Here is a 72089-nt window from a genome sequence, read left to right on the forward strand (position 1 = left end):
CTTTGAAGTTATCTTATCGGATTGAGTCTTTAAGGATTTGAGAACACTTGATGTATGTCTTGCATGTGCTTATCTGTGGTGACAATGGGATATTCACGTGATCCACTTGATGTATGTTTCGGTGATCAACTTGTGAGTTCTATGACCTTGTGAACTTATGCATAGGGGTTGGCACACGTTTTCGTCTAGACTCTCCGGTAGAAACTTTGGGGCACTCTTTGAAGTTCTTTGTGTTGGTTGAATAGATGAATATGAGATTGTGTGATGCATATCGTATAATCATACCCGCGGATACTTGTGGTGACATTGGAGTATCTAGGTGACATTAGGGTTTTGGTTGATTTGTGTCTTAAGGTGTTATTTTACTACGAACTCTAGGGCTATTTGTGACACTTATAGGAATAGCACAATGGATTGATCGAAAAGAATAACTTTGAGGTGGTTTCGTACCCTACAATAATCTCTTCGTTTGTTCTCCGTTATTAGTGACTTTGGAGTGACTCTTTGTTGCATGTTGAGGGATTGTTACATGATCTAATTATGCTATCCTTGTTGAGAAAACTTGCACTAGTGAAAGTATGAACCCTAGGCCTTGTTTCAACGCATTGCAATACCGTTTTCATTCACTTTTATCATTAGTTACCTTGCTGCTTTTATATTTTCAGATTACAAAAACCTATATCTACCATCCATATTGCACTTGTATCACAACCTCTTCGCCGAACTAGTGCACCTATACAATTTACCATTGTATTGGATGTGTTGGGGACACAAGAGACTCTTTGTTATTTGGTTGCAGGGTTGTTTGAGAGAGACCATCTTCATCCTACGCCTCCCACGGATTTATAAACCTTAGGTCATCCGCTTGCGGGAATTTTGCTACTGTCGTACAAACCTCTGCACTTGGAGGCCCAACAACGTCTACAAGAAGAAGGTTGTGTAGTAGACATCATTTGGCGAAGAGATGGTGATACAACTGTAGTAATGATAATAGATATTGATTTTTGTAATAGGGTTCTGAAGGAAATATGCCCTAAAGGCAATAATAAAGTTGTTATTTATATTTCCTTATATCATGATAAATGTTTATTATTCATGCTAGAATTTTATTAACCGGAAACTTAGTACATGTGTGAATGCATAGACAAACAGAGTGTCCCTAGTATGCCTCTACTTGACTAGCTCGTTAATCAAAGATGGTTAAGTTTCCTACCATGGTCATGTGTTGTCATTTGATGAATGGGATCACATCATTAGAGAATGATGTGATGGACTAGACCCATCCGTTAGCTTAGCACTATGATCGTTTAGTTGATTGCTATTGCTTTCTTCATGACTTGTACATGTTCCTATGACTATGAGATTATGCAACTCCCGAATACCGGAGGAACACTTAGTGTGCTATCAAACGTCACAATGTAACTGGGTGATTATAAAGATGCTCTACAGGTGTCTCCGATGGTGTTTGTTGAGTTGGCATAGATCGAGATTAGGATTTGTCACTCCGATTGTCAGAGAGGTATATCTGGGCCCTCTCGATAATGCACATCACTATAAGCCTTGGAAGCAATGTGACTAATGAGTTAGTTGTGGGATGATGCATTACGGAACGAGTAAACATACTTGCCGGTGATGAGATTGAACTAGGTATGATGATACCGACGATCGAATCTCGGGCAAGTAACATACCGATGATAAAGGGAACATCATATGTTGTTGTGCGGTTTGACCGATAAAGATCTTCATAGAATATGTAGGAACCAATATGAGCATCCAGGTTCCGCTATTGGTTATTGACCGGAGATGTGTCTCGGTCACGTCTACAAAGTTCTTGAACCTGTAGGGTCCGCACGCTTAACGTTAGATGACGATATGTATTATGAGTTATGTGATTTGATGTACCGAAGGTTGTTCGGAATCCCAGATGAGATAACGGACATGACTAGGAGTCTCGAAATGGTCGAGACATAAAGATTCATATATTGGAAGGCTACATTCGGACACCGGAATGGTTCGGGTCGTTTCAGAGTACCGGGGGTTACCGGACCCCCCCCCCTCCGGGAAGTTATTGGGACTCATGGGCCTAATGGTGGAAGAGAGGAGGCAGGCCAAGGTGTGGCATGCACCCCCCTAGCCCAAACCGAATTGTACTAGGTCGGCCCCCTTTCCTTCTCTTCTTCCTCTCCTTCCTTCTTCTCCTACTAGGACTAGGAAAGGGGGGAACCTACTATACGGGGGAGGGGGGCACCCCATAGACACACAAGTTGATCTTTAGTCGTGTGGGTGCCCCCTCCACAGTTACACACCTCGGTCATATCGTTGTAGTGCTTAGGCGAAGCCCTGCATCGGTAACTTCATCATCATCATCAACACGCCGTCGTGCTGACGGAACTCACCCTCAACCTCAGCTGGATCAAGAGTAGGGGGACATGTGACGCCCGCAATTTAATCGTACACTAATCATACACGCAAACGTGTACGATCAAGATCAAGGACTCACGGGAAGATATCACAACACAACTCTACAAATAAAATAAGTCATACAAGCATCATATTACAAGCCAGGGGCCTCGAAGGCTCGAATACAAGAGCTCGATCATAAACGAGTCAGCGGAAGCAACAATATCTGAGTACAGACATAAGTTAAACAAGTTTGCCTTAAGAAGGCTAGCACAAACTGGGATACAGATCGAAAGAGGTGCAGGCCTCCTGCTTGGGATCCTCCTAACTACTCCTGGTCGTCGTCAGCGGGCTGCATGTAGTAGTAGGCACCTCCCGAGTAGTAGTCGTCGTCAACGGTGGCGTCTCGCTCCTGGGCTCCAACGTCTGGTCGCAGCAATCGTGTATAGAAAGGGGGAAAAGAGGGAGCAAAGCAACCGTGAGTACTCATCCAAAGTACTCGCAAGCAAGGAGCTACACTACATATGTATGCATTCGTATTAAATGAAATAAGGGTATCATATGTGGACTGAACTGCAGAATACCGGAATAAGAGGGGGATAGCTAATCCTTTCGAAGACTACGCTTCTGGTAACCTCCATCTTGCAGCAGGAGAAGAGAGTAGATGATAAGTTCACCAAGTAGCATCGTGTAGCATAATCCTAACCGATGATCCTCCCCTCGTCGCCCTGTGAGAGAGCGATCACCGATTGTATCTGGCACTTGGAAGGGTGTGTTTTATTAAGTATCCGGTTATAGTTGTCATAAGGTCAAGGTACAACTCCAAGTCGTCCTGTTACCGAAGATCACGGCTATTCGAATAGATTAACTTCCCTGCAGGGGTGCACCACATTTCCCAAGACGCTCAATCCCCTTTGTCCGGACACACTTTTCTGGGTCATGCCCGGCCTCGAAAGATCAACACGTCGCAGCCCTACCTAGGCACAACAGAGAGGTCAGCACGACGGTCAAAATCCTATGGCGCAGGGGTCTGGGCCCATCGCCCATTGCACACCTGCACGTTGCGTACGCGGCCGGTGAGCAGACCTGGCAACCTCCATTACAAAGGAAGTTGCGTTATGCGGTCCAACCCGGCGCGCGCCGCTCAGTCGATGACGTCACGAAGGCTTTGGCTGATACCACGATGTCGAGTGCCCATAACTGTCCCCGCGTAGATGGTTAGTGCGTATAGGCCAGTGGCCAGACTCAGATCAAATACCAAGATCTCGTTAAACGTGTTAAGTATCCACGAACGCCGACCAGGGCCAGGCCCACCTCTCGCCTAGGTGGTCTCAACCTGCCCTGTTGCTCCGCCACAAAGTAACAGCCGGGGGCCGTCGGGAACCCAGGCCCACCTCTACCGGGATGGAGCCACCTGCCCCTTCAGCCCCCATCTCCGAACATTATCATAAGTAATGTAACAGTATCAAGTATATAGCATATGCCCGTGATCACCTCCCGAAGTGATCACGACCCAGTAGTATAGCATGGCAGACGAACAAGAGTGTAGGGCCACTGATGATAATCTAGCATCCCATACTAAGCATTTAGGATTGCAGGTAAGGTATCAACAGTTGTAGCAACAATTACAGGCTATGCATCAGAATAGGATTAACGGAAAGCAGTAACATGCTACTCTACTCTAATGCAAGAAGTAGAGAGAAGAGTAGGCGATTTCTGGTGATCAAAGGTGGGGCTTGCCTGGTTGCTCTGGCAAGAGAGAGGGGTCGTCAACACCGTAGTCGTACTGGGTAGCAGCGGCGTCGGTCTCGGTGTCTAGCGAGGCAAGAGGGGGAAGAAACAATAAATATAATGCAAACAAATGCATGACGATGTATGACATGACAAAGCGTGATGCTAGGTGTGCCCTAACGCGGTATGAGGTGGTACCGGTGAAGGGGGGAAACATCCGGGAAAATATTCCCGGTGTTTCGCATTTTCGGGTAGATGAACCGGAGGGAAAAAGTTGCATGTTTTCTATTCTAGGGATAGGTGGCGGACGAACGAACCGCGTATTCGGATCCGTCTCGTCGTTCTGAGCAACTTTCATGTACAAAGATTTTCGATCCAAGCTACGGATGAATTTCTACAATTTTCCAAAGTTTCGAAATATTTTCTGGAATCCCTGAAAATTGGCTAAGTCCTTAGTTTTAAACATCACTTAGTTGTTTTGCAGAGGCCATAGCTAGCATTCTGTACATCCTTTGAATTAGTGCTTTATATCAAATCTGGGCACTCTGCTCTGATCTACATGATAGTCTCAGGTCCATCTACATTAGTGTCCATTTGCTTGCTCAAATATTTGTTTCAAAAGTGCTATTGGATGTTATTTTCAGAATCTGTTTCTCAGTTCTTCCGGTTAACAGAACATAGATATTTGTCATTTTCATAGTAATTAAACCACGCACTATCTAAAGTAGGTCCAATGGAACAAAATGAAGCTTGTTACATCCACTTTTCGTTTATATAAATTTTACCCATGTTAGGACTTGTCTTATCGCTGTTTAGGGGCTGTTTAGCGGGCTAGTCATTGCAGAAATACGAAAGCTAACTACTGCTACAGTAACATTCAGTTACTGTAGCAGAGCACTCTGCATGTAGTGGGCGCGCACACACTACACACTACACGGACACACTACACAGGGCCGGCCAGAGGCACATAGCCGGCCACACACGCCCATGTATAAGGGCCTAGCGGCCATGGCCAAGAGCGGCAGCAACAACGAATACACAGCGGCAGCAGCAGTAGCTTGCAGCAGTACGCAGCGGCATCAGCAGTAGCGGCGGCACAGCAGCAGCCTAGCGAAGCAAGCAGCAGCAGCAGGGAGCAGCGCCGGGCACGACGTCGCGCGCGCGGACAGCGGCTGCTAGCGACGACGGCAACGGCCGGGGTGACCAGGACGCGGCCAGGCGCCTACATGCGGTCAGGAGAGGCCGAGGGCGCGCGCGGCTGGAGCATGCGGCGCGCGCACAGACATGGACGGGCAGGGGCATGCCCATGGGTGGCTGGGCGCCCACCAGCGTGGCTGCGACCACGGAGCTCTAGTGGCCGTGACGAGCGCGGACGAAACATCTACAATGGCAAAACTAGAAGGGGCGAGGGGGGAAGCGCAGCTCACCGCGGAGCTCGGTGACGCGCTCGGGGAGGCCGGGGACGGCTCGACGGCGACGCAATCGATGGCGAGGTGCCGCAGCCGTGAGTGGAGAAGATGCCTCGATGGCGGCGATCCGGCGCTCCCACTTGATCTACTGCTTGGAATCGACGGAGATGAGGCGGGCGGAGCTCCTAGAAGTCTCCACGAGGCTCGGGGAGGTCCCGGAGCACGGCTACAAGGCGGCGGCGGCGACGGAGCTTTGGTCAACGGCTTGATCTGGAACGAGAGAGTGAGGGAGGGGTTACTCGAGGGCTAGGGTTGGGTGCGGGGTCAAAGGAGGTCGCGGGGTCGACTTGTAGTCGGGGAATGGGTGTGGATGATCGCCACGCACGACCATCGCCGGCGGATGGCTGCCACGCCCCCGCCCCTATCTCCTGTAGCGAGAGGGAGATGACGAGTGGGGGTGGCTGGGCCGCTTTTTGTTTAATGGGCCAAGTTTCCAGTAGTTTAGGTCCTTTTTTCCATTTTCTCTTTCCTGTCTTTTCTTTAATTAGAGCTTGCAAATGAATTATGTTAAATGTGCAAATTAGCACATAAATATTAGGTAATATTTTGGGCTAGTCCAACAAGTTTCAATATTTTTGTCTAGATTACATATTTATTTAAATTATATTATTTCAATAAAAGCTTTATGGGCCATTTTTAAAATAGTCTAGGGGCCTTATAATAGTCTAGGGGCATTATAATACTTTGAAAAATGTAGATTCTTTCATGAAAATTTGTTAGTGAATATTTTCAACCTAACCCACATTTGTAATTTACCATTTAAAAACTTTTATAGTTTGACTTGATTTTAAATTAGAATTTGAACAGGGTTTGAAACAACGTGAGTATACCAACAGTAAATGTGTGTGGTGACGTGGCCTCATTAGTAGAGGGTTACTGTAGCTTAATTATCTGGGCGTCACAGACGTCACCGAGCTGAACGTGTGAAGATCGTGGAGGTGTCGTGCGTTTGGTACTTGATCGGTTGGATCGTGAAGACGTTCGACTACATCATCCGCGTTACTAAATGCTTCCGCTTTCGGTCTACAAGGATACGTAGACACACTCGCCCCTCTCGTTGCTATGCATCTCCTAGATAGATCTTGCGTGATCGTAGGAATTGTTTTGAAATACTGCATTCCCCAACAGTGGCATCTGAGTCAGGTCTATGCGTAGATGTTATATGCATGAGTAGAACAAAAAGAGTTGTGGGCGATAATAGTCATACTGCTTACCTGCATTTCATACTTTAATTTGGCGGTATTGTTGGATGAAGCGGCCCAGACCGACATTACATGACCGCGTTCATGAGACTGGTTCTACCAACGTGCTTCGCACACAGGTGACTAGTGGGTGTCTGTTTCTCCAACTTTAGTTGAATCGAGTGTGACTACGCCCGGTCCTTGTTGAAGGCTAAAACAGCATACTTGACGAAAAATCACTGTGGTTTTGATGCGTAGGTAAGAACGGTTCTTGCTAAGCCCGTAGCAGCCACGTAAAACTTGGAACAACAAAGTAGAGGATGTCTAACTTGTTTTTGCAGGGTATGTTGTGATGTGATATGGTCAAGACATGATTATATAAATTGTTGTATGAGATGATCATGTTTTGTAACAAAGTTATCGGCAACTGGCAGGAGCCATATGGTTGTCGCTTTATTATATGAAATGCAATCGCCATGTAATTGCTTTACTTTATCATTAAGCGGAAGCGATAGTCGTAGAAGCAATAGTTGGCGAGACGACAATGATGCTTCTTTGGAGATCAAGGTGTCAAGCCGGTGACGATGGTGATCATGACGGTGCTTTGGAGATGGAGATCAAAGGCACAAGATGATGCTGGCCATATCATATCACTTGTTTTGATCACATGTGATGTTTATCTTTTATGCATCTTATTTTGCTTAGTATGGCGGTAGCATTATAAGATGATCTCTCACTAAATTTCAAGGTATAAGTGTTCTCCCTGAGTATGCACTGTTGCTACAGTTCGTCGTGCCGAGACACCACGTGATGATCGGGTGTGATATGCTCTACGTTCACATACAACGGGTGCAAGCCAGTTTTGCACAAGCAGAATACTCAGGTTAAACTTGACGAGCCTAGCATATGCAGATATGGCCTCGAAACACTAAGGCCGAAAGGTCAAGCGTGAATCATATAGTAGATATGATCAACATAGTGATGTTCACCATTGAAAACTTCTCCATCTCACGTGATGATCGGACATGGTTTAGTTGATATGGATCATGTGATCATTTAGATGACTAGAGGGATGTCTATCTAAGTGGGAGTTCTTAAGTAATATGATTAACTGAACTTTAATTTATCATAAACTTTGTACGTGATAGTATTTTGCATGTCTATGTTGTTGTAGATAAATGGCCCGTGCTACTGTTCCTTTAAATTTTAATGCGTCCCTAGAGAAAACTAAGTTGAAAGATGATGATAGCAACTACACGGACTGGGTCCGTAACTTGAGGATTATCCTCATTGCTGCACAGAAGAATTACGTCCTAGAAGCACCGCTAGGTGCAAAGCCCGCTGCAGGAGCAACACCAGATGTTATGAACGTCTGGCAGAGCAAAGCTGGTGACTACACGATAGTTCAGTGTGCCATGCTTTATGTCTTAGAATCGGGACTTCAGCGATGTTTTGAACGTCATGGAGCATATGAGATGTTCCAGGAGTTGAAGTTAATATTTCAAGCAAATGTCCGAATTGAGAGATATGAAGTCTCCAATAAGTTCTATAGCTGCAAGATGGAGGAGAATAGTTCTGTCAGTGAACATATATTCAGAATGTCTGGGTACCACAACCACTTGACTCAACTGGGAGTTAATCTTCCTGATGATAGTGTCATTGACAAAGTTCTTCAATCACTGCCACCAAGCTACAAAAGCTTCGTGATGAACTATAATATGCAAGGGATGGATAAGACAATTCCTGAGCTTTTCGTAATGCTAATCGCTGCGGAGGTAGAAATCAAGAAAGAGCATCAAGTGTTGATGGTCAACAAGACCACTAGTTTCAAGAATAAGGGCAAAGGGAAGAAAGGAAACTTCAAAAAGAACGGCAAACATGCAATACTAGGAAAGTGCTTATAGATAGAAGTTTACCAGTAGCGCCTGTTTATGACCCCACGCTACTGGTACTTACCAGTAGCGCTGGGTAGAAAACACGTTACTACTAGTAAATAACAACAACGTTTGTTAGGTTGGGCCGCGCTGCTGTTACATGGGCCGCAGCGCAAAAACAGTAGCCCACTTACCTGTAGCATTTGTTTCGAACGGGCGCTACAGCTGGTGGGCTTAGCAGTAGCACCGGCCTCTACCCAGCGCTACTACTAGATGAAAAGAAAACCGGCCCAAGCGTCCCCCACCCCCTCACTCTCACATTATCGATCCCCTCCGCCCGACGCTGCAGCCGCGGTTAGGGTTCCTCCCCGGCCGCCTCACCCCCATCGACGGCGCCATGCGCCACCACCACGCACGGTCGCCTCTCGCCTCCTCCGACGCTCCAGCCCCGTAAGTCCCCCTCGATCTCCTCCTCCCTGCGTGCGCCACCACTAGCTAGCTAGGCTTCGATCGATTCGCCACGGTGGCTTGCCATGTTTTGGGATTTCGCATGGGGGAAAGGGATTTAGGGATTGCATGGTGGCTCCACGCTTCGATGCGACGTGCTCCAGGCTTGTTTCCTCGCGTGATTGGGAGAGATTAGAGAGAGGGGTTAGGTGAGAGAGAAGTATAGGCTTTTTGTTGGGCTACGGGAGCGCTGCAGGAGAGGTACAGGAGGCGGCGGGAGCTGCTAGACAGCGCGCGGTGGGAGGAGCAGCAGCGAGAGAGCAGGGAGTCGGCGGCGGGCAAGCAGAGGGCCAGGGAGAAGGGGAAGGGGAAGGAGGAGGAGAATGGCGGAGAGGGTGGCAAGTTGGTGCAGGTTCTGTCCATTTTTAGCATGTGACTGGAGAGGCAGTGTGTGTTGATGGTTTAGTGGCGTCCTTGTAGAACACGTAGTCGGTGTCGGTGCCGCCGAGCACGGCCTAGAAGAGCAGCAAGGCCGCCCAGCGAGAGCAGCCTGGGGTTAGGTGAGAGGGGTTAGGTGAGAGTAGAGAGAGGGGTTAGGTGAGGAACTAATCCAGATGCACAAGTTTGGTCAGTCAAACTTGGTCGAATCCAGGAGACAGAAAAGGAAGCGGGTAGAGGCGGGAGGGGGGATTGAGGGCAGCAGAAGGGAGCGAGTGAACTGGCCTGAGCAAGGGGGGATTAAGGGCAACAGAAGGGCGGAGGCTTGGTTTCTTCTTCCTTGGCTGCTGTCCCTGGAGCAGTGGCGGCGGCGGCGGTGCCTAGTGTTCTAGGGTTTATAGAGGGGTTCTCTCTCTCGTCCTGCCTTGGCTTTTGTTTAGTGGCGGCAGCGGCGGTGCCTAGTGTTCTAGGGTTTAGAGATGGTTTCTCTCTCTCGATTGAACTACTTTTGCTTGTCTACTTGCGCAATAATGGCAATATGCCATTTATCGTATTATTAGGCTTTGCTTGGGTTACATGATCTCTATTAGGTTATTGTCTGAACTGAACTACAATTTAGTTGTTATTTTGCTTGCCATGTGAACCTGATGTGTATTCTCTATGATGTGAACCTGATGTGTATATTATTCAAAACCTGATGTGTATTGAAAACTTTATGTTTACTTTTTGGATCGTTAATCCTTTAATCATATTGCTTTAGGGAAATGGCGCCACCACCGCCACCACCACCATGTCGACGATGCAAGTCAAGGTGCGCCAACAGCCTTGCAACTGGCACGCTGTTCGGCATCTACTTCGAGTCTAGTTTTCTTCATGCGGCGGTAATAAATTATATGAAACTAGTAACCACTATTTTGTTTTTAGTGTTATTGGCATTAATGCATCGTGTATATATCATTTTGCTTTTTGTACACAGATTGTCCCATGTAATGTGTGGTCAGAATTCAACAAGCTGACCGGAGACTCTGTGACCTTTGAGGCTCCTAGGGGCCCCTACACTATGGAGGTCGAGAAAGGACAAAATATGACACGGGTGGGAGGAGATGGACGGGTCCGTTTCATCGCCCACATGCGTATCACCGGTGGTGAGTTGATCAGCTTCTCCTTCAGAGCAGAAAGACCCAAGTTGGCCGTGATTTATGTCAACAAAGCAGAAGATGATGAGGATGATGACGACCCACTTGGTGAAGCCATCGTTGCTCAAAGAATGAGGTTGAGCGAGGAGGAGGTGTGCAACCTATGGGACATCATTCCGCCACGTGCTGATTTCGTCGGGGTGCCATTCGTGACCCGCCTGACAAGTACCATGGTTGATCGACATATCATGGTATGTTGCATTTACTGTAGTAATTTGATGATATGCTTTATTGTTATACTTAGTGTAGAGTCCGATGATATATATGCTTAGTGAATCTTATATGCTTTATTGTTATACTTAGTGTAGAGTCCGATGATATATGTGCTTAGTGAATCTTATATGCTTAGTAAATCTGATGATCTATATGCTTAGTGAATCCGATGATTTATATGCTTTATTGTTATACTTAGTGTAGAGTCTGATGATATATATGCTTAGTGAATCTTATATGCTTAGTAAATCTGATGATCTATATGCTTAGTGAATCCGATGATATATATGCTTTATTGTTATACTTAGTGTAGAGTGTGATGATATATATGCTTTATCGTTATACTTAGTGTAGAGTCCGATGATATATATGCTTAGTGAATCTTATATGCTCAGTGAATCCGATGATATATATGCTTTATTGTTATACTTAGTGTAGAGTCCGATGATATATATGCTTAGTGAATCTTATATGCTTAGTGAATCCGATGATCTATATGCTTAGTGAATCTGATGATATATATGCTTCGTGTAGAATCCAAAGAACTGTTAATAGTGTATAATTCATATATACTTATTAGTAGAATTCATGCTTAGCAGAAAATGTAGTATTGTCTTTTGACAGTGTAGAATGTGTGAGGCTACTTATTAATTGATATGTTTTTCTTATTCAGAAATTGCCAAAGAGCATATCTGAGAGTTGTGGTATCAAGCCTGATGAAGAAGGCTCTGCTGGAATACGCCTTACCGCGAGGGGCTCCGTCACCACTTGTGCATACGGCATGGACACGGACGGTCGCACACTCTTCAACTCGGTTGGGTGGAAGAGCTTCCTCGTCGGCAAGAATCTTTGTTGGACAGGCAATCCTAATTACTATCAGGAACACCCATCGCCCAGGCTTGAGGATGATGGTCGTCATCGATATCATCTAGAACTACATATGCATGTGTGTGGCTGCTGAACCATACATATGCTAGTATGACTACCTAGTAGACTTATCAACTATGATCTATCCATGCATTGTTGACTACTATATATGAGTTTGTGAGATTGTGTGGTTATATTAAATGTGGTATTGTCGCTAATGCTTGTGAGATGGTTCTGTGAACTTAGTTTATTTGCACTGGACTTGTCTTGATTTCCATGAATATTGCATCTGACTCCTTTTTTATTTTTTATTTCTATTTACCTAGTTGTAGCGTGGGGAGAAAATAGGGCGTTACTACTACGTGATAATAGTAGTAGCGTTGGTAGAGAAAGAGGCGCTACTACTAAGTATCTTAGCTGCAATGCTTGTTTAGAAATGCGCTACTGTTAAGTAATAGTTGTAGCGCCCTAGCAGTAGCGCGGGTGCCCGCACTACTGCTATGTAAAAAATCAGCGCCACTTGTAAGGTTTTTCTCTAGTAGTGAAGTTGCTGCTCAAGTGAAGAAGCCCAAGTCTGGACCTAAGCCTGAGACTGAGTGCTTCTACTGCAAAGGGACTGGTCACTGGAAGCGGAACTGCCCCAAGTATTTGGTGGATAAGAAGGATGGCAAAGTGAAAGGTATATTTGATATACATGTTATTGATGTGTACCTTACTAATGCTCGCAGTAGCGCCTGGGCACTTGATACTGGTTCTCTTGCTCATATTTGCAACTCAAAATAGAGGCTACGGATTAAGCGAAGATTGGCTAAGGACGAGGTGATGATGCGCGTGGGAAATGGTTCCAAAGTCGATGTGATCGCGGTCGACACGCTACCTCTACATCTACCTTCAGGATTAGTATTAGACCTGAATAATTGTTATTTGGTGCTAGCGTTAAGCATGGACATTATATCTGGATCTTGTTTGATGCGAGACGGTTATTCATTTAAATCAGAGAATAATGGTTGTTCTATTTATATGAGTAATATCTTTTATGGTCATGCACCCTTGATGAGTGGTCTATTTTTATTGAATCTCGATAGTAGTGATACACATATTCTTAGTATTGAAGCCAAAAGATATAAGTTTAATAATGATAGTGCAACTTATTTGTGGTACTGCCGTTTATGTCATATTGGTGTAAAGCGCATGAAGAAACTCCACGCTGATGGGATTTTGGAATCACTTGATGCTTGCGAACCATGACCCGTGGGCAAGATGACTAAGACTCCGTTCTCCGGAACAATGGAACGAGCAACAGACTTATTGGAAATAATACATACTGATGTATGCGGTCCGATGAGTGTTGATGCTTGTGGCAGGTATCGTTATTTTCCGACCTTCACATATGATTTGAGCAGATAAGGGTATGTCTACTTGATGAAACATAAGTCTGAAACATTTGAAAAGTTCAAAGAATTTCAGAGTGAAGTGGAAAATCATCGTAACAAGAAAATTATGTTTCTACAATCTGATCGTGGAGGTGAACATTTGAGTTATGAGTTTGGTCTTCATTTGAAACAATGTAGAATAGTTTCGCAACTCATGCCACCTGGAACACCACAGCGTAACAGTGTGTCCGAATGTCATAACCGCACTTTATTAGATATGGTGCGATCTATGGTGTCTCTTACTGATTTACCGCTATCATTTTGGGGTTATACTTTAGACACGGCTGCAGTCACATTAAATAGGGCACCATCGAAATACATTGAGACGACACCATATGAACTGTGGTTTGGCAAGAAACCCAAATTGTCATTTCTTAAAGTTTGGGGCTGCGATGCTTATGTGAAAAAACTTCAACCTGATAAGCTCGAACCCAAATCGAATGTGTCTTCATAGGATACACAAAGGAGACTGTTGGGTACACCTTCTATCACAGATCTGAAGGCAAGATATTTGTTTCTAAGAATGGATCCTTTCTAGAGAAGGAGTTTCTCTCAAAAGAAGTGAGTGGGAGGAAAGTAGAACTTGATGAGGTAACTGTACCTTCTCCCTTATTGGAAAGTAGTTCATCACAAAAATCAGTTCCAGTGATTCCTACACCAATTAGTGAGGAAGCTAATGATGATGATCATGAAACTTCTGATCAAGTTACTACCAAACCTCGTAGGTCAACCAGAGCAAGATCCGCACCAGAGTGGTACGGTAATCCTGTTCTGGAGGTCATGTTACTTGACCATGACGAACCTACGAACTATGAGGAAGCGATGATGAGCCCAGATTCCACAAAAATGGCTTCAGGCCATGAAATCTGAGATGGGATCCATGTATGAGAACAAAGTGTGGACTTTGGTTGACTTGCCCGTTGATCGGCAAGCCATGGAGAACAAATGAATCTTCAAGAAGAAGACTGACGCTGACGGTAATGTTACTGTCTACAAAGCTCGACTTGTTGCAAAAGGTTTTCGACAAGTTCAAGGAGTTGACTACGATGAGACCTTATCACCCGTAGTGATGCTTAAGTCCGTCTGAATCATGTTAGCAATTGCCGCATTTTATGATTATGAAATTTGGCAAATGGATGTCAAGACTGCATTCCTTAATGGATATTTAAAGAAGAGTTGTATATGATGCAATCAAAAGGTTTTGTCGATCCAAAAGGTGCTAACAAAGTGTGCAAGCTCTAGCGATCCATTGATGGACTGGTGCAAGCCTCTCGGAGTTGGAATGTATACTTTGATAGTGTGATCAAAGCATATGGTTTTATACAGACTTTTGGAGAAGCCTCTATTTACAAGAAAGTGAGTGGGAGCTCCGTAGCATTTCTAATAGTATATGTGGATGACATGTTGTTGATCGTAAATGATACTGAATTTCTGAATAGCATAAAAGTATACTTGAATAAGAATTTTTCAATGAAAGACCTCGGTGAAGCTGCTTATATATTCAGCATCAAGATCTATAGAGATAGATCAAGATGCTTAATTGGACTTTCACAAAGCACATACCTTGATAAAGTTTTGAAGAAGTTCAAAATGGATCAAGCAAAGAAAGGGTTCTTGCCTGTGTTACAAGGTGTGAAGTTGAGTCAGACTCAATGCCCGACCACTACAGAAGATAGAGAGAAAATGAAAGTCATTCCCTATGCCTCGGCCATAGGTTCTATCATGTATGCAATGATGTGTACCAGACCTGATATGTGCCTTGCTATTAGTTTAGCAGGGAGGTACCAAAGTAATCCAGGAGTGGATCACTTGACAGCGGTCAAGAACATCCTGAAATACCTGAAAAGGACTAAGGATATGTTTCTCGTTTATGGAGGTGACAAAGAGCTCATCGTAAACGGTTACGTCGATGCAAGCTTTGACACTGATCCGGATGACTATAAGTCACAAACTGGATACGTATTTTTATTGAATGGTGGAGCTGTTAGTTGGTGTAGTTCTAAGCAGAGCGTCGTGGTGGGATCTACGTGTGAAGCGGAATACATAGCAGCTTTGGAAGCAGCAAATGAAGGAGTCTGGATGAAGGAGTTCATATCCGATCTAGGTGTAATACCTAGTGCATCGGGTCCAATGAAAATCTTTTGTGACAATACTGGTGCAATTGCCTTGGCAAAGGAATCCAGAATTCACAAGAGAACCAAGCACATCAAGAGACGCTTCAATTCCATCCGCGATCAAGTCAAGGAGGGAAACATACGGATTTGCAAGATATATACGGATCTGAATGTTGCAGACCCGTTGACTAAGCCTCTCTCACGAGCAAAACATGATCAACACCAAGACTCCATGGCTGTTAGAATCATTACTGTGTAATGTAGATTATTGACTCTAGTGCAAGTGGGAGACTGAAGGAAATATGCCCTAGAGGCAATAATAAAGTTGTTATTTATATTTCCTTATATCATGATAAATGTTTATTATTCATGCTAGAATTGTATTAACTGGAAACTTAGTACATGTGTGAATACATAGACAAACAGAATGTCCCTAGTATGCCTCTACTTGAATAGCTCGTTAATCAAAGATGGTTAAGTTTCCTAGCTATGGACATGTGTTGTCATTTGATGAACGGGATCACATCATTAAAGAATGATGTGATGGACTAGACCCATCCTTTAGCTTAGCACTATGATCGTTTAGTTTATTGCTATTGCTTTCTTCATGACTTATACATGTTCCTATGACTATGAGATTATGCAACTCCCGAATACCGGAGGAACACTTAGTGTGCTATCAAACGTCACAACGTGACTGGGTGATTATAAAGATGCTCTACAAGTGTAACACCCCGGATGTAACTTTCCATATTTGTATCCAACTCTTGCCGTCTCCGGCGCTAAGTTATATTTATTTCTCGGGTTCGGGTCTTTGTCTCCGTGTGTTGTTTTCTTTTCCGTGCATCTCTTATCATGTCATCTCGTGCATTGCATTTGCATACATGTTCATCTCATGCATTCGAGCATTTTCCCCGTTGTCCGTTTTGCATTCCGGCGCTTCGTTCTCCTCCGGTGGCCATTTCTAGCTTTCTTTTGTGTGTGGGGATTAAACATTTCCGGATTGGACCGAGACTTGCCATGCGGCCTTGGTTTACTACCGGTAGACCGCCTGTCAAGTTTCGTATCATTTGGACTTCGTTTGATACTCCAACGGTTAACCGAGGGACCGAAAAGGCCTCGTGTGTGTTGCAGCCCAACACCCCTCAAATTTGGCCCAAAGCCCACCAAACTCTGCTCAATGTCCTAGAGCGTTCGATCACGATCGCGTGGGCGAAAACCGCACCTCATTTGGACTCTCCTAGCTCCACTTATGCCTATTTAAACCCCCCCCCCGTTTTCCGGATCTTCCCCTACCTCCGAACCCTAAAAAAATCCCCGCGCCGAGCCGGACACGTCCGACCCGGCCGGACAGATCGCGCCGCCGCCCCCGCACCAGTGGTTGGCCGCCACGTGGCGTCCCAGATCCACCGCCGCCGCCGGCCCGTTGGCCCGAGGCGGGCCCTCCCCGCGCCTCGCCGGGCCAGAGAGCTCGCGCCCGCGCGCCGCTCGTCTTCTCCGGCCCCGGGCGCCGGAGCTCGCCGCCGCCATCGCCCCGCCTCTCCGGCGCCGCCCCGCCGCCGCCTCTCCTCGCCCCGCACCGCCGGCCCCGCCGCCTCCTCGCCGCGCCGCCGCGGGACGCCGCCCCCGCCGGCGCCGCCGACCGCCGCCGCCGCCCCGCCCTCCGTTCCCCTCGTCGCCGGCCGCTGCCTCCTTCCCCGTCGTCGCCGGTGAACAGTACCGCCGCCGCCTCGGTATCCGTGCCCGATCCAGATCTGGATCTGGGATATTTCGGTTGACTTTCTCCTCCCGAAACCCTAATTTTCGAGCAATCTTTAACTACTTGTATCTCCGCAACCGTAGCTCCGTTTTGGGCGTATGATATATCAAAATCTTTGTCTCGACATGTACATCATTTCATTCCATTGCATAATTTGCATTTGAGGTCATCTTGTTGCCCAAAATGCTGTTAGAAGGAGGCTTCGTGAGTTAAATTGCAGATCCGTTAGTTCATCATGCACTTTTGTCATTTTTGCCATGTTTAATTCATGCGTGATATGCCTGTGCCCCTTTGGGATGAATTGTTAAGCATTTTGTCTTCTTTCCAGAGGTGCCACCCATGCATTTTTAGGATGTGTGTGTTGTCTTGTGCAAGCTTGCGAAGAGAGGTACCTGAGATTGCTGATTTCAAGGACTTAGTGATTTTCACTAAGTCTGGGATATTTTAGTTCGTGATGCTATATGTCCAGCTTGTTTCCTAGTGATCCGTGCCTCTTTTGAGGATGATCAGTAAGGGAGTTTTGATATTTATGTTATGCTCTATCCATCCATGTATTTGTTTGCATATGTGGAGTGCTCTAGGTTGACTCAATCAAGCTCAACTTTTGCTTCGTTGTTAATCTGGGCAGATCGTCAACTTGTTTGCGATTTTGCCGATGCCACCGTTAGTGTTCCATGCATGCTATGCCTTTGTTCTTCCCATGTGTAGCTAGAATATTGTGTATTCTTTCTGGATATATGCTTGCCTTGCCATGACTTGCACCGTAGTGAGTGCATCGAGCTTGTTTACATGCCTTCGTGAGTTATAATTTCAGCATGTCTCAGTTTTCACTAAGTCTGAAAACTGATTGTGTTCGAGCTATGTTCGTGAGCTCGGTAGGGTATTTTGTGAACCCTTTTGGCCCCAGGTCACTTTGGGTGTTTTGTTAAGCTTGTTGAGTAGCTCCATGCCATGTTCTTACTTGTCATGTTCAGGTTTTGTATCATGTTGTTTTGCTGCTCCGAAGAGAGCATCGTGATCTGAAATTTCAGGCTAGTGTTAATTTCACTAAGTCTGGAATCTGTTTTGCTTATTCATTTTTGCCATGCTTGTTTGAACCTCTTAATGGATGAATTTGACTATGGCTCAGTGCTAGTGTTTTGTTAAGCATCTTGTGTACATCACTGACATGTATTTTGTTTTCATGTTTGGTGGCTGTAGCATGTTCATTTCGTTGCGTTTAGATGCCTACTTGCTGTAAAACGCAGACCGGTGTCATATCTTAAAACGCTTGCCATTTCCAAACCGTAACTCCGATTCCAATGATCTTTATATCGTTTTCAAGCGATTTCATCCCCTCTATCCAGTGGCACCCTTGGAATTCCAAGTTGAGGCCAGGTTCATGCATTTCCTGTCATATCTTGCATTTTGCATCCCGCATCGCATCCCGCATAGCATATCATCATTTCATCATATTGCTTGGTCTTGCACGTGGTTGATTGTATCCTTGTTGCTCGTTTGTCTTGTTGGGTAGAGCCGGGAGACGAGTTCGCTACCGAGGAGCCCGTTGAGTTTGCTTGTGAGGATCCAGTCAGCTTTGACAACTGTGCAGGCAAGATGATCATACCCTCGAAATCACTACTATCTTTGCTATGCTAGTTTGCTCGCTCTTGCTATGCCAATGCTACGATGCCTACCTTTTGCTTGTCAGCCTCCCAATTGCATGATTGAACCTCTAACCTACCATTGTCCTAGCAAACCGTTGATTGGCTATGTTACCGCTTTGCTCAGCCCCCTCTTATAGCGTTGCTAGTTGCAGGTGAAGATTGGAGCCGTTCCTATTGGAACATCTTTTATTTGCTTGTTGGGATATCACTATATTGCTATGTTATCTTAATGCATCTATATACTTGGTAAAGGGTGGAAGGCTCGGCCTCTCGCCTAGTGTTTTGTTCCACTCTTGCCGCCCTAGTTTCCGTCATATCGGTGTTATGTTCCCGGATTATGCGTTCCTTACGCGGTTGGGTTATTATGGGAACCCCTTGATATTTCGCCTTGATTGAAGCTTTTCCAGCAATGCCCAACCTTGGTTTTACCATTTGCCACCTAGCCTTTTCTTTCCCTTGGGTTCTGCAGACTCAAAGGTCATCGTATTTTAGCCCCCCACGGGCCAGTGCTCCCTCTGAGTGTTGGTCCGAACTGAGCTGCCTGCGGGGCCACCTCGGGGAAACTTGAGGGTTGATTTTACTCGTAGCTAGTCTCATCTGAGTGTGCCCTGAGAAAGAGATATGTGCAGCTCCTATCGGGATTTGTCGGCACATTCGGGCGGTGTTGCTGGTCTTGTTTTAACCTGTCGAATTGTCTTGTTGTACCGGGTTACCGAGTCTGATCGGTGTGTCTCGGGTGGAGGTCTTATCCTTCGTTGACCGTGAGAGCTTGTCATGGGCTAAGTTGGGACTCCCCTGCAGGGATTGAACTTTCGAAAGCCGTGCCCGCGGTTATGGGCAGATGGGAATTTGTTAATGTCCGGTTGTAGATAACTTAAACCTTAATTAATTAAAATGAATCAACTGAGTGTGTTGCCGTGATGGCCTCTTCTCGGCGGAGTCCGGGAAGTGGACACGGTGTTGGAGTAATGCTTGCGCAGGTTGTTCCCTCTAGTTTCTCGCTCGTGCTTGCCTCCTCTTCTCGCTCTCCTTTGCGAATAAGTTAGCCACCACATATGCTAGTCGCTTGCTGCAGCTCCACATACACTTGCCTTATCCTTCCTATAAGCTTAAATAGTTTTGATCGCGAGGGTGCGAGATTGCTGAGTCCCTGTGGCTCACAGATTATATAATTCCAGGTGCAGGTCCAGGTGATTCCGCTCTAGGTGACGAGTACGAGCTCAAGTGGGAGTTCGACGAGGACTCTCAGCGTTATTATGTTTCCTTTCCCGATGATCAGTAGTGGTGCCTAGTTGGGGTTATCGATTCAGGGCCTTGTCGCATGTTGGGGGTCTTTTCTACTTTGGCACCGTAGTCGGGCCATGAGTGATTTGAATGATGGATGTTATTTATGTACTTTGATGTGACGTGGCGAGTGTAAGCCAACTATGTATCTCCCCTTTATTATGTATTACATGGGATGTTTGTGATGATTTCCTAACTTGCGACATTGCTTTCAATGCGGTTATGTCTCTAAGTCGTGCCTCGACACGTGGGAGCTATAGCCGCATCGAGGGCGTTACAACAAGTGTCTCCAATGGTGTTTGTTGAGTTGGCATAGATCGTGATTAGGATTTGTCACTCCAATTGTCGGAGAGGTATCTCTGGGCCCTCTCGGTAATGCACATCAATATAAGCCTTGCAAGCAATGTGACTAATGAGTTAGTTGCGGGATGATGCATTACGGAACGAGTAAAGAGACTTGCCGGTGACGAGATTGAACTAGGTATGATGATACCGACGATCGAATCTCGGGCAAGTAACATACTGATGACAAAGGGAACAACGTATGTTATTGTGCGGTTTGACCGATAAAGTGAAGGAAATATTCCCTGGAGGCAATAATAAAGTTATTATTTATTTCCTTATATCATGATAAATGTTTATTATTCATGCTAGAATTGTATTAACCGGAAACATAATACATGTGTGAATACATAGACAAACTTAGTGTCACTAGTACGCCTCTACTTGACTAGCTCGTTAATCAAAGATGGTTATGCTTCCTAACCATGAACAAGGTGTTGTTATTTGATTAACAAGGTCACATCATTAGTTGAATGATCTGATTGACATGACCCATTTCATTAGCTTAGCACCCGATCGTTTAGTATGTTGCTATTGCTTTCTTCATGACTTATACATGTTCCTATGACTATGAGATTATGCAACTCCCGTTTACCGGAGGAACACTTTGTGTGCTACCAAACGTCACAACGTAACTGGGTGATTATAAAGGAGCTCTACAGGTGTCTCCAAAGGTAGATGTCGGGTTGGCGTATTTCGAGATTAGGATTTGTCACTCCGATTGTCGGAGAGGTATCTCTGGGCCCTCTCGGTAATGCACATCACATAAGCCTTGCAAGCATTGCAGCCAATGAGTTAGTTGCAAGATGATGTATTACGGAACGAGTAAAGAGACTTGCCGGTAACGAGATTGAACTAGGTATTGGATACCGACGATCGAATCTCGGGCAAGTAACATACCGATGACAAAGGGAATAACGTATGTTGTTATGCGGTCTGACCAATAAAGATCTTCGTAGAATATGTAGGAGCCAATATGGGCATCCAGGTCCCGCTATTGGTTATTGACCGGAGATGTGTCTCAGTCATGTCTGCATTATTCTCGAACCGTAGGGTCCGCACGCTTAACGTTACGATGACAGTTATTATGAGTTTATGCATTTTGATGTACCGAAATTAGTTCGGAGTCCCGGATGTGATCACGGACATGACGAGGAGTCTCGAAATGGTCGAGACATAAAGATTGATATATTGGAAGCCTATGTTTGGATATCGGAAGTGTTCCGGGTGAAATCGGTATTTTACCGGAGTACCGGGAGGTTACCGGAACCCCCCGGGAGCTGTATGGGCCTTAATGGGCTTTAGTGGAAAGGAGAAAGGGGCAGCCCTAGATGGGCCGCGCGCCTCCCCCCTCCCCTAGTCCTATTAGGACAAGGAGAGGTGGCCGACCCCCCTCTCTCTCTTTCCCCCTCAGCGAATCCTACTCCAACTAGGATTGGGGGGAGGAATCCTACTCCCAGAGGGAGTAGGACTCCCTTGGCGCGCCGTCCTTGGCCGGCCAGCCCCCTCCCATTGGCTCCTTTATATACGGAGGCAGGGGACACCCCTAGACACACAAGTTGATCATTGAGATCGTTCCTTAGCCGTGTGCGGTGCCCCCTGCCACCATATTCCACCTCGATTATATTGTAGCAGTGCTTAGGCGAAGCCCTGTGACGGTAGAACATCAAGATCGTCACCACGCCGTCGTGCTGACGGAACTCCTCCCCGACGCTTTGCTGGATCGGAGCCCGGGGATCGTCATCGAGCTGTACGTGTGCTAAGAACTCGGAGGTGCCGGAGTAACGGTGCTTGGATCGGTCGGATCGGGAAGACGTACGACTACTTCCTCTACATTGCGTCAATGCTTCCGCAGTCGGTCTGCGTGGGTACGTAGACAACACTCTCCCCTCTCGTTGCTATGCATCACCATGATCTTGCGTGTGCGTAGGAAATTTTTTGAAATTACTGCGTTCCCCAACATAAAGATCTTCGTAGAATATGTAGGAACCAATATGAGCATCCAGGTTTCATCATTGGTTATTGACCGGAGATGTGTCTCGGTCATGTCTACATAGTTCCCAAACCCGTAGGATCCGCACGCTTAACGTTCGATGACGATATGTATTATGAGTTATGTGATTTAATGTACCGAAGGTTGTTCGGAGTCCCAGATGAGATCACGGACATGACGAGGAGTCTCTAAATGGTCGATACATAAATATTCATATACTGGAAGGCTACATTCGGACACCGGAATGATTCGGGTCTTTTCGGATAAGTTTCGGAGTATCGGGGGTTACCGGAACCCTCCTGAGAAGTTATTGGGCCTAATGGTGGAAGAGAGGAGGAAGGCCAAGGTGTGGCTCGCGTGCCCCCTAGCCCAAACCGAATTGGACTAGGGCTAGGGGCCCGACCCCCTTTCCTTCTCTTCTTCCTCTCCTTCCTTCTTCTCCTACTAGGACTAGGAAAGGGGGGAACCTACTCCTACTAGGAGTAGGATTCCCCCCTTGGGCGCGCCCCTTGTGGCCGGCCCTTCTCCTCCTCCCCTCCTTTATATACGGGGGAGGGGGGCACCCCATAGACACACAAGTTGATCTTTAGTCGCGTGCGGTGCCCCCCTCCACAGTTACACACCTCGGTCATATCGTTATAGTGCTTAGGAGAAGCCCCGCGTCAGTAACTTCATCATCACCATCAACACGCCGTCGTGCTGACGGAACTCACCCTCGGCCTCAGCTGGATAAAGAGTACGAGGGACTTCACCGAGTTGAACGTGTGCAGATAGCGGAGGTGTCGTGCGTTCGGTACTTGATCGGTTGGATCGCGAAGACGTTCGACTACATCATCCGCGTTACTAAACGCTTCCATTTTCGGTCTACAAGGGTACGTAGATACACTTTCTCCTCTCGTTGCTATGCATCTCCTAGATAGATCTTGCGTGATCGTAGGAATTTTTTTGAAATACTGCGTCCCCAACAGGTTCATACTAAAATAACACCATATGATACACATCAACCAACTCTAATGTCACCTAGATACTCCAATGTCACCGCGAGTATCCATGAGTTGATTATATGATATGCATCAAACAATTTCAGATTCATAATACCCAATCAAACACAAATAACCTCAAAGAGTGCCCCAAGATTTCTATCGGAGAAACAGAGATGAGAACGTGCATCAACCCCTATGCATAGATTTCCCCCATGTCATCTCGGAAATCCACGAGTTGAGTGTCAAAACACATATCAAGTGAATCAATATGATACCCCATTGTCACCACGGGTATTCATAGCAAGACATATATCAAGTGTTCTCAAATCCATAAAAGTATTCAATCCAAAAAACAAAATCTCAAAGAGAAAACTCAATTTATCACAACAAGATAGGGAGGGGAAAACACCATATATCCAACTATATTAACAAAGCCTGCGATACATCAAGATCATGCCAACTCAAGAACACGAGAGAGAGATAGAGAGAGAGATTAAACACATAGCTACTGATATAAACCCTCAGTTCCGAGGGTGGACTACTCCCTCCTCATCATGGTGGCTACCGGGATGATGAAGATGACCATCGATGATGATTTTCCCCTCCGGCAGAGTGCCGGAACGGAGTCTAGATTGGTTTTTTGTGGCTACAGAGGCTTGCAGTGGCGGAACTTCTGATCTTGGGTTATTTCTGGAGGTTTATGTATTTATATGATTTTTTTATGTTGGTTTCACGCAAAGATGGGCCTCGAGATGAGCACAACCCACCTGGGCGCGCCTAGGTGTCTTGTGCTCATCTCCTTCACCTTATGGTCCTCCCAACGAAGCTTCTAGTGCCTCTTTGGTTCAAAAAAAATGTTAAAAAGTTTTGTTGCATTTTGAGAATTTTTATTTCTGAACAAAAAACAACACCATGGTAGTTCTACTGAAAACATCGTCAGTCCGGATTAGTTTCATGCAAATCATGTCAAAACCATATAAAATTGTCGTAAACATGGCATGAATACTTTATAAAATATAGATACGTTGGAAACGTATCAGCTATTTGAGGGCCTTCAATGGAGCTTGGGTCGATGCGGGCTTCCGATGGATCCGAGGAAGCCCCACTTCAGCGCCTTAAGCGCTACTTAGCGAGCTGGTGCTCATGCGTATGCCTGTCGGCCACCACCCATTAGGTTTGACGTATGCTGTCTCAATTGTCTTGCCATGTTTACTCGTTTCCATGAAAAAAACATGATCCAGATTTTATTGATTAAAACATGTAAAAATCATAAATTCCAAAAAAGTTCAAGAATTTCAAAAAATAATATATAATATATTAAAATATCATGACTATGAAAAATGTTTTGAATTAAAAAAAAGTTCATGGATTCAAAAAATGTTTGCGAACTTGAAAATAAGTGTTCACATATTTTGAGAAGTTCACAAATTTTAAAAACCTTGTGAATTTAAAAACTTCACGAGTTCAAAAAATATGAATTCAATAAAAGTTCATGAACTTTCAAAGGAGTTCGTGAATTTGCAAAAAATAATGAATTTTAGAAAGTTAACAATTTTAATAAATGTTCATGAAATCAATTTTTTTTGTGGAAGTGAAAATGTTTGCGAATTAAAAAATGGAAAACAAAAAACATCCTGAAAGGAAACCAACGAAATGACTAAACGGTGACTTCGTAAATTTCAAAATGATATGTCGGCTTAGTCTTTTGGAGGTGCTCATAGGGATAGTGTGTGCGTGTATGCATTCATAGAGTGAGTGTATGCGCGTGTATATGAGCGCTTGCATCTATATTATGTTAAAAAAAGACTAAATGGGTAGATAAAAAAGACAAGAAAAAGAAAACAAAAACCGGGCGAACGAAAAATCTAGATTGTTTCCAAAACCAGAAATATCAAACACTGTTTGCCCGTTACGTAGGCCGGCCAAGTCGTCAAATGAGCGCAGGTAGCACGACATGCGAGACCTCCTAATCGGCGCTTACTGCGCCGGTTAGGGGTTTCATCGCACACGCGCCCACAGATATCGTTCAACCCATCACGCGGCAATGCGATCGCTCGTCGGGGCGCACCAGGTTCGCTAGGTTTGGCTAAAAAAAAAAGGTTCGCTAGGTCAACGGTTGGCCACTTGACCGGTCAACTATTGACTTTTGAAAAAAAAAGACCCCCCCCCCCCAAAAAATTCAGAAAAGTCCGTGAATTCAAAAAAAATCACACATTTGTTTATTTCTGCAAATTAAAAAACAGCATTAAAAACACATATATTTAAGAAATAAATCAATCATTTGAAAAAAGTTTACCGATTTTGAAAAAAGTGGATTTGAGCGAAGTTCATCAATTTTTAAAAAACACAAATTTTTATATAAAATCCCGGATTTGGAAAAGGTTGAATGAGTTTGAAACAAAAGTTCATGAATTTGGAAAAAGTTTCAGATTTTGGAACTTTTCATAATTTTAGATTTTTATATGAATTTGAATATATTCATGCATTTGAAAAAAACATTATGGGTTTTTAATTAACATCTTTTAAAAAATGGTTCATAAATTTGAAAAAAGTTCATGAATTTGAAGAAACTTAAACTTGCGCATGTAAAAAAGAAAAATTGGAAAATAAAAGAACGAAAAAGGAAAATTAATAATGAAAACAAAAACAAAAACAAAAACAAAAACACAAAGAAAAATAAAAAGAAAAATAAAAGGAAAACAAAGATATTAATAAAAATAAAAACATAATAAAACCGAATAAAAACCCGTCCAGAGAAAAAAGGCCGGAAGCTTCCCAATACCTGCCTGGGAAGCTTCACAAAACCGGGAGAGCTTCCCGCGGAAAAACTGCCTAAGGTGCCAACGCAATCGAAGGGTATGCGCCGATTTGCAAAAACAACTAAAACTAGTGCATAAGGCGCCAGATAAGAGTCGAACACAACTACACCGAGATGAAAAGAAGGGACATGTGGTTAGCAAACTCGAAATTCATAAAGCTCTTTTTTCCGAGACAAATCAGCCAAAGCTCTTGGGTTAATTAATAGCACTAGCTTATGTGATCCTGATCAAGCAGCTCTCCGGGGTTGTGAGAGCCGGTCGGTTGGAGATGCTCATCGCTGCCCCGCACGGTCACGCCCACCGCCATCGGTCACCACGACCGACGCTATTCTGTAGGCATTGTTTGCCTTGTGTGATATTGACATCACAATAGTTACTACTCCTTTTGTATTAAAATACAAGACGTTTTCTGACATTGTCGTCTTGTTGCCTTATATTTTGATTTTTTTTGGAAAAGGAGGATAAATCCCGGCCGCTGCATCTTTTTTTTTTGCGGGTAGTAAGGATAGTTTATCCTTTTATTGTCTTAGATCTTTCTGACATTGGCGTCGACATGATCTTATCCTTTTAGACTTTTTCATCTTAGTTTTTCTATTATTTGTGAAATAGTTCTTGCAGTTTACCAGAAAACCGCTGCCACGTGACAGGTTTACCCATTCTCTCTGGTTTTGGACGAAACTTGTTCGGTTGTGAAACATGAGGGACAAAAATGTTGTCAGAAATAAGGCGAGGGACAAAAAATCTATTTCTTGTAAACTTGAGGGACGGAAAATATTTTTTTCTAAAACTTAAGACATTTTCTGACACAGTCGTAGTGTCAAAAAACGTCTTATATTTTGCAGTTTTGCTAAAGCACATCTAGATTTGCCATAAGTACTGCACATCTAAATCATATATCATTGATCTTACATGAAGATACATGTGAGTATTTTCTTTATTTCTTTTCCTTTTCTCTATATGCTTGATTGAATTACTTAGATGTGCAATAAAAATAAAGGTCAATATATAGAATGGCTGACTTGTACGCAAAGTCATGCCAATATTATTGAAGAAAACCCAGGATGGTATTTAATTTTCTAACTGCAATCAAATAGATGCCCAAGCAGATCAAACACTTCCCCGTCGATCTGTACCAGCTAAAGTTAGTGACAGATCTCCTTTTCGTGGCCTGTTTGTTTGGTCTTGGAGTACCTTTGAAACCATAGGTTCACCTACTACACCGAGTTGCCAAAAAAAAAGTTCACCTACCACACTTGAGCAGATGCCTGAAGGTGATGTTGCTCCGACCATTCACTTGCCACCATATGATTTTGTTCACCTCCTCCTTTGACCGGAGAAAACGGATTGAAATATAGCCTAATGGGCAGGTCTTCAGATACTGATAGGTACGTAGTATTGTTTTTCCTTCCATGTATAGCCACATATCTTGGGAGTAGAAATGTTCGTAGAGCTTTGACTGATATGTCCCCTTTGGCCAAGTCAGGTTAGTTTGGGACGCAATTTTAGGCTCTCTGGGTTCGTTTTTTCTGTTTTAATTACTGTCCGTTTCATTGAGAAGCGATATGCGGCAGTAATTCTCTATATGTGCAATTTTTGAGATGTTTTCTCGTAATTTCAGGCATCCGACGTACACGGCGATCGATGCATGGACGGAGATGGGCAACCTGACTAGACATCATCAGATCGTGATTGAGTAGCTAACAGGTACGTACGATTGAGCAACAACACGAGATTAGTGAAGCTAGTCCTCCTGGCTTTAGGTTTAGGTTTGTATGTCTGTCGTGCATTTCAGTTCGTTGGTTAGCATGTCGCCGTATATGCTCGGTCGATCCTGCATGCACGCCGACGATATAAAGTGCTCGCAGGGGTCCCGGATGTCCTGAGTGGTTGCTCCATATGATCCACTATTACTACGCAGCCAGCTACCTCTTGATTTGTACTGTACCTCTCTAAAAAAATATCAGATGTTTTAGAGGGAGTATTATTTTCAGAAATTTGATGTTATCTGCACGTCATGCTTCCTTCTGATCGTCCAAGATCTCGCCCACTCCCTTTTCTTTTACCCTAATATCTGAATTAGTATCTCTATCTCTACCTAATCTCTACTTTTTTTTTTGAAATGGAACACTCGTGTTCCATTACGACACGGCATGATCGTCGGTCACAGCACTGATTACATCATCAGGATAGTTGGCGAACCACTCTTAGTTTTCACCATTTGCTAAGCCTGCACCCACGCTAGCCAACACATGTGCCGGCTTATTACATGACCTGGGTACGTAAACCACATGGGCCTCTATGAATTGAGTACAAAGCTTGAACCTAATTTCAGAGAACATGACCCCAATCGGCGCTAGGTCATAGGCTTTAGAGGAGGTGGCTTGCTTGAGGACCAGGGAGTCTGTTTCAAAAATTGCCCTCCCCACACCAAGCCTGTCTGCTATGGAAACAACATGGTACAGGGCAAAAGCTTCAGCATGCAACGCATCAGAGAAGTCATGTTTTCCACCAGCCGCTGCAAAATGGATAGCTGAATCTGCATCTTTGCAAATCACTCCCCATCCACCAGCTCCTGATCGTTCCGAGAACGCCGCGTCAATATTAATCTTGACCATGTGTTCAGGTGGCTTCTCCCATTTGCAGTGTTGCACTACCGGCCTAGCTGGTTTTGGTACAAGATATTGTATCCACTCCTCAGCATGTCGGGTTACAATGTATCGAAATGCTTCAACATCTAGCCGCTTTTCCCCATGGTTGCCCCTGTTTCGTTCTGTCCATCAGCACCACAACATTGCCACATACATTAGCATTCGCTTCTCCGGAAGACTGAAGATTAGCGACTGGCATTCCTTTGCTGAAGTACAGTCGAGTAACTGAAGTCTGACATCCTCCAGAAACAGAGCCCGCCACCTCTGCTTGGCGTTCTTGCATTTTATAAAAAGATGCCCTCCATCCTCGAAATATTTGCCACACACAGCACAACGGGTGTCAGGCTCCACCCCGCGTCTACAAATATTCATGTACATAGGATGACTATTGTGGGCGAAACGCCATAGGAAATGATGTACCTAATCTCTACCTAATAATAAAACAAGCTGGGTTTCTGATCGTCCGTTATGGCATTTTTTAAAAAAGTCCCTCTATTTTAGAGAATTCAATCTGCAGTCCTATTTTAAGTCACATGCGAACCATTATTTTATATTTTCTAACCCCCCCCCGATCTTTTAGATAATTCATCCGCGGATCATATTTAAGTCAAACAAATGTTTTTCTAAATTATCCATATCTTTTAAACTATAACTCCGATTTAAACATATTATATATGAAATTTGATTATAAAAATACATAAAATATGGATATAAGATTATTTTTATCTGTTAAGTATTTTTAAATATTATTTTGAAAGATACTTAAGCCAAACAAATGATTTTCTAAATTATACGTATCTTTTAAACCGTAACTCCGATTTTTTTGTGGAATATGAATATGATGTTAATTTTACCTGTTAAATATTTTTAAAATATTAATTTAGAAGCAAACTTATAATTTATAGCGCACGATCCTTTTTCTTTCGTACCGGCGGCGATCCGTCTTAGGATTAACCATATTTAAACACATTTTGTTTTGTGTGAACACCGAGGCCATCGCCGGCGAGGGTGAGAAGGAGGATAAGCGGCAATACAAATATAATGCCTCGCTAAAATAAAGGAGATGGATGTATTGTGGTCTTGAGTGATGGTTGTTGGGTTAAGAGCGTGTGTTATGTTTTCTCTCTTGTTGCAACGCATGGGCTCTTTTGCTAGTTAATTAAAAAAGAGTATACATATAAAATATACATATCTAGGACCGCTCTCCCCAATTTTACAGAATAGACCCGGATAAAACTTACAAGTACATCTAAGCTCCCAAGAAGCTACTCCCTCCGTCCTAAAATTCTTATCTTACATTTGTCTAAATACGGATGTATCAAGTAGATACTTCCGTATCTAGACAAATCTAAGACAAGAATTTTAGGACGGACGTATCTAGACAAATGTAAGATAAGAATTTTGGGAAGGAGTGAGTATATTGGTAGGGGTTGCACCCCAATCCGTGTCAAGGGTTAGGCTAGTGCAACCGACGAGAAGTGATGGCCTGGCCCGTGGTGTCGCGTGGGTGGGAACAACCTGCATATAAGACGCCAAACCAACACTACACAACACCAAAGCACAAGATTGATGCAGGTTCCTCGACGCCGCCAAGCACGACACCATTATTTGATGCAACGCCTCCACCACCATCTGAACGGTGCCATCAAAGAACTAAAACCTCACCGCCTACAACCGCAGGGGCTTGCCCGGTGGCGGGCACCGACGATGGCAGGAGGAGGAGCACCAGGGAAGTGGTCTAGAATCAGCGGGTAGGGTTCAGCCCCAAGAGGGGCTATGGAAGCAATGAAAGGTAGCCATGGTACGACCTTTAGGTGCGTGCATCTGTGAACTGGCATTTGTCTTTTTTTTTTGAAAAAAGGTTAAAACTCCGGTCTCTGCATCAATCGATGCATGCATCCATTTTTATTTATTATCGCACTAAGGTCTAACAAAAATATACATCAAGCCACCTGAAGCCACCACTCGCACCTGCAAAACTCGATAATGTGGAGTGCTCTCAGTCCCCATATCTAAACCGGTGTCGTGTCCGATCCATCCACATAACGTATCGTAACGAACAGTCGGTGCAGTAGACCTAAAGCGTACACCACATGCACACGTTTTAGGCGCCGTCATCCTCATCGGACCGCTGACCCATCTTCAGAAGAGAGATTCGCATCATCCTGCCAGTCCATCCATCCGTCGACGCCACCACGGCGCCCAACGGCGCCACCGCCCCGCTCTCATCCATCCAGACGCGAAGATTCTGAAAGATCTGTCGTGCGTAGCACCTGCCGACCAGGCATGACTTGACATCTCCACCGAAGCTCCGTGCAAGACGAAACCGCTCCACCTCCTGCCTATGTCTTACAGCGTTGCTCCACAAACGATACTCCCAAGAGAGAAACGACACCGCAGTACCGCCATCGTCCGATCTGGAAGACCAGATCCTAGGGTTTCCCCCGGAGCAGCATGAGTGGGTTGACAGCCGTTGCACGATGATGCCTTCATCAAGTAACTGCCCTTTGTCTTCTAAGTTGGGCCTTGTATTTATTTTGCTGGAATTTGGGTTTTACCTACAATACTTTGTAAATGGGTTGAGCACGGGATTCGGGAGGGTCTCTTGCAACCAGCCATGACCTGACCAATTTGTTTTCTAAGTTGGGCTTTTGCATTTTTATTTTGTTGGAATTTTGTATTTGCCTACAATCAGTTCTAAATGGGCTGACCATGTTAGAAGGATGGGGAGGTGGTGGGGTGGGGGCAAGTCCAAGAATGGCCATGAAGTGTAATAGCTATAAAGAGGAAACAACGTCGTACGGCGATCTCTTCTCCCCCCCCCCCAACACCCCCACTATCCCCCCACCATTCTTCCCTGGATCATTTAAAAAGAGCATATGATATGTAATATGTATCAAGTACTTCTTCCTTTGCTTATTTGTCGCCCATCAGAGCTTGGAAAATACACTGAACATGCAGTAAGAATATAGACACCTACGAATGCGCTTGCCATATGAGGTTTTGACAACTACAATAGCCACTCGCTGCTAATAATGATATCTAGTAGTTGTTGAAGGAACATCAGTTGGGACAAGAACCTACGCATCACAGGCTTGCAATGTTTCACTACCAATCCATAGAGTTATATAAACTGGATATTACCACAGAACAAAATGAATGAAGCCATTAAAGTTGACGTTCCAATAACAAGTGAACTGAAAACGGTTAGTTGTGTGCATAAAAAAGGTCCATACAGAAAACTGACATACGACGGGTACTGAGAGAACATGTTGTGTACTAGTATGCACTATGAAAATACAAACTAGAGAGTAGAGAATATATAGCCATATTTAGTAATTTGTGGTTCTCAGGGTTAATAATAATATTTATTTTTCATAACAATAATAATATTTATTAATCTGAACGTACATCGCCGAAAGGCATGAAATAAATTCAGAAAAATATAACCACCAATGCTAAGTCTTGAATTTGAATCTTGATGGGTTGGTTTCACCACAAATAACCTAACCATCTGAGATACGCTCAATTTGTAACAATAATGATATTTCCTTTAATGTTTGTTCTACGAAAGAAATTCAGGACCAAAACGTTTTCTCTACGCACGGTGCATGAGTGAGACAGGAAGCTCGTTTTGTACAGTACTTGTGGTAGGTGGCTTCCGTAAAGTAATAATAGAGACAATGTCGATTTGTTTTCAGTTTTCGAAAAGGATATTACTTTACGTTATAAATGAAGATGTGTTGGTCAACTCAAAATACTAAGAAATATGTGTTTTTTTAGCTGAAATAAGGCTGTCCGTAATGGTAGTATTATAAGTAGTACTATCATGCATGACAACTAAGGCTGGTCATAGTGGGATTAACTTAGTGAGTAACATAGCACACTTCAAATTTTTTTTGCTTATATGGCAAGTAGTTAATGAGAAGCAGTAACATAATATGTTACTGTAACATAGCGCTTTCCAATATAAGATGAGTCTACAAGCTAATAAATGAAGCCATCTATGACACTACTACTAAGTTACTTTACACTATGAAGGTAGTACCTTAGACTAGTGTCATATGCATGACACTAGTATAAGTTACTCCCCACTATGACCAGCCTAAGCAATTTTGATGAGATGATATAGAATTAAATGAAGAAAAAGATGCTTGAGTATCATATCATGATACCGTATCATATTAAATGATGTGTTATTTTGTGTCATACATGGCAATAAATGTAGTACTCTATGATACCAACATATGGTACTTTGCATTACGGATATAGTATCATATACTAGTATCATATGCATTATATTAGTATATGATACTCTCCATTACAACCAGCCTAAAAAAGATTTATCGATGGGAGTTTGTGGACGTCACATCCATTAGTTTCTCCACTCACATCGTTAAGGTGCGTGGGTCCCCTTGTTGGACAACGAAGTCTCTCACAGGCACTGGGAGTACTGGAGCAGCCCACCAACTCGAGAATCAAGTATCCACATGTCACATCCGTCCTCTGCACACAACTCAAAGTCCTTCGTAATTTGATAGGTAGCATCGTTTTTTGCACTATCTGTATATATTTATTTATTTTATGAAAAAACTTTTAATCTTTTTACCATAAAAAATGCTCACCAGAAATAATGAAAATTATATCCAGATTTGTAGACCACGTAACGACGACAATCATTGAAGCGAACCGAAGACTCGTTGTCGTCATCGTCCCTCCCGTGCTAGAGTCAGCCAAAACTTGCTGTAGTAGGCAATCAGGAAGTTGTCGTGCTAAGACCCCATAGGATAAGCGCACCGTAATAACAATCACCGTCGATGAAGAAAAGTGTAGATCGAAAAGATCCAACTTGAAGACACCGTAATGTAGACTGGATCCTAGGAGATGCACCAAAAACAACAATCGACCGAATCCTGCGAGATCTGCTGGTACACACCTCCACACACCCTTCGACAATGCTAGAGGCACCAATGGGACGTGGACTAGGCAGGGAGGACCTTATTCATCTTTAGGAAGTCGTCGCCGTCTCGTCTTTCTAAGCAGGATACAAACCCTAGCAAAACTCAAAGAAACATAATAATAAAGCCCTCCCACGGGCAAAGGTCGGGATCCACGACGTCCTATGGCCCTAAGGCGGCATGAGACGAGGCAGACCAGCGACGCGACCGATAAGAGGCAGAGACCCTAGCCTTTTCGCTTGGAGGAGAGGCGTAGGGGTAAGTCGCGCGAGCGTCGACAACCATTGTTTGTTGTGAGTTGTTGATTCTTTGCCCTGTCTGTATGGCTGAGTTGGGCCTGACTGAGTAAAAATTAAAAAAAATCAATAATTCAAAATGGTGACCAGGCTCATTTACATGCAAAGAACATTAAATTTTTAAAAATGGTAAAAAAACAAAAAGTCTAAAAAAATTTAGGCGTCCAAAAGGCTAGCATGCGCAAGGTGTGTGCATGTTTTCGCGGTATTTGAACATTTGAGGAACTCGTACAAATTCCTTGGACGTCTAAACACCAATGGAATTTACATGCACCTTGCGCCCATAAGCATCTTGGATGCCTATAAATTTCATTTTTTAATTTTTTTTTACTATTTTTCAATTTATTGTTAATGCATGGGGTGTGTAGATGAGCCTGGGTGCAAAATCGCCGCTCCATAAAACAATGTGCTCCTCATAGTTTAGTAGCATGTATTGCACCACTGACGCATGGGGTGTGTAGATGAGCCTGGGTGCAAAATTGCCGCTCCATAAAACAATGTGCTCCTCATAGTTTAGTAGCATGTATTGCACCACTGAATAGTTTGATACCTGGCATTTGGTTGGCAGCTGTTGTGGGTTACGACTGTCAACATGCAAAATATGATGTTTGGCTCTGCACGACCTATGTTGTGATGACCCCTTCTCACTAGTGATGACCTTACTACACATTACACTGCATATGTTGTACGGAATAAAATCGTTTCGGTCCTAGTTAGTAAGCAAATGCCGGTCCATCCTAACTACTAAAAAATATACAAATTAACAATCATATGGCTCAATAAGGGACCATGTCGAACTAGGAGAAAGTTCATCCTCGTCTTCTTCTTCTTATCCCATTTTCCCCTATGTTGTTACTTTTTTTTCTTCATATCCTCGTGTTACCTCTATTTGTCATATTGCCTCAACCCACTTTAATCTTTTGCTCTTCCAAGCTTCATTTTCATGTGCATCCACACCATGGTCAGAGTCATCAACATCAGTAGCTGTCACATCTTCATCCTCTAGCACAAGCTTATCACAACCCCATTTTAAGATCTAGTTATAAAGAATCCAACATGGAAGAACAAGCCTGACTTGGGTGGGGAAAGGGTGAAATGTCTTCTGTTCAGGATCTTAAATATATCTTCAGAGCTCTAAATGCCCTCGCAGGCGTAACTCTAAGGCTAGAGTGTCTTAAGAATGAAAAAAAATTGTAGCAGTCCTAGGATGGTTGCTAGAAGAGAACTTGTTCAGATGGTACCTGATTTTCCTGAAGGGTGGAAGAACACCAAGCCGACATGCATATCTAACATCTCCTAGGTAAAACTTACCATTGGCGATATTGATCCCATCAGGTATGGACATGCTGTCAGCAAGAATGTTAGCTTCATGGGCTAATCCTTCCTAGCAAGCAAACACATATGTTAACTTCATATCAAAGTCAACAGCAGTAAGCACATTCTGGCATGTGTAGTGTTTTCTACCCCTTTATGTTGCAACCTATGACCTCGACGCTCTAGCAGTTACATGAGTATCATATATTGTGCCAATACAATCTTGTGATGACGTGAAAATGAATTTTTGATTGTTTCATGCCAATATTATACAACTTTTATACATTTTTGGCAACATTTTATATGATTTATTTGGACTAAAGTATTGATCAAGTGCCCAGTGCCAATTCCTGTTTGTTGCATGTTTTTTGTTTCACGGAAAATTCATATCAAACAAAGTCCAAACGCGATAAAAATTTAAGGACAATTATTTTGGAAATATATGTGATTTTTGGGAGGTGGAATCAACGCAAACGGGGGCCCACAACCCCCAAGATACACCAGGGCGCGCCAGGGGGTGCCAGGCGCGCCCAGGTGTCATATGCCCTCCTCGTATGGCGGTTGGGGCCCTTCTTCTGGCGCAAGAAAGATAATTTATGGAAAAAATAGTGTAAAAATTTCAGCGCAATCGGAGTTATGGATCTTCGGGAATTTAAGAAACCGTGAAGGGCTAGATCTGGGGAGCGTGAAATAGAAGAGAACAGAGAGGGGGATCCAATCTCGGAGGGGCTCCTGCCCCTCCACCGCCATGGAGGCCATGGGCTAGAGGGGGGACTCTCCTTCCATCCAGCGGGGAGGCCAAGGAAGAAGAAGAAGGATGGGGGCTCTCTCCCCCTCTCTCCCGGTGGCGCCGGAGTGCCGCCGGGGCAAGGATCGTGACGGCGATCTACATCAACGATCTTGCTAGTCAACACCAACTTTCTCCCCCTCTATGAAACGGTGTAACACATCTTCTCTCTGCTATAATCTCTACTTAAACATGGTGCTCAACTCCATATATTATTTCCCAATGGTCTATGGTTATCCTATGATGTTTGAGTAGATCCGTTTTGTCCTATGGGTTAATCGTGATCTTGGTTGGTATGATTGTATATTTTATTTATGGTGTTGTCCTACGGGCCCATCCGTCTCACGCAAACATGAGAGGTCCCTGCTGTAGGGTGTTGTAATATGTCCATGGTTCACTTATGGTGGGTTGCGAGAGTGACAGAAGCTTAAACCCGAGTAAGTGGGGTATGGCATATGGGAGTAAAGAGGACTTGATACTTAATGCTATGGTTGGGTTTCACGACCTTAATGATCTTTAGTAGTTGCGGATGCTTTCTAGGGGTCCAATCATAAATGCATATGATCCAAGTAGAGAAAGTATGTTAGCTCATGCCTCTCCCTCATGTAAAATTACAAGAATGATTACCGATACTTGTTATCGATTACCTAGGGACAAATGACTTTCTTGTTGACACAACCTATCCACCTTTATTACCTTGCAATTTATTCGTAGTTTTATTCTCGCAAAGTACTCGTAGTTTTATTCTTGCAAAATAGTTTCATACTTGTTCTAGGCAAAGCAAACGTTAAGTGTGCGTAGAGTTGTATCGGTGGTCGATAGAACTTGAGGGAATATTTGTTCTGCCTTTAGCTCCTCGTTGGGTTCGACACTCTTATTTATCAAAGAAGGCTACAAACGACCCCCTATACTTGTGGGTTATCAAGACCTTTTTCTAGCGCCGTTGCCGGGGAGCAATAGCGAGGGGTGAATATTCTCGTGTGTGCTTGTTTGCTTTATCACTAAGTAGTTTTTATTTTTTGTTCTAAGTTGTTCTCTATCTTTAGTTATGGATATGGAACACGAAACACCAAAAAAACTAGTGGTACTTGCTACTCATGGAGATGGGGAACCTGCTAAAACCTTCGATGCTCGTTATGTGAAAATATTAGTTACTACTTTGATAATCTTGACAAAACCCCATTCAACTTGATAATGAGAGTAACGTTGCATCAACGTGAATACTTTAGGGATTATTGCTTGAGTCAAAAAGGAAAACTCATATGGGATCAAATTGATATGTTGCATTGGTATGCTTGGAATTTATGCCAGAGATATGATTATACTTATTGCTCTAGGATGAACGCTCCACACCTTCCCTTTTCATGCAAATTTAATGATAATGAAACCTTGGCTTCTTATGTTGATGGTAGATATGATTATTGTGATGTGGAACGAATAGAAGAATTTGTTGCTTTTAAGGGTGCTTATGAAATTGAATATTTGTTTTTAAAGTATGGAGCTTTTGACGATGATGTTTATAGACCTGAAAATTTTGCCATCCTTAAATATTGCTATGATAATTATAAATGCAATTACGATATTGATGTATTTATTGAGAAAGTCTCCGCTGTCCAAGAACAAACTAATATTTTGCAGGAGTCTATGGAAGAAGAAATTGATAAAACTGTGAGCTCATTGGATGAAAAAGATGATGAGGAGAGCGAAGAACAAAATGAGGAAGAGCGGATTAGCTACCCATGTCCACCTTCTAATGAGAGTAACCCTCCAACTCATACATTATTTAATGTCCCTTTATTCTTACTGAAGGATGAATGCTATGATAATTGCTATGATCCCATTGATTCTTTTGGAATATCCCTTTTTGATGAACTTGATGCTTGCTATGCTTGTGGCCATGATACCAATATGAATTATGCTTATGAAGATGAACTTGCTATAGTTCATTATTTTAAGAATAAAATTGTTGCTATTGCACCCACACATGATAGTCCTATTATCTTTTTGAATTCTCTAAACTACACTATATCGGAGAAGTTTGCACTTATTAAGGATTACATTGATGGGTTGCCTTTTACCGTTGTGCATGATGATTTTGATGAATATAATATGCATGTGCTTGCTTCTCCTAGTTGCAATTATTATGAGAGAGGAACTACATCTCCATCTCTTTCTGTTTCCAACACGACAAAATTGCAAGAAACTACTTATGTTATGTATTGACCTTTACTTGATGTGCATGAATTGTTCCTTTATGACATGCCGATGCATAGGAAGAGAGTTAGACTTTGTCATTGCATGATATATGTTTCTTTGTGCTCACTACTAAATGCCAAATCATTGTTAATTAAAATTGGCTTTGATATACCTTGGGGTCCGGATGAATCCATTACTTGAGCACTTTATGCCTAGCTTAATGGCTTTAAAGAAAGCACTGCCAGGGAGACAACCTAGAAGTTTTAGAGAGTCATTTATTTCTGTTGAGTGCTTTTATAAAGTTTAAAAACAAAGAAATTATAGAGGGGAACTTAAAACTTCACAAAAAGAGAAGCGATTGAAAGGTGATGCATTGGTGAAGTGATGGTCGTCCTTGAACACTTATGTTCATGCTCATGGAAACAATGTAGAATTTTTCATGAAATTTCTTGCAAAAATAATTATCCCCTTGTACAATTCCATTTTATTGTAAAATTATTGTGCCAAGATTTGTCTTTAGGATGATTAGATTGCTTGTTGGTATGTGTGGTGTAAAAACATAAACTTTGGCTGTAGATCGTGAATTTTCATTTTTTTACTGGAACGTCAAACGTTTCTGAAACTTTCTGCATACTATTGCTTTACAAATTTTTTACGTTTTCCTATTTTTTCAGAATTTTTGGAGTTACAGAAGTATGGTAGTGTTCAGATTACTACAGACTGTCATGTTTAGGACAGATTCTGTTTTTGATGCATTGTTTGCTTGTTTTGATGAAACTATCGATTTTTATCGATGGTATAAGCCATGGAAAAGTTATAATACAGTAGCTACGATGCAAAAACAAAATATGAATGGGTTTCCAACAGTACTTAGAGTAGTGATTTGCTTTATTATACTAACGGATCTCACCGAGTTTTCTGTTAAATTTTGTGTGGATGAAGTGATCAAAGATTGAGGAGATCTTGATATAAGGAGAAGGAGGAGAGACAAGAGCTCAATCTTGGGGATTCCCAAGGCACCCCAAGTAAATATTCAAGGAGACTCAAGCCTCTAAGCTTGGGGATGCCCCGGAAGGCATCCCATCTTTCTTCAACAAGTATCGGTATGTTTTCGTTCTCGTTTCGTTCATGTGATATGTGTGAATCTTGGAGCCTCTTTTGTGTTTAGTTTCCATTTTTTATGCACCATGCTGGTATGAGATAGTCCATGGTTGATTTATAGAATTCTCATTGCACTTCACTTATATCTTTTGGGTGTGGCCTTATAGAATGCTTCATGTGCTTCACTTATATCATTTGAAGTTTGGATTGCCTGTTTCTCTTCACATAGAAAACCGTTATTTATAGAATGCTCTTTTTATTCACTTATATTTATTAAAGCATGATCTTTTGTAAAAAGAATTAAACTATCATGCTTCACTTATATCTGTTTAGAGAGTCAACAGGAATTGGTCAATTGCATGGTTAGTCATAAAATCCTACATAAAACTTATGGATCACTGGATATGATATGCTTGGTTCCTTGCAATAGTTTTGCGATATAGAGATGGAATATTGGGAGTTACTAGTAAACAATTGTGGTTAGTAAGAATATTAGTGTTAAGGTTTATGATTCCCGAAGCATGCATGTATAGTCTCTCGTTGTGCTATGAAGTTGGAGCATGATTTATTATTGATTGTCTTCCTTATGAGTGGCGGTCGGGAACGAGCGATGGTCTTTTCCTATCAATCTATCCCCCTAGAGGCATGCGTAGTAACACTTTGCTTTGAGGACTAATAAACTTTTGCAATAAGTATATGAGTTCTTTATGACTAATGTGAATCCATGAATTATACACACTCTTACCTTTCCGCAATTTGCTAGCCTCTACGGTACCATGCATTGCCCTTTCCCACCTCGAGAGTCGGTGCAAACTTTGCAGGTGCATCCAAACCCCGTGATATGATGTGCTCTATCACGCATAAGCCTTATTATATCTTCCTCAAAATATCCAACATACCTACCTATTATGGCCTACCATAGCCATTCTGGGATATATTGCCATGCAACTTCCACCACTTCCGTTTGATGACTTGAGCATTCATTGTCATATTGCTTTGCATGGTCATATAGCTGACATAGTAGTTGTGGCTCAGCCACCATTCATCATTTTTTATACATGTTACGCTAGATCATTGCACATCCTGGTACACTGCCAGAGGCATTCATATAGAGTCATATTTTGTTATAGGCATCGAGTTATAATTTTTATTTCTTTTGAGTTATAAGTAAATAGAAGTGTGATGATCATAATTATTCATTTTTAGAGCATTGCCCCATTGAGGAAAGAATGATGGAGACTATGATTCCCCCACAAGTCGGGATGAGACTCCGGACAATGAGAGAAAAAAATAAAAAAGAGAGAAGGGGCATGTGAAAGAATCGATATAGTTGACTAGAGGGGGTGTGTGAATAGGCAACTAATTTTTTTTAGCTTTTCTTTACCAATTTAAACTTTGCATCAAAGTAGGTTGTCTAGATATGCAACTAGGTGAGGAACCTATATGATGCAACAACAACAAGCACACAAGCAAGCAAGGGATACATGAAGGCTTGCACAAGTAAAGGTAAGAGATAACCAAGAGTGGAACCGGTGGAGACGAGGATGTGTTACCAAAGTTCCTTCCCTTTGAGAGGTAGTACGTCTCCGTTGGAGCGGTTTGGAGGCACAATGCTCCCCAAGAAGCCACTAGGGCCACCGTATTCTCCTCACGCCCTCACACAATGCGAGATGTCGTGGTTCCACTATTGGTGCCCTTGGAGGCGGCGACCGAATCTTTACAAACAAGGTTGGGGCAATCTCTGCAACTTAATTGGAGGCTCCCAACGACACCACGAAGCTTCACCACAATGGAATATGGCTTCGCGGTGACCTCAACCGTCTAGGGTGCTCAAACACCCGAGAGTAACAAGATCCGCAAGGGATTAGTGGGGGGAATCAAATTTCTCTTGGTGGAAGTGTAGATCGGAGCCTTCTCAACCAATCCCTAGATAATCAACAAGTTTGATTGGCTAGGGAGAGAGATCGGGCGAAAATGGAGCTTTGAGCAACAATGGAGCTTGGAAGGGAAGAGGTCAACAATAAGAGGAAGAAGACCCCCCTTTATATAGGGGAGCAAAAATCCAACCGTTTTTCTGCCCAGCCCGCAGTTAAGCGGTATTAGCGCTCCTAGGAGCAGTACTATCGCTTAGGCGGTACACCACCACACAACCCTAAGTCTACACAGAGTGTAGCAACGGTAGTGCCGCTAAAGCGGTACTACCGCTGACCAGAGCGGTACTACCACTTCGGTCTTAGTCCTGGAGATGCAGCGGTAGTAGAGGGAGCCAGGGGCGGCAGTACCGTGCCAAGCGGTACTACCACCCTAGTGCCACTCTACTACCGCTAGAGGCAAAGTGGGAACAAAACCTTGCGCATGAGACCACCCCGCAAGCGGTAGTGGATACGGTAGTACGGGCTGTAGTACCGCTTAAGCGGTACTACCGCTATACTACCGTGAGAGAAAAATGGGCAACCGAAAGTTGCACACACGGGGAGGCCCTAAGCGGTAGTACCACGGAAGTACCAACGGTACTACCACGTAAGCGGTACTACCATGGGCACAGGCGATACTACCACCGGCAAGATGCTGAGAAACCCACAGAAAACACAGGAAGGGCTCCGGAGATGGGAAGGAGGCAGTGGGTGCATATGGGGCTGTGTACATGTTGATTCCACCCATACCTTTCTGAAGCGGACCCCCTCTTAATAGTACGGCTTTCCCACGAATCAAATCCACCGAAAAGAAACATAGAAAAAACCGTCGTCTTTGAAAGGCTCCAAGGGGCGTCGAATCGTCTAGTGCCTAACCATGAGATATCTGAAAAGCTCAATGCATACGATTAGTCTGCAAAAGCATTATCATCAATCACCAAAACCACTTAGGGAGAAATATGCCCTTACAATCTCCCCCCTTTTGGTGGATTGATGACAATACGGGATTTGCTCAAAGAGATATATAACAAGCATACACAAACCCAAGAATCTATAGAAGATAGACATGCTCCCCCTAGATGTGTGCATTCAACTGATGTGCTTTGTACTGCACAACACACATACTAGGATCAACACTCCCCCTATATTTTATAGATCGGGCAATCCTTGCAATGATATAAGGGACATTTAAGTGAGTAAACTAATAAGTCTAAAGATAAAACATTCACGCACATAGAGACATAATAAGGTTAACTAGGGTAGCATAAGTCTTACACCATATGAAAGAGAGTCTCACAATAAACCAAAGCAAACGAAGGAAAAGAGTTCACAAGCAGAAACACAGAGGCAACAAGAACCAAGCTTGTGACGTGGCAACACCCTGCAGAAAGACAAATCCCTAGTCCTAAACCTCTCCCCCTTTGGCATCGAGACACCAAAAAGGGGAGAGAGTGACCTAACACACCTCCAGATGGCAGTAGTCTCCTCCCATGGACTCGTCAGACTCCTCCTCAGAAGAAGACCCATCAGCAGACATCTCCTCAGACCCATCAGACTCCTCCTCGATCTCCTGATCCTGAGTTGGAGCAGAAGTAGCAGCATTGGACTCATCCGAGTCCGTCCAGTGAGAGTACGAAGAGATCCACTTGTCCTCCGGAGTGATACGGTCCCCAGAGCCATCTTGAACCGAGATCTCAAGCTTCCTCATGATCGCCTTCCTCTCCTGACGAGCCTTCTTGGCATCCACATGTGCCAAGTACATCTTGTGCTGAACATCGGTCTGAAGGCAAAAGAGCTTCTTCACCTTATGATTGAGCTTGGCCGCCCAACCTGACTGACCAGAAGAGTGCTCTGTGCCGGGAGCAGGACCACTAGCATCACCTTGATCTTCTCTAGAAGCAGAAGATACAGCCGCCTCGGGACGTGTGGTAGAGGCCCAAAGCTCCTTCTGACGCAAGTTGAGAACGTCATGAGGAGTCAAGGGTCCATGCTCAAGTGGAACACCAGGGAAAGTGGAGTTCCAGGTAGACTGAATCAGCTTGAAGATGAAAGGATCATAAATTGGGCAGTGATCAGCACTCACTAGCTCCTTCCACATGACGTGAGAGACATCCAAGATGGCATCCGTGCCCTTCTCAGAGTGGCACAACAGAAGCATATCCACAAGATGGCCATGCACCATGTCCAAGTTGCCAATGCGAGGAAAAAGAGTTTGCCGGAAGATGCGATGCATAATGTCAAAGAAAGGCTTGAGCTCCTTCTTGACTCCCTTCTCGGTCTTGGTGATAATCATGTGAGGTTTCAGCTCATCCTTGTGGGTAGGCCCCCCTCGTGGTGAGGACGAAGGCCAAGAGGCTTCCTCAGCCCCTCGTTAGTATATCCAAGAAGAGCCATAAACGCAACCCAAGTGGTGCGCAACTGCTTGCCATTGGTCATTGATGACCCACAAGTATAGGGGATCTATCGTAGTCCTTTCGATAAGTAAGTGTGTCGAACCCAACAAGGAGCAGAAGGAAATGATAAGCGGTTTTCAACAAGGTATTCTCTGCAAGCACTGAAATTATCGGTAACAGATAGTTTTGTGATAAGGTAATTAGTAGAGAGTAACAAGTAACAAGTGTAAATAAAGTGCAGCAAGATGGCCCAATCCTTTTTGTCGCAAAGGACAAGCCTGGACAATTTCTTATATAAAAAAGCGCTCCCAAGGACACATGGGAATTATCGTCAAGCTAGTTTTCATCATGTTCATATGATTCGCATTCGGTACTTTGATAATTTGATATGTGGGTGGACCGGTGCTTGGGTGATGTCCTTACTTGGACAAGCATCCCACTTATGATTAAACCCCATTGCAAGCATCCGCAACTACAACAGAAGTATTAAGGTAAACCTAACCATAGCATGAAACATATGGATCCAAATCAGCCCCTTACGAAGCAACGCATAAACTAGGGTTTAAGCTTCTGTCACTCTAGCAACCCATCATCTACTTATTACTTCCCAATGCCTCCCTCTAGGCCCAAACAATGGTGAAGTGTCATGTAGTCGACATTCACATGACACCACTAGAGGGATGACAACATACATCTTATCAAAATATCGAACGAATACCAAATTCACATGACTACTAATAGCAAGACTTCTCCCATGTCCTCAGGAACAAACGTAACTACTCACAAAGCATATTCATGTTCATCATCAGAGGGGTATTAATATGCATAATGGATCTGAACATATGATCTTCCACTAAGTAAACCAACTAGCATCAACTACAAGGAGTAATCAACACTACTAGCAACCCACAGGTACCAATATGAGGTTTGGATACAAAGATTGGATACAAGAGATGACTAGGATTTGAGATGAGATGGTGTTGGTGAAGATGTTGATGGAGATAGACCCCCTCCCGATGAGAGGATCGTTGGTGATGACGATGGTGATGATTTCCCCCTCCCGGAGGGAAGTTTCCCCGACAGAACAACTCCGCCGGAGCCTTAGATTGGTTCTGCCAAGGTTCCGCCACGTGGCGGCAGAGTCTTGTCCCGAAAGCTTGCTTATGATTTTTCCTCGACGAAAGACCTCATATAGCAGAAGATGGGCATCGGAGGGCCACCAGGGGGCCCACGAGGTAGGGGGCGCGCCCAGCCTCTGGTACTTCTTGCGCTCAGTATTTTTTATATATTCAGGAAATAACTTCCGTGAAGTTTCAGGACTTTTGGAGCTGTGCAGAATAGGTATCTAATATTTGCTCCTTTTCCAGCCCATAATCCCAGCTGTCGACATTCTCCCTCTTCATGTAAACCTTGTAAAATAAGAGAGAATAGGCATAAGTATTGTGACATAATGTGTAATAACATCCCATAATGCAATAAATATCGATATAAAAGCATGATGCAAAATGGACATATCAACTCCCCCAAGCTTAGACCTCGCTTGTCCTCAAGCGAAAGCCGAAATTGAAAAATATGTCCACATATTTAGAGATAGAGGTGTCGATAAAAATAAAATACAGACATGAGGGCATCATGATCATTCTTAGACAGTAATATATATATATATATATATATATATATATAACACTATTCTGATCACGGGATCAGAATAATATTCTGATCACAACATGAACTTCCCGAGTAACGCGCCTGGCCTTCCCCGAGTACTAGGTTGAACTTCAGCTAAAAGGTGTCCAAATGGGGCTTGCGATATACCGTTGGAAAGCTATGGACATCAGTATTATGACCCAAGTTAATTTTTTTGGCAAAATGTAAGCGGTTTAAGAGCAGTTTTGAAAACCGTTTTTCTTCATACAAAAAACGTGAATCGTATTTTCGATCGCATTTTTATACCGTTTATCGGAATGAGGCAAATAATATGGCGTTGGAAAGCTGCTGCAAAATCGCTCCTTCCACATGTTGAAAGTTTTCTCTAATTTCCTACGGTTAAAGAGTAATTCAGAAAATTGTATAATTTTGCAAACGGAACACCCGAGTTCGTATTTTCGATGCCATTTCTAAATGACTAATCCGATTGAGGCAAATAATATGGCACTGGAAAGCTTATGAAAATGCGCTACTTTTTCATGTTAATTTTTTTTCTAATTTTGAACGGTTTAAAAGTAATTTAGAAAACGGTACAAGTTTCACCGAGTTCGTATTTTCGAGCTATTTTTTAACCGTATGTCCAAATGCAGCAAATGATATGGCGTTGGAAAGCTTGAAGAAATGTGAAACTTTTTTTGTATATATTGTTTCTCCTAATTCATTATGGTTTTATGTCAGTTTTGAAAATGACTAAAAACATATTTTTGCCATAATTTATACAAACTTTATCGTAATGAGGCAAATAATATACCGCCGAAAAGCTACGGAAAATTCGAAACTTTTTCATGTTGATGGTTTTCTCTGAATCCTGGCCGTTTTCAAGTAATTTCGAAAACGGCAAGATCATGCATTCTGCCTTTATCCCGAAACAGATTCTTCAAAAATGCACCACGTGAAGGACTTGAACTTCTCAGTGTGTGTGCTTGAACTTCACTCTATTTTTCACGTATTTTTTTCTCGTAGATCTCCATCCACTTCAAGTAGCTCTCCATCCATTCATTGGAATTGAGCAGGTGATATACCGATGGAAAACTACTGTAAACACACAAGTTTCCCATGTTGATCTTCTTTTCATACTCGCGACGATTTTAAGAGTTTTTCATCTAAAATTCATTCAGCATAGTAGTTGAACTTCCTGCTGTTTTCACGTTGAACTTCAGTGACGTATTTTTGTTTGTAATTTTCTCATCCATTCGTTAGTGTTACACAAATAATATTCCTTTTGTACAAACGTCTCTCACAATATTTTTTTTAACTTTCTCCGACCGAGGACTTGAACTTACACAAATGATATTCTTGTCGTTTTAAGGTAAATTAGAAAATGGAGAGATCATGATTTATGCGTTCATCGCGAACAGAAAATGCACTGTGTGAAGTAGTTGAACTTCTGGGGCATGTTTGTTTGAAGTTCACTCTGTTTTTGACGTGCTGTTTTTTGACGTGTTGCTTTTTGCACCGCGCGAAGTAGTTGAACTTCTGGGGCATGTCTGTTTCAACTTCACTCTGTTTCACTTTATTACATTTTTCTTATATGAAATACACACCATGTAGCATGTGAACTTCCGGTTGTTATCACTTTGAACTTCTCTCTGGTTTGAGATAATTATTTTAAAACACAAAAAACTACATTTTTATGTATTTTGGACATCTAAATACATGGTGAACCTCTCTCACAAGAATTTTTTGAACTTTTCCTTGCCGAAGCACTTGAACTTCTAGCAACCATTTTTTTCGTTTATGAGTTGTTTTTAAAAGTGCAAAAAATTGTGTTGTGTTTTTTATTTTTTCAACAGGTAAATCCTAGGTTTTAATAAACTCCGAACTTCTCTGTTATTTCAATTTGAACTTCACCTTTTTATATTTTTGAGTAAATAATTGTATTCGATTTTTATACAGAAAAAAATCGAACATGGAAATACAAGGTGAACCTCTCTCGCAAGAATTTTTGAACTTCCCCGGAAAGAGCACTTGAACTTCTTTCAACAAACCTTTTAAACTTTTATTTTTCTATACTTTTATTCTCACCTGAAATGCATTCCTTGCAGTACTGCACTTCTCGTTGTTTTTAATATGAACTTTTGTCACATTTTTGTGTATACGTCAAATTACACGCAATTGAATGTCGGGCGTCATTTTTTGCCATTTTAAAACATGTAATTGGAAGTCGGATGTCCCGCAATATAAAGTCTGAACCGTGCACGGAGGTGCACGTGAACTTCTTGCAACAAATATGAGTTTTTTTTAAATTGAACTTCGCACGTGAACCGCTCACTTAATTAAAATCAAACTTTTCTAGATCTTAAAAAATAGTGTGCAAATCCATGCTTACAAACTTTTTAAACTTCTTAGTTTTTTTTAATTTGACCTTCTTGGTTTTGAAATAAACATTTTGAACTTCTATGTTATTTAAATTTGAACTTCTCCATTTTTAGTAAAAATGTAGAAACACCATTTTTTATAAACTTTTTGAATCACTCCATTTGTAATTCTTGAACTTCTTGATTTATTCTTTAGTAACGGGGAAAATCATAGTTATGTAACAAACATCGGACCGCTCCTTTAATTAAATTTGAACTTCTAGTTTTTTTAGAAATGGGGACAACCTTTTTTTAACATTTTTGAACTTCTTTTTTAAAATTTTGGTTGTTTTGTATTGTAATAAACATTGAACTACTCTGCTATTAAGATTTGAACTTTTATGTTTCTTTCGAATGGGGAAACCCCATTTTTATAAACTTTTAGAACCGCATGTTTTTTCAATTTTGAACTTCTCGGTTTAATCTTTTATAATTCTTGAAAAAATAGAAAAATCCATGGGAATAATAATTTGTACAAACTTTGGCTTTAGGAAAGTGCTCGCGTGTTGTAATTTGAACTTCAACATTTCTATTCGTCGTACTTGAAGGAGGGGAATTTAAAACCATGGCAAGATAGCTGAAATTTATTATCATCTTTTTCTAACGAGAGATCACACTTTTTTATTGTTGTTTTTGAGGGATTTCAAAAGAAATTTGATGCTTTTGTGAACTCCCCTCCCCTAAGTATTTTTATGGAACTTATAGTTTTCATTAAAGTACTAGTGTGCGTGTGTATTCTCTACTTGCTCATTTGTCATTCCTTATTTTTAATAAACTACTGAATCTTTTTCTTTTTTCCATACATGGGATAGGAGGTAATTTGGGTGAACTTCCTGGCCATCAATTCATGAACTGTTCACATAAATAACCATTTCCTGTAAACATATACATTTTTTGGGCCATATAAATCCATTTGAAACAACACCATCAAGCAAGAGAAGAAATGTGCAACAGTGTGGCATATTTAGAATGACAAGGTTGTACATTGGGCCAGTTATATAGCAAATTTGTGTCCTGTCAGATTTTTCAGAGATTCAATATGTACGACACAAGAAGTTCAACATCCATTGTTCTGACGAAGAAAAATAGGCAGCAAGAATCATGGGGAAGGGGAGGGGAAGGGCCCCTGGCTGGCGGCGTTGCAGGCAGTTGACGAATCAGATGAGAGGGAAGTAGTGGAACGGCAGGTGGTAGCCTCTGCCATGCTTGGCACGAACGGTTGGGTTCGCACGCCGGCAACACTGGTAACCGAGCACAGACATGGAGCGACGAGGATTGTCCCGGTAGGTGTAGGCGGAAGTTAGGTGCTTAGTTGAATGGCCGGAGATGGCAGTGGTGAACGACCTCTGAGTAAGGGGGAGGGGCATCTGGGGATTCAACGCCTCGCGGGGAATCTGAGGCGCGGTGGCGAGATCCATCTCGCTGCGACGACGCCTGGGGTTGCCGGGGGTGGCGGCTCGCGAGGGTGCCGAGGGTGGCTGTGCCCGTGGTCGCACGACGGCGGCAGCTCGTGAGGTTGCAGGGGATAGGGGCGCCCGGGGTCGCAGGCCGACGGTGCCCGAGGTTGCAGGGCGGCGGTGCCCGGGGTCGCAGGGCAGCGACGACTCAGGAGGCTGCCGGGGGCGGTGGCTCCTGGAGTCACAAGGGTGGCGGCGGTGTGTTGGGTGGGTGGGGAGGGCGCGGGGCGGTGGTGTGCGGTGGTGGGTGGGAGAGAGATGCGGGATCGGGGGAAGGACGTGGGGTGGATCGGGGGAAGGTCGTGGGGAGGAGGTGGGCAGGTGGGTCGGGCCGTCGGGGAGTTGTGTGGGTGGGCTCGGTTCGAGAACACCTCCTCGCTCCCTATATAGGCTCGCTGTGATCCAAATAGTTATTCTAATCCTAGGATTAAAATAGTGCACTCTATATATATATATATATAGCTGGTCTATTCTGATAATATTATCAGAATAGTTATTCTGATAACACTTCCGTACTGCACGCTCAATGCAAGTGCACGTCATTGTTTGAACCAAGTGTGCTGCAGTACTCACACGAGTGAACTTCGTGTCGAAAAAAACTGCACGCAGTGATTTTCCAGTATTGTTTTCGCTCTAATTTTTTAACCATTTATCGGAACGAGGCGTATAATGTACCGTTGAAAAGCTATTGATTAGGCGCAACTTCGCCATGTTGAACACTTTTCGAGATTCCTCTTGGTTTAAGAGTAGTTTCAAAAATGGTGCGACGGATGACGAGTGGCAGCGAGCGTATTTTCGTGATTTTTTCTAAACCGCTCATCAGAATAAGGCAAATGATACGCCATTGGAAAGATATCGCCGAGGTGCATCTTTTTCATATCTATTATTTTCTCTAATTTGTTACGGTTCAAGAGCAGTTACGAATTTACTAAATTGCGGAATTCTATTTTTTTTGAAATTTTTACAATTTTCGGTACTGTTTTTGCTCTAGTTTTTGAACCGTTTGTCAAAACGTGGCGTGTAATACATCATTGGAAAGCTATGGACAAGGCGCAACTTTCATATGTAGAAATGGTTTTGAGATTCCTTATAGTTTCAAGTTAATTTTGAAAATCGTGCGACGGACGACGAGTGGCAGCGGCCATTTTTCACGAAATTTTTACAAACCGGTTGTCAAAATGATTCAAATGATATGACGTTGGAAAGATATCGACGAGACGCAACTTTTAATGTAGAACACTCTCTCTAATTCCTTACAGTTTAAGAGCAGTTTTAAATTTATCGAAATGCGGACACTCTGTTTTTCACGACACCCAAATCGACATGGGTACTTCATCCGACTGAAAACCGCACTGCATCGGATGAACAACCGCACTTCATTGGACAAACAAGTACACTGCATGATTTATTTTTTGTGGGACGTAAATTTTCCTAAACGAGGTGGAGTGCATTTCATGTCGAGTGTTGGTGAACCGCAAGACTATGAAAAATGAACCTCGAGACTACCGTAAATGGGCCATACTGCATTAGACAGAAAACCGCACTTATTTAGACTAAAAACCGCACTTCATTGGACAGATAAGTGCAATGCATGATTTCTTTTTTGTGGGACATAAATTTTACCAAACGAGGTGAAGTGCACTTCTTTAGACTAAAACCAGCACTTCATCGGACGGGCAAGTGCACTGCATGATTTCTTTTTTATGGGACGTAAATTTTTCCAAACGAGGTGGAGTGCACTTCATGTCGAGCGTTGGTGAACCTCAATACTATGAAAAGTGAACCACATTATTTTTCTTTTGTCGCCTCCGTAATGTTTTTATCAACGAGTATGCACTGCAAGGACGAGGTGAGTGTACTACATCAATTGTTCTTTTCCAATTTTCTTTCTACTGCACACAAACAACAGAGTGAGCTGCATTGAAAAATCAACCTTTTCCAGTTTGTTTTCTTCCAAAAAAAATTTGCACTTGGCAACATAGAGAACCGCTCGGAGAGAGAAGACCACTACAACAATGAAACAAGTGAGCTGCACTTATTTGTTTCCTTCTATGCATATTTTCGAGAGCCACAAACGAAACAAAGTGCATTACAAAAAGTGAACTTCTCATGGGAATTTATTTTTCTCCTTTGTTACAAAGTAAACCACTAATCACCACAAAATGGACCACACCATTTTTTCTCTAAGTACATAGCATGATAAAAAAAAATCCAGTTTGACAAAAGAACTGCTCAGTACAGTCAAGCAAAGATCTTCAGCCCAAAGCGACTTTACTTTTTTGTGATATGGGCTTCAACTTCTCTCAAAGAGCACTGCATTTGTTTGAATAATTTACAAAAACAACAGAGGCAAAATTAACAAACTGCTCAATACTTTCAAGCGGACATCTTCGGTCCAAATGACTTTAGTTATTGTGATCTTGGCTTCAACTTCTCTCAAAGAGCACTGCATTTTTGTTTGAATAATTTACACAAACAGCAAAGGAAAAATTAAAAACAATTACAACAAGGTGGACTACCTTTGTTTAAGTAATTAAAAAAACATCCTTCAATGATAGTTTTTTCTATTTTCGCGCACTACACGAGCCCTTGCTGGTGTAGCTCCTGCAGCAGAGAAGATTAGGAGTGCCCACTTGAGGATCCCGCCGGCAGACGGATTCAAAGAGAGGAGGAGTGGTGGATATCTGCATGTGGTGCCCGGGCGAACCGCAAGCACGCACGCACCAAACTGCACACAGAGCGCGACCAGAACCAAATGCAGAGTGAAGAACCGCGCTGCCGTGCCAAGCAAACCACGCAGGGAGTAGAGGAGTGGTCGAGGAGGCTGTTGGTTGCAAGTGAACTACACGGCATCCCCGTCCGCACTGCATGCCCCAGGGCGACTGGGACCTCAACGGGAAATGGGGAAGGGGAGGTTGACACCGCTGTTCAGTCGAGTACTGCACACGCCCCGCCACCGGGCTACAGCTCACCTGAGAACTACATGCCTAGTACCTTTGTACAGCACGCACAAGAGAGCATCACACTACACATTTGACTGGGCCGTGGACAGCATGGTGTGCACCCGCGGACTGCATGACGCGTGCGGCGGTGGACGGGCGGCGGACGACGCAGCCGTGCTTCTAGGAGGCCGTCGAGGCACGAGGTTGGACGGCCGGAGATGCACCTAGAGGCACTGATGTGGGGCAGCAGGCTAGGCACCCACACCCACGGTGACAGTACCACCCGTGGGTTGAAGAAGATGGTGGAGAGCTAGCCGCGTACATGCAGTCATCGGCGCCGCAGTGTGCAGCCACTGAACTGCAATGAGCTGGGGGGGGGAGTGGGAGAGTCTGGATCCTGTGGAAGACGCGACGGATCTTACTGGAATCCAGTGGCCCCGATGCAACAGTGTCTTGAGGACGATGGGATTCGGGGTCGACTCCATGGAACCGGCCGCGGCTTGGCACCTCCGGCGCGCGCCTGACGGATCTGGGTGGGGGTGGTGGTTGCTGGGGCCCAACTCGGCTGAATCTGGAGAGGAGGATGGAGGTAGCAGAGGGCGCCGCATCGGTGGCGTGAGGAGGGGTGGGCGACCGGGACCCGTGCGGCGGCGGAAATTCCGAGGAGGGGGAGATGAGGGGAGGTGGAGCCGGATCTCGCCAGATCCGGTGGTTGCTGGCGGTCCTTGGCCGGCGGAGGTAGGTGGATGGGGGGATGCGGCGGTGGGCAGGAGAGGAAGGAGGTGTTGGGGAAGGGGGCTGGTGGTGATGGGGTAGGGCGCCGCGGTGGTTGGCGCCGTCGCCGTGGTCGCCGGGCAGGAGGGTGGTTCGGCGGCGCGGGGGAGGGTTGGTGCGGCGGCGCGGGGGAGCGGGTGGTCGGGCGGCGTGGGGCAGGGGATGAGGTCGTGGGTGGATGGGTGCGCACGCAAAGGAAGAAGGTGGGGGTTGTCAGTTTTATTGTTTTGCTGCGGTTCGCTCCGGTGTTTTGTGCAGTGTCAAACTGTTAGCAGAATAAGCCTGCTGTTATTAGAATAAGACTCTTAAGGGTGTTATCATAATAGACCCACCCTATATATATAGGACAACACTATTCTAATCCCAGGATTAGAGTAGTTATTTGGATCACAACCGCGCCTATATAGGAGCCGAAGGGATGTTCCCGTACTAAAAAAAGAAACAGATCCCCTTTTCTCCCCCACCCGCATCCACCTTCTTCCTCCACCTGCTTCCACCACCAAGCCGCACCGCACCCGCCCTAAAACTGGCCATTGCGCCACCTTCGACCATTGATGTGGCCGCCGCGCCATCTCCGACCCCCGATCCGGCCACCGCGCCGCTTTCTACCACCGGATCCTCCCGCGGACCCACCTTCTCCCCTGGATCCGCCTCTGATGGCACCTCCTCCCCTGGATCCGCCCGCGACGCTAACCGCCCATGCCCCGCCCCGCCCTGGTGTTGGGGAACGTAGTAATTTCAAAAAAAATTCCTACGCACACGCAAGATCATGGTGATGCATAGCAACGAGAGGGGAGAGTGTTGTCCACGTACCCTCGTAGACCGAAAGCGGAAGCGTTAGCACAGCGCGGTTGATGTAGTCATACGTCTTCACGATCCGACCGATCAAGTACCGAACGTACAACACCTCCGAGTTCAGCACACGTTCAGCCCGATGACGTCCCTCGAACTCCGATCCAGGCGAGTGTTGAGGGAGAGTTTTGTCAGCACGACGGCGTGGTGACGATGTTGATGTTCTACCGACGCAGGGCTTCGCCTAAGCACCGCTACAGTAATATCGAGGTGGACTATGGTGGAGGGGGGGGGGCACCGCACACGGCTAAAAGATCAAACGATCAATTGTTGTGTCTCTGGGGTGCCCCCTGCCCCCGTATATAAAGGAGCAAGGGGGGTGCGGCCGGCCAGGGAGTAGGCGCGCCAGGAGGAGTCCTACTCCCACCGGGAGTAGGACTCCCCCCTTTCCTAGTTGGATTAGGACTTGGGAGGGGGAAAGAGTGGAGGAGAAGAAGGGGGGGCGCCGCCTCCCTCTCCTTGTCCTATTCGGACTGGGGGGGGCGAGGCACGCGGCCCAGCCCTAGCCGCCTCTCCTCTCTTCCACCTAGGCCCACTAAGGCCCATTAAGTCCCCGGGGGGTTCCGGTAGCCTCCCGGTACTCCGGTAAAATCCCGATTTCACCCGGAACACTTCCGATATCCAAACATAGGCTTACAATATATCAATCTTCATGTCTCGACCATTTCGAGACTCCTCGTCATGTCCGTGATCACATCCGGGACTCTGAACAACCCTTCGGTACATCAAAACATATAAACTCATAATATAACTGTCATCAAAACGTTAAGCGTGCGGACCCTACGGGTTCGAGAACTATGTAGACATGACCGAGACACATCTACGGTCAATAACCAACAGCGGAACCTGGATGCTCATATTGGCTCCCACATATTCTACAAAGATCTTTATCGGTCAAACCGCATAACAACATACGTTGTTCCCTTTGTCATTGGTATGTTACTTGCCCGAGATTCGATCGTCGGTATCTCAATACCTACTTCAATCTCGTTACCGGCAAGTCTCTTTACTCATTCTGTAATACATCATCCTGCAACTAACTCATTAGTAGCAATGCTTGCAAGGCTTAAGTGATGTGCATTACCGAGAGGGCCCAGAGATACCTCTCCGACATTCGGAGTGACAAATCCTAATCTCGAAATACGCCAACCCAACAAGTACCTTTGGAGACACCTGTAGAGCACCTTTATAATCACCCAGTTACGTTGTGATGTTTGGTAGCACACAAAGTGTTCCGCCGGTAAACGGGAGTTGCATAATCTCATAGTCACAGGAACATGCATAAGTTATGAAGAAAGCAATAGCAACATACTAAACGATCGGGTGCTAAGCTAACGGAATGGGTCATGTCAATCACATCATTCTCCTAATGATGTGACCTCGTTAATCAAATGACAACTCATGTCTATGGTTAGGAAACATAACCATCTTTGATCAACGAGCTAGTCAAGTAGAGGCATACTAGTGACTTTTTGTCTATGTATTCACACATGTATTATGTTTCCGGTTAATACAATTCTAGCATGAATAATAAACATTTATCATGATATAAGGATATAAATAATAACTTTATTATTGCCTCTAGGGAATATTTCCTTCAGTCTCCCACTTGCACTAGAGTCAATAATCTAGATTACACAGTAATGATTCTAACACCCATGGAGCCTTGGTGCTGATCATGTTTTGCTCGTGAGGTAGGCTTAGTCAACGGGTCTGCAACATTCAGATCCGTTTGTATCTTGCAAATCTCCATGTCTCCCACCTGGACTTGATCGCGGATGTAATTGAAGCGTCTCTTGATGTGTTTTGTTCTCTTGTGAAATCTGGATTCCTTTGCCAATGCAATTGCACCAGTATTGTCACAAAAGATTTTCTTTGGACCCGATGCACTAGGTATGACACCTAGATCGGATATGAACTCCATCATCCAGACTCCTTCATTTGCTGCTTCCGAAGCAGCTATGTACTCCGCTTCACACGTAGATCCCACCATGACGCTTTGTTTAGAACTGTTCCAACTGACAGCTCCACCGTTCAATATAAATACGTATCTGGTTTGCGATTTAGAATCATCTGGATCAGTGTCAAAGCTTGCATCGACGTAACCATTTACGACGAGCTCTTTGTCACCTCCATAAATGAGAAACATATCCTTAGTCCTTTTCAGGTATTTCAGGATGTTCTTGACCGCTGTCCAGTGATCCACTCCTAGATTACTTTGGTACCTCCCTGCTAGACTTATAGAAAGGCACACATCAGGTCTAGTACACAGCATTGCATACATGATAGAGCCTATGGCTGAAGCATAGGGAACATCTTTCATTTTCTCTCTATCTTCTGCAGTGGTCGGGCATTGAGTCTTACTCAACTTCACACCTAGTAACGCAGGCAAGAACCCTTTCTTTGCTTGATCCATTTTGAACTTCTTCAAAACTTTGTCAAGGTATGTGCTTTGTGAAAGTCCAATTAAGTGTCTTGATCTATCTCTATAGATCTTGATGCCCAATATATAAGCAGCTTCACCGAGGTCTTTCATTGAAAAAATCTTATTCAAGTATCCCTTTATGCTATCCAGAAATTCTATATCATTTCCAATCAACAATATGTCATCCACATATAATACTAGAAATGCTACAGAGCTCCCACTCACTTTCTTGTAAATACAGGCTTCTCCAAAAGTCTGTACAAAACCAAATGCTTTGATCACACTATCAAAGCCTTTATTCCAACTCCGAGAGGCTTGCACCAGTCCATAAATGGATCGCTGGAGCTTGCACACTTTGTTAGCTCCCTTTGGATTGACAAAACCTTCCTGTTGCATCATATACAACTCTTCTTCCAGAAATCCATTCAGGAATGCAGTTTTGACATCCATTGCCTAATTTCATAATCATAAAATGCAGCAATTGCTAACATGATTCGGACAGACTTAAGCATCGCTACGGGTGAGAAAGTCTCATCGTAGTCAATCCCTTGAACTTGTCGAAAACCTTTCACAACAAGTCGAGCTTTGTTGACAGTAACATTACCGTCAGCGTCAGTCTTCTTCTTGAAGATCTATTTAGTCTCAATTGCTTGTCGATCATCGGGCAAGTCAACCAAAGTCCATACTTTGTTCTCATACATGGATCCCATCTCAGATTTCATGGCCTCAAGCCATTTTGCGGAATCTGGGCTCACCATCGCTTCTTCATAGTTCGTAGGTTCATCATGATCTAGTAGCATGACTTCCAGAACAGGATTACCATACCACTCTGGTGCGGATCTTACTCTGGTTGATCTACGAGGTTCAGTAGCAACTTGATCTGAAGTTCCATGATCATCATCATTAACGTCCTCACTAATTGGTGTAGGCGTCACAGAAACCGATTTCTGTGATGAACTACTTTCCAATAAAGGAGCAGGTATAGTTACCTCATCAAGTTCCACTTTCCTTCCACTCACTTCTTTCGAGAGAAACTCCTTCTCTAGAAAGGATCCATTCTTAGCAACAAATGTCTTGCCTTCGGATCTGTGATAGAAGGTGTACCCAATAGTCTCCTTTTGGTATCCTATGAAGACACATTTCTCTGATTTGGGTTCGAGCTTATCAGGTTGAAGCTTTTTCACATAAGCATCGCAGCCCCAAACTTTCAGAAACGACAACTTTGGTTTCTTGCCAAACCACAGTTCATAAGGCGTCGTCTCAACGGATTTCGATGGTGCCCTATTTAATGTGAATGCGGCCGTGTCTAAAGCATAACCCCAAAATGATAGCGGTAAATATGTAAGAGACATCATAGATGCACCATATCTAGTAAAGTACGATTACGACATTCGGACACACCATTACGCTGTGGTGTTCCAGGTGGCGTGAGTTGCGAAACTATTCCGCATTGTTTCAAATGTAGACCAAACTCGTAACTCAAATATTCTCCTCCACGATCAGATCGTAGAAACTTTATTTTCTTGTTACGATGATTTTCAACTTCACTATGAAATTCTTTGAACTTTTCAAATGTTTCAGACTTATGCTTCATTAAGTAGATATACCCATATCTGCTTAAATCATCTGTGAATGTGAGAAAATAACGATATCCGCCACGAGCCTCAACATTCATCGGACCACATACATCTGTATGTATGATTTCCAACAAATCTGTTGCTCTCTCCATAGTACCGGAGAACGTCGTTTTAGTCATCTTGCCCATGAGGCACGGTTCGCAAGTACCAAGTGATTCATAATCAAGTGGTTCCAAAAGTCCATCAGTATGGAGTTTCTTCATGCGCTTTACACCGATATGACCTAAACGGCAGTGCCACAAATAAGTTGCACTATCATTATCAACTCTACATCTTTTGGCTTCAACATTATGAATATGTGTATCACTACTATCGAGATTCATCAAAAATAGACCACTCTTCAAGGGTGCATGACCATAAAAGATATTACTCATATAAATAGAACAACCATTATTCTCTGATTTAGATGAATAACCGTCTCGCACCAAACAAGATCCAGATATAATGTTCATGCTCAACGCTGGCACCAAATAACAATTATTTAGGTCTAATACTAATCCCGAAGGTAGATGTAGAGGTAGCGTGCCGACCGCGATCACATCGACTTTGGAACCATTTCCCAAGCGCATCGTCACCTCGTCCTTTGCCAGTGTTCGCTTAATCCGTAGTCCTTGTTTCGAGTTGCAAATATTAGCAACAGAACCAGTATCAAATACCCAGGTGCTACTGCGAGCTCTAGTAAGGTACACATTAGTAACATGTATATCACATATACCTTTGTTCACCTTGCCACCCTTCTTATCTGCCAAATACTTGGGGCAGTTCCGCTTCCAGGACGTAACTCTTTTGTGCAGCAATGAGGATAATCCTCAAGTTACGGACCCATCATCTTTCAACTTTGCTTTCTCAAGGAACGCATTAAAATTCAACAGAACAACAGCATAAGCCATCTATCTACAATCAAACATAGACAAGCAAGATACTATCAGGTACTAAGTTCATTATAAATTTAAGTTCAATTAATCATATTACTTAAGAACTCCCACTTAGAAAGACATCCCTCTAATCTTCTAAGTGATCACGTGATCCAAATCAACTAAACCATAACCGATCATCACATGAAATGGAGTAGTTTTCAATGGTGAACATCACTATGTTGATCATATCTACTATATGATGCACGCTCGACCTTTCGGTCTTAGTGTTCCGAGGCCATATCTGCATATGCTAGGCTCGTCAAGTTTAACCTGAGTATTCTACGTGTGCAAAACTGGCTTGTACCCGTTGTAGATGGACGTAGAGCTTATCACACCCGATCATCACATGGTGTCTGGGCACGACGAACTTTGGCAACGGTGCATACTCAGGGAGAACACCTTTTATCTTGAAATTGAGTGAGAGATCATATTATAATGCTACCGTCAATCAAAGCAAGATAAGATGCATAAAAAGATAAACATCACATGCAATCAATATAAGTGATATGATATGGCCATCATCATCTTGTGCTTGTGATCTCCATCTCCGAAGCACCGTCATGATCACCATCGTCACCGGCGCGACACCTTGATCTCCATCGTAGCATCGTTGTCGTATTGCCAATCTTATGCTTTCACGACTATCGCTACTGCTTAGTGATAAAGTAAAGCATTATAGGGCAATTGCATTGCATACAATAAAGCGACAACCATATGGCTCCTGCCAGTTGCCGATAACTCGGTTACAAAACATGATCATCTCATACAATAAAATTTAGCATCATGTCTTGACCATATCACATCACAACATGCCCTGCAAAAACAAGTTAGACGTCCTCTACTTTGTTGTTTGCAAATTTTACATGGCTGCTACGGGCTTAGCAAAAACCGTTCTTACCTACGCATCAAAACCACAATGATAGTTTGTCAAGTTGATGCTATTTTAACCTTCGCAAGGACCGGGCATAGCCACACTTGGTTCAACTAAAGTTGGAGAAACTGACACCCGCCAGCCACCTGTGTGCAAAGCACGTCGGTAGAACCAGTCTCGCGTAAGCGTACGCGTAATGTCAGTCCGGGCTGCTTCATCCAACAATACCGCCGAACCAAAGTATGACATGCTGGTAAGCAGTATGACTTATATCGCCCACAACTCACTTGTGTTCTACTCGTGCATATGACATCTACGCATAAAACCAGGCTCTGATGCCACTGTTGGGGAATGTAGTAATTTCAAAAAAAATTCCTACGCACATGCAAGATCATGGTGATGCATAGCAATGAGAGGGGAGAGTGTTGTCCACGTACCACCGTAGACCGAAAGCGGAAGCGTTAGCACAACGCGGTTGATGTAGTCATATGTCTTCACGATCCGACCGATCAAGTACCAAACGTACGGCACCTCCGAGTTCAGCACACGTTCTGCCCGATGACGTCCCTCGAACTCCGATCCAGCCGAGTGTTGACGGAGAGTTTCGTCAGCACGATGGCGTGGTGACGATGTTGATGTTCTACCGACGCAGGGCTTCGCCTAAGCACCGCTACAGTAATATCGAGCTGGACTATGGTGGAGGGGGGGCACCGCACATGGCTAAAAGATTAAACGATCAATTGTTGTGTCTCTGGGGTGACCCCTTCCCCCGTATATAAAGGAGCAAGGGGGGTGCGTCCAGCCAGGGAGTAGGCGCGCCAGGAGGAGTCCTACTCCCACCGGGAGTAGGACTCCCCCCTTTCCTAGTTGGATTAGGACTTGGGAGGGGGAAAGAGTGGAGGAGAAGAAGGAAGGGGGGGCGCCGCCCCCCTCTCCTTGTCCTATTTGGACTGGGAGGGGGGGAGGGGCGCGCGGCCCAGCCCTAGCCGCCTCTCCTCTCTTCCACCTAGGCCCACTAAGGCCCATTAAGTCCCCGGGGGGTTCCGGTAGCCTCCCGGTACTCCGGTAAAATCCCGATTTCACCCGGAACACTTCCGATATCCAAACATAGGCTTCCAATATATCAATCTTCATGTCTTGACCATTTCGAGACTCCTCGTCATGTCCGTGATCACATCTGGGACTCCGAACAACCTTCGGTACATCAAAACATATAAACTCATAATATAACTGTCATCGAAACGTTAAGCGTGCGGACCCTACGGGTTCGAGAACTATGTAGACATGACTGAGACACGTCGCCGATCAATAACCAATAGCAGAACCTGGATGCTCATATTGGCTCCCACATATTCTACGAAGATCTTTATCGGTCAAACCGCATAACAACATACGTTGTTCCCTTTGTCATCGGTATGTTACTTGCCCGCGATTCGATCGTCGGTATCTCAATACCTAGTTCAATCTCGTTACTGGCAAGTCTCTTTACTCGTTCTGTAATACATCATCCCGCAACTAACTCATTAGTAGCAATACTTGCATGGCTTAAGTGATGTGCATTACTGAGAGGTCCCAGAGATACCTCTCCGACATTCGGAGTGACAAATCCTAATCTCGAAATACGCCAACCCAACAAGTACCTTTGGAGACACCTGTAGAGCACCTTTATAATCACCCATTTATGTTGTGACGTTTGGTAGCACACAAAGTGTTCCTCCGGTAAACGGGAGTTACATAATCTCATAGTCATAGGAACATGTATAAGTTATGAAGAAAGCAATAGCAACATACTAAACGATCGGGTGCTAAGCTAACGGAATGGGTCATGTCAATCACATCATTCTCCTAATGATGTGACCCCATTAATCAAATGACAACTCATGTCTATGGTTAGGAAACATAACCATCTTTGATCATCGAGCTAGTCAAGTAGAGGCATACTAGTGACAATCTGTTTGTCTATGTATTCACACATGTATTATGTTTCCAGTTAATACAATTCTAGCATGAATAATAAACATTTATCATGATATAAGGAAATAAATAATAACTTTATTATTGCCTCTAGGGCATATTTCCTTCACCTAGACCCACTCACCTCCCGCCGCCGGTGTCGCGCCGCCCCGAACCTCCCCATCGCCTGTGCCGTGCCGCCCCGAACCTCCTTGTCTCTGGTGTCGTGTCGTGGCCCGAACCTCCTCACTGTCGGTGCCCCGCCCCACCTCTCCCACACCGGCCGGGACCCCCGCCACTGGTGCCCTCTTCGCTGCCGACCCCGTCAACACCAGGTGCCGGAACGTCCTCAACAGTGACGAGATCGACCGCCTCCCGAGTCGCCCGCCCCCGCGTTCCCTTCCGGCGACCGGCCCGCCCCCAACTTCTTCTAAACTTCTCCAACCTTCTCCCTAGTCTAGAGCTTTGGGTCCAGGCCCCTGCAGCAAAAAATTAGCGTCCACTCCTATGGAAATTCTTCTCCAACATCTTCCTGCGGTGAGTGTTCTTCAAGTTTTGCACTTCTTCCCAGCTTCTTCCGAACTTCTGTTTATTTCATACCTAGTGAATTTGCCTTGAAATTAGGCCATCCATATATACCTTCAGCTCAGTAAAAATAGTTTTTCTACAAACTGGTACTACTGTTAGTTACTTTTACATAATTCTTAGATGGTTGGCTAGCCTAAATCAGTAGGCACCGAGCTCAAAAATTCTGAAACTCTACACACTCCTCTAGCGGACAGCAAGGGATGCTCTAACTGAAACTCTGAAACTCAATTGTGCCGCGAGTGCCTAACTATGTTCGTCGATGCAACTCTCATCACAAACTCTTTGTTTTGCCTTGTGAAAACGATGCAGATGTGGGCATCCAGTCGCGGAGAGATGTGCGGAGCGCTGCATTCTGTCGTCGTTGACCCCGTGGCCGTGGGCAACCAGGCAGCTGATGTAGATACATCCTGAGCGGTAGTGCTATTCTACTATCTGCATTGCAAATATATGGTTGGTGATTTTTCACTTGTTAAATTACATGATGAGATGATATGAGCTGTGGAAAAGGAGCGAGCAGGACACAATAAAGATGATGTCTTGACTTCATTTTTGGGACGGTTCAAAATGTGTTTGGGTCAATTTCTTCTTTATTTTCTCAGTCACTATCTTGTTCTTGCTGATTTTTTGAAAGATGGTCTTGTGTTATGTGAAGATGTGAACAAAAATATGTATTCACAACAAAGAACACAAAGGTGTTGTGGTGATGTAAAGTACGCCCCGGCATCTTTAGTTTTCCAGATTGCTATGAATATTTTTGTAATCTTAATGGTGGCTTTGATGTAATTTATTTCTATAGATGTATAAAACCTGTTCGATTCATGGTGAACAAAAACATGTTGCTGCATGTCGAGTGTTCCTGACTTGAGCGTGTATTTTCTTTTGATTTATGTGGCATTATATATGAGGTACTGTGGTACTGAGGTTTGGCTGGAAATGAGTGAGGGAGTTAATTTGTTTGAGCCTTGGACTTGTTGATGCTTCTTTCTAGTAGCATCATGGTACAAGCATTTCGTACATTGATGTTTCCTCTCTACTAGGCGGTGTGATGTTTTAGGAACAAACTTTGTTGCTAAACACAACAAAAATTGTAGGTAAAATGACTCAATTGCAGCCCACTCTTTTTGCACCTGCAGTTTTGTTGGTTTTGCACCTAGATGTTATTATGCTACAATTTTTTCAAAAGTTCAAAGATGTCAATTATAGAAATTGGATGAATGCTCTGTTGTGCTTGTACTACTGTGCTAAAAATTTGCTTTAACTTTTTTGTGAAGGTCAAAATATTGTGTTCGAGAAGGTCAAGTGTGTTATGTGTATCTCAGCAAGTTCAAAAAAATTTAAACACACAAGGGAAAACATGGGAGATTTGCGATTTTTTTAGAACTTCAAGTGACAAACAAATTTAAAAAGAGCACAAACAAAAAATAAGCCTAGAAAATTCACTTCAAAAACATCAACAAGATGAAGGATGTTCTCTTTGTTCTCGAATGCAAAAACAAACTTTTAAATAAAAAGGGGATGTAGTATACGCATTTTCTAAAAAGAAACCAAGAAGTTCGGATGAAACTAACGGAGTAGTACAATGTTAAAAAATACAGTTTTCTCTCATTATTAAAAGAATAAAACCAAGAAGTTCAAAATTTTAGAACAAAGAAGTTTGAAAAAATCTTATTTTCCTCATTACTAAAAGAATAAAAACCAATAAGTTCAAATTAAAATAACGGATGAGCACTATGCATACAAAAAACCACACATTGTTCATGTTTCTAGAAAAAATATTCAAGAAAAAAAATTGTTCGATGTATAGGTAAAAAACATTTTTTCTAAAAATAAAAGTAAGAAGTTCAAAATAAAATAACAGAGAAGTTCGAAATTTATAAAAATTAGAATAGCAGATCATTCCATTTCCTGTTAAACCGATAAGTTCTAATTAAACTAAAAAAGGAGTTCAATTGTAACAAAAAATTGGATTTTTTTGTTCCTAGAAATATAACCAAGAAGTTCAAATTTTAAAAACAAAGTACCATGATATTTCTATGCGAAGAACAAAATAAGGACCACCTAAAATAATATAAACTCTCGAAGTTCATATTTAATAAATTGGAGAGTTCGACAATAATGAGAAAACAAAAAAGAGACACATACATTTGTACAAAAAAAGCTCATGGATTTCCCATCTTTGGAAAATGGATTTTCCTCATTTCTAAAATAATCGAGAAGTTCAAATTTAAAATTTTGATCATTTCAAAAATTATACAAAAACATGGATTTCCCCATTTCTAGAAAAACTTAGATTTCTAAATTTTGAAGACAAATAAATCCAATGTTTATTACAAACCCCAAGAAAGTGAAACACAAAAAAACAAAGCATCTCAACACAAATTTATATAAAAAAATGATTTTATCTATTAAAAAACTCTAGAAGTTCAAAATCAAAAAAACGGAGCAGTTCGATAGTTATAAAAAAGAAGATTTCCTCATTATTAAGGAATGAAAAAACAAGAACTTCAATTTTTCAAAATAGAGCAGTACAAAATTCGTAAGAAAGGATTTTCACCGTTTCTTACAAAAAAACTCTAGAAGTTCATATTTAAATAACGGGTCGGTTCAATATTTATTAGAATGCTAGGATTTTTCCGTTACTACAAGGAAATAAACCAAGAAGTCCAAATTACGAAAATAGAGAAGTTCGATATTTATAAAAAAAACTCAGATTTTTCCTTGTTACTAAAGATTAAAATGAGGAAGTTCAAATTAAAAAAGAAGAGTAGTTCGATATATACGGGAAACTCAAATTACTACCGTTTTAAGAAAATAAAATAAAATATGAAGTTCAATTTACAAAAAAAATGTTTGATGGTTATAAAAAACATATTCCTTTTTAAGAATATGACTAAGAAGTTGAAATTAAAATAACAGAGAAGTTCGAAGTATATAATAAACTCAGATTTGTTGCAAGAAGTTCAAGTGCACCACCTTGCATGGTTCAGAATTTATATTGCGGGACATCCAACCTCCAATTACACGTTTTAAAATGGCAAAAAATAATGTCAGACCTTCAATTGCGTGTAATTCGACGTATACACAAAAAGCGACAGAAATTCTTAGTGAAAACAATGAGAAGTTCGAGTACATCAAGGAATGCATTTCAGGTGACAATAAAAGTATAGAAAAATAAAAAACTTAAAAGGTTTATTGAAAGAAGTTCAAGTGCTCTGTCCGGGGAAGTTCAAAAATTCTTGCGAGAGAGGTTCACCTTGTATTTCCATGTTCGATTTTTTTCGTATAAAAATTGAATACAATTCTTTACTCGAAGTATAAAAAGGTGAAGTTCATATTGAAATAACAGAGAAGTTCGGAGTTTATTAAAACCTAGGATTTACCTGTTCAAAAAATAAAAAACACAAAGCCATTTTTTGTACTTTTAAAAACAGCTCATAAACGGAAAAAATGGTTGCTAGAAGTTCAAGTGCTCGGTGAGGAAAAGTTCAAAAAAATTCTCGTGAGAGAGGTTCACCGCGTATTTAGATGTCCAAAATACATAAAAATATGCTATTTTTGTGTTTTAAAATAATTCTCTCAAACCAGAGAGAAGTTCAAAGTGATAATAACCAGAAGTCCACATACTACATGGAGTGTATTTCATATAAGAAAAAAACAATAAAGTGAAACAGACTGAAGTTCAAACAGACATGCCCCAGAAGTTCAACTACTTCACGCAATGCAAAAAATAGCACCTCAAAAACAGAGTGAGGTTCAAACAGACATGCCCAAGAAGTTCAACTACTTCACGCCGTGCGTTTCCATTTGCAATGAAGGCAGAAATCATGATCTCGTCATTTCTCTAATTTACTTCAAAACGACAGGAATATCATTTGTGTAAATTCAAGTCCTCGGTCGGAGAAAGTTAAAAAAATATTATGAGAGAGGTTTGTACAAAAAGAATATCATTTGTGTAACACTTACGAAATGAATGAGAAAAATTAAAAACGAAAATACGTCACAGAAGTTCAACATGAAAACAGCAGGAAGTTCGACTACTATAGTGAATGAATTTGAGATGAAAAACTTTTAAAATAGTCACGAGTATGAAAAAATGATCAACACGGGAAAGTTGCGTGCTTACATCAGCTTTCCACCGGTATATTACTTGCTCAATTCCGGTGAGTGTTCCGATGAGTGGATGGAGCGCTACGGGAAAAAAAGCACGTGAAAAACAGAGTGAAGTTCAAGTAGACATGCCGAGAAGTTCTGGTTCTTCACGCGGTGCATTTTCGAAAAATCTGTTTCGCGACAAAGGTAGGACGAAAGATCTCGTCATTTTTGAAATTACTTGAAAACGGCTAGGAATCAGAGAAAACCATCAACATGAAAAAGTTTCGCATTTTCCTTAGCTTTTCAACGGTATATTATTTGCCCCATTCCCATAAAGTTTGTAGAAATTACGGCGAAAATACGTTTTTAGCCATTTTGAAAATTGACTTAAAACAGTAAGAAATTGGGAGAAACAATATATACCAAAAAGTTTCGCATTTCCTCAAGCTTTCCAACACCATATCATTTGCTACATTCGGCGTACGGTTAAAAAATTAGCTCAAAAATATGAACTCGGTGCAACTTGGACCGTTTGGTAAATCACTTTTGAACCATTCAAAATTAGAAAAAACTTTTAACATGAAAAAGTAGCGCATTTCCATAGGCTTTCCAACGCTATATCATTTGCCTCAATTGGATTAGCCGTTTCAAAATGACATCGAAAATACGAACTCGGCTGTTTGGTTTGCGAAATTTTACAATTTTCCAAATTACTCTTTAACCGTAGGGAATTAGAAAAAACTTTCAACATGTGGAATGAGCGGTTTTGCAACAGCTTTCCAACGTCATATTATTTGCCTTATTCCGATAAACGGTTTAGAAATGTGATCGAAAATACGATTCATGTTTTTTGTATGAAGAAAAAACAATTTTCAAAACTGCTCTTAAACTGCTTACATTTTGTCAAAGAATTAGCTTGGGTCGTGATACTGGTGTCCATAGCTTTCCAATGGTATATAGCAAGCCCCATTTGGGCAATGTTGGCGGAAGTTCAACCTAACACAGGGGGAAGTTGAGGTTGAATAACTTAGGCAGTAAAATTGCAAAAAACGCAATTTCATCACGACCCGAGTGCAAAATCCGCCAACGAGCGAGATTCCTATTTAAAACTGGTATTTGGTTGCTAAAAATTGTTTCTAGATTACACTAACATCATATAGAACATGACTGACCAGAATAAATCGCGGGGGAAGCCACGGTTGCGAAGATAGCCCGAAGGTTGGGTTCGTACAGAGGGAAGTTCAGGCGCGCTACTTAGACAGTTTAAGTTGTGATCAGAATATTATTCTGATCCCGTGATAAGAATAGTGTTTATGTGTGTGTGTATATATATATTATCATATGATCTCTTATGCTAAAGTAACAATTCAATCACAATTTCAAGTATGAATCATAAACTTCATTGAGAACCAACAAACTCTAACCTGAGTCATTGAGGCAATTGCAATTTATCATAACATAGGAAAGAGTCAATATAAGAGCTTTTCAGCAAGTCCACATACTCAACCATCTTTTAGTCTTTCATAATTGCTAACACTCATGCAATATTTATGGGTATCAAATTTTAATCGGACACAGAGAAAGATAGGGGCATATAGTTTTGCCTCCCAACGTTTTACCTCAAGGGTAATGATGTCTACTACACAACCTTCTTGTAGACGTTGTTGGGCCTCCAAGTGCAGAGGTTTGTAGGACAGTAGCAAATTTCCCTCAAGTGGATGACCTAAGGTTTATCAATCCGTAGGAGGCGTAGGATGAAGATGGTCTCTCTCAAGCAACCCTGCAACCAAATAACAAAGAGTCCCTTGTGTCCCCAACACACCCAATACAATGGTAAATTGTATAGGTGCACTAGTTCGGCAAAGAGATGGTGATACAAGTGCAATATGGATAGTAGACAAAGGTTTTTGTAATCTGAAAATATATAAACAGCAAGGTAACTAATGATAAAAGTGAGCGTAAACGGTATTGCAATGCTAGGAAACAAGGCCTAGGGTTCATACTTTCACTAGTGCAAGTCCTCTCAACAATAATAACATAATTGGATCACATAACTATCCCTCAAAATGCAACAAAGAGTCACTCCAAAGTCACTAATAGCGGAGAACAAACGAACAGATTATGGTAGGGTACGAAACCACCTCAAAGTTATTCTTTCCAATCAATTTGTTGGGCTATTCCTATAAGTGTCACGAACAACCCTAGAGTTCGTACTAGAATAACACCTTAAGACACAAATCAACCAAAACCCTAATGTCACCTAGATACTCCAATGTCACCTCAAATATCCATGGGTATGATTATACGATATGCATCACACAATCTCGGATTCATCTATTCAACCAACACATAGAACCTCAAAGAGTGCCCCAAAGTTTCTATTGGAGAATCACGACGAAAACGTTTGCCAACCCCTATGCATAAGTTCATGGGCGGTACCCGCAAGTTGATCACCAAAACATACATCAAGTGAATCACGTGATATCCCATTGTCACCACAGATACGCACGGCAAGACATACATCAAGTGTTCTCAAATGTTTAAAGACTCAATCCTATAAGATAACTTCAAAGGGGAAACTCAATCCATTGCAAGAGAGTAGAGGGGGAGGAGAAACATAAGATCCAACTATAATAGCAAAGCTCGCGATACATCAAGATCGTGCCAAATCAAGAACAGGAGAGAGAGAGAGAGATCAAACACATAGCTACTAGTACATACCCTCAGCCCCGAGGGAGAACTACTCCCTCCTCGTCATGGAGAGCACCGGGATGATGAAGATGGCCACCGGAGAGGGATTCCCCCTCCGGCAGGGTGTCGGAACGGGTCTAGATTGGCTTTCGGTGGCTACAGAGGCTTCTGGCGGCGGAACTCCCGATCTATTGTGCTCCCGGATGTTTTTAGGGTATATGGAGATATATAGGCGGAAAAAGTACATCAGGGGGGCCACGAGGGGCCCACGAGGGTGGAGGGCGCGCCCTAGGGGGGTGGGCGCGCCCCCCTACCTCGTGGCTCCCTCGTTTCTTTCCTGACATGCACTCCAAGTCCATTAGGTTGCTTTGCTTCCAAAAATAAGTTCCGTGAAATTTCAGGTCAATTGGACTCCGTTTGATTTTCCTTTTCTGTGATACTCTAAAACAAGGAAAAAACAGAAACTGGCACTGGGCACTGGGTTAATAGGTTAGTCCCCAAAATCATATTAAATAGCATATAAATGCATATAAAACATCCAAGGTTGATAATACAATAGCATGGAACAATCAAAAAATATAGATACGTTGGAGACGTATCAGCATCCCCAAGCTTAATTCCTGCTCATCCTCGAGTAGGTAAATGATGAAAACAAAATTTTTGATGTGGAATGCTACCTAACATATTTATCCATGTAATTTTCTTTATTGTGGCAATAATATTCAGATCCATAAGATTCAAGACAAAAGTTTAATATTGACATAAAATAATAATACTTCAAGCATACTAACTAAGCAATCATGTCTTCTCAAAATAACATGGCCAAAGAAAGCTATCCCTACAAAATCATATAGTCTGGCTATGCTCCATCTTCACCACACAACGTATTCAAATCATGCACAACCCCGATGACAAGCCAAGCAATTGTTTCATACTTTTGGTGTTCTCAAACTTTTTCAATCTTCATGCAATACATGAGCGTGAGCCATGGACATAGCACTATTGGTGGAATAGAATGGTGGTTGTGGAGAAGACAAAAAGGAGAAGATAGTCTCACATCAACTAGGCATATTAACGGGCTATGGAGATGCCCATTAATAGATATCAATGTGAGTGAGTAGGAATTGCCATGCAACGGATGCACTAGAGCTATAAGTGTATGAAAGCTCAAAAGGAAACTAAGTGGGTGTGTATCCAACTCGCTTGCTCATGAAGACCTAGGGCATTTTGAGGAAGCCCATCATTGGAATATACAAACCAAGTTCTATAATGAAAGATTTCCACTAGTATATGAAAGTGACAACATAGGAGACTCTCTATCATGAAGATCATGGTGCTACTTTGAAGCACAAGTGTGGTAAAAGGATAGTAGCATTGCCCCTTCTCTCTTTTTCTCTCATTTTTTATTTTTTTATTTTTTTTTCTTATTTGGGCCTTCTCTTTTTTATGGCCTCTTTTCTGTTTTTTTATTTGGGCTTCTTTGGCCTCTTTTATTTATTTATTTTCGTTCGGAGTCTCATCCCGACTTGTGGGGGAATCATAGTCTCCATCATCCTTTCCTCACTGGGACAATGCTCTAATAATGATGATCATCACACTTTTATTTACTTACAACTCAAGAATTACAACTCGATACTTAGAACAAGATATGACTCTATATGAATGCCTCCGGCGGTGTACCCGGATGTGCAATGATGCATGAGTGACATGTATGAAAGAATTATGAACGGTGGCTTTGCCACAAATACAATGTCAACTACATGATCATGCAAAGCAATATGACAATGATGGAGCGTGTCATAATAATGGAACGGTGGAAAGTTGCATGGCAATATATCTTGGAACGGTTATGGAAATGCCATAATAGGTAGATATGGTGGCTGTTTTGAGGAAGATATATGGTGGGTTTGTGGTACCGGTGAAAGTTGCGCGGTACTAGAGAGGCTAGCAATGGTGGAAGGGTGAGAGTGCGTATAACCCATGGACTCAACATTAGTCATAAAGAACTCACATACTTATTGCAAAAATATATTAGTTATCGAAACAAAGTATTACGCGCATGCTCCTAGGGGGATAGATTGGTAGGAAAAGACCATCGCTCGTCCTCGACCACCACTCATAAGGAAGGCAATCAATAAATAAATCATGCTCCGACTTCATAACATAACGGTTCACCATACGTGCATGCTACGGGAATCACAAACTTTAACACAATTATTTCTCAAATTCACAACTACTCAACTAGCATGACTCTAATATCACCATCTCCATATCTCAAAACAATTATCAAGTATAAAACTTCTCTTAGTATTCAATGCACTTTATATGAAAGTTTTTATTATATCCCTCTTGGATGCCCATCATATTAGGACTAGTTTCATATGTTGGGGATCGTAGCAGAAATTTAAAATTTTCTACGCATCACCAAGATCAATCTATGGATTCATCTAGCAACGAGAGGGAGAGGAGTGCATCTACATACCCTTTGTAGATCGCGAGCGGAAGCGTTCAAGAGAACGGGGTTGATGGAGTCGTACTCGTCGTGATCCAAATCACCGATGATCCTAGCGCCGAACGGACGGCACCTCCGCGTTCAACACACGTATGGAGCGGAGACGTCTCCCGTGCCTTGATCCAGCAAGGAGGAGGGAGAGGTTGAGGAAGATAGCTCCAACAGCAGCACGACGACGTGGTGGTGGTGGATCGGCAGTACTCCGGCAGGGCTTCGCCAAGCTCTTAACGGAGGAGGAGAGGTGTTGGGGAGGGGAGGGGCTGCGCCTTTGATGTTGTGTGTAGCCCTCCCCTTGCCCCTCTATTTATAGGGGAAGGGGAAGGGGTTTGGCCCCCTCTAGATGAGATCTAGAGGGGGGGGGGCAAGGGGAGGGGCTTGCCCCCCAAGCAAGGGGGCGCCCCCTCTAGGGTTTCCCCCCAACCCTAGGCGCATGGGCCCAAGGGGGGAAGCACCCAGCCCTCCAAGGGCTGGTTCCCTTTCATCTACGGCCCATGAGGCCCTCCGAGAGAGGTGGCCCCT

The sequence above is a fragment of the Triticum urartu genome, chromosome 7 (genome assembly GCF_003073215.2).
Source record: "Triticum urartu cultivar G1812 chromosome 7, Tu2.1, whole genome shotgun sequence".
NCBI classification, from domain to species: domain Eukaryota; kingdom Viridiplantae; phylum Streptophyta; class Magnoliopsida; order Poales; family Poaceae; genus Triticum; species Triticum urartu.